The sequence below is a fragment of the Callithrix jacchus genome, chromosome 5, assembly GCF_049354715.1.
Source record: "Callithrix jacchus isolate 240 chromosome 5, calJac240_pri, whole genome shotgun sequence".
Lineage (NCBI taxonomy): Eukaryota > Metazoa > Chordata > Mammalia > Primates > Cebidae > Callithrix > Callithrix jacchus.
This window is the reverse complement of record NC_133506.1, coordinates 91,714,234-91,775,593: the sequence shown is the minus strand read 5'-3', so window position 1 is coordinate 91,775,593 and position 61,360 is coordinate 91,714,234. Positions and strand designations below refer to the sequence as shown.

At 53.2% G+C, this 61,360-nt stretch overlaps 4 protein-coding genes across 4 annotated transcripts; all 4 read right to left on the bottom strand.

Annotated features, from left to right (window-relative positions):
* Nucleotides 1-1,238: 1,238 nt before the first annotated feature.
* KRT36 (keratin 36) lies at nucleotides 1,239-5,770 on the bottom strand. Its single transcript, XM_002748609.7, has 7 exons — nucleotides 5,263-5,770; nucleotides 4,494-4,576; nucleotides 4,138-4,294; nucleotides 2,641-2,802; nucleotides 2,425-2,550; nucleotides 2,052-2,272; nucleotides 1,239-1,673 (listed from the first exon to the last, which is right to left on the bottom strand). The coding sequence occupies exons 1-7, from the start codon at nucleotides 5,722-5,724 to the stop codon at nucleotides 1,478-1,480; spliced, it is 1,407 nt and encodes a 468-aa protein (XP_002748655.5). The 5' UTR covers nucleotides 5,725-5,770; the 3' UTR covers nucleotides 1,239-1,477.
* Nucleotides 5,771-17,940: 12,170 nt separating this feature from the next.
* KRT13 (keratin 13) lies at nucleotides 17,941-22,812 on the bottom strand. Its single transcript, XM_002748611.7, has 8 exons — nucleotides 22,280-22,812; nucleotides 20,871-20,953; nucleotides 20,517-20,673; nucleotides 20,167-20,328; nucleotides 19,931-20,056; nucleotides 19,618-19,838; nucleotides 18,674-18,696; nucleotides 17,941-18,318 (listed from the first exon to the last, which is right to left on the bottom strand). The coding sequence occupies exons 1-8, from the start codon at nucleotides 22,748-22,750 to the stop codon at nucleotides 18,221-18,223; spliced, it is 1,341 nt and encodes a 446-aa protein (XP_002748657.4). The 5' UTR covers nucleotides 22,751-22,812; the 3' UTR covers nucleotides 17,941-18,220.
* Nucleotides 22,813-31,335: 8,523 nt separating this feature from the next.
* Nucleotides 31,336-36,427, bottom strand: KRT15 (keratin 15). The gene is made up of 8 exons (XM_008997573.5): nucleotides 35,842-36,427; nucleotides 34,643-34,725; nucleotides 34,364-34,520; nucleotides 33,661-33,822; nucleotides 33,423-33,548; nucleotides 33,005-33,225; nucleotides 32,207-32,232; nucleotides 31,336-31,717 (listed from the first exon to the last, which is right to left on the bottom strand). The coding sequence occupies exons 1-8, from the start codon at nucleotides 36,334-36,336 to the stop codon at nucleotides 31,620-31,622; spliced, it is 1,368 nt and encodes a 455-aa protein (XP_008995821.4). The 5' UTR covers nucleotides 36,337-36,427; the 3' UTR covers nucleotides 31,336-31,619.
* Nucleotides 36,428-41,033: 4,606 nt separating this feature from the next.
* LOC100398836 (keratin, type I cytoskeletal 19) lies at nucleotides 41,034-46,181 on the bottom strand. Its single transcript, XM_008997572.5, has 6 exons — nucleotides 45,705-46,181; nucleotides 42,620-42,702; nucleotides 42,272-42,428; nucleotides 41,811-41,972; nucleotides 41,556-41,681; nucleotides 41,034-41,417 (listed from the first exon to the last, which is right to left on the bottom strand). Exons 1-6 carry the CDS (start codon nucleotides 46,119-46,121, stop codon nucleotides 41,163-41,165), a joined length of 1,200 nt encoding a protein of 399 aa, XP_008995820.4. The 5' UTR covers nucleotides 46,122-46,181; the 3' UTR covers nucleotides 41,034-41,162.
* Between the last annotated feature and the right edge of the window lie 15,179 nt (nucleotides 46,182-61,360).

Sequence of the window (61,360 nt, the reverse complement as noted above, 5' to 3'; positions counted from 1 at the left end):
GGGCTCATGACATGACGAGGCACGTAGAGTGACAGAGTCAGGCTCAGGGCAGGATGCTCTGATGCTACCTACGCACATCTTATCCTGGGGTCTGATATGTGTTTGCTGTGCCTCTGGCTTGCCCAGCAAGTGATTGAAGAGTCATGTTTAGCACCAAATAGCTGATGACACAAGACAAAGTCAGGTGATAGAGGTCTTGGCCATGATCCAGAGGAGAGCCCAGAGGAAAGTGAGCACAAGAGAGAGAAACTACTGAGAAGAGTTCCAGAGTCAGGGCCAGAAGAGCTGGGTCATCGCCACGTCTTGCCACTCACTGCTTTGTGCCTGGGACAAGCCACTGCTCTCTCTGGTCCTGTGTTCTCAAATGAAGACTGAAGCAGGGGGCAAAGGAACCAACCATGAGGCCCTCAGACCTCTCCCAGGCCATGCTTCTCTCATCAGAGGGGTGTCCAGGTCTGGCATGGTCAGGTCCCACCGGCAGACCTGCCTGACTCAGCCAGTGGAATCCAGGCCCCTGAACTCTGCTCCACAATGAAGCCTGGCTGTCCTGTCCTCCAACTCCACGTCTGAGCCCCCACCCACACTCCACTTTCCCTGGCACCCTTCAGTTTGGTCCTATATGCCTTGTTGGGACATGGATTTGCCTGGTCCTTCACCTTCACCCCCCTGCTCTCCCTGACCGCCCTCCCTGGCGTGGCCAGCTCAGGCTGGCTGCCTAGAGTTTGGCCCTCTTTGCTTGTTCCTGGGACCCCCGTCTCCTAAACCATCCCCAGTGACAGGCAGCAGGGTGACAGGAGCTGGGCAAGAGAGGCAGGCTGAGAGAAAAAGAGAGATCACCACCAAATCTCTCAGGGGTGCAGACCTCAGGCCCCAGAGCATGAGTGGAACAAGGAGGGGAAGGGGCGGGGCAGGGGAAAGAGGTTGGTCGGGCTGCTACCGAGAAGGACTGGTTTGGGAGCCTTTGCCTCTTTTGGGGCCTCCCTAAGGTATCTACTCATGGTCAGTGCCAAGCTGAGAGCTACGGCCAGCACCCATCCAGATTGGGTCAGTGTCTGTTCTCACTGAGCAGGGCCTGAGGCATCTTTGTTATTAAATACTTTGAAGCACCCTGCCACTTCCTCCCACTCAGAGCTGGAGAAGACAGACCTCAACCCAAACCCCACAACTATCCTGCAGCCCCTGATCAAACACCCCCATGAACCACACAAGCACATGAGCATCAACAGAGTCAGCCAAAATTGAGTTTGCTATGCCAGGAGAACACATTTTATTGGGTAAATTTCCAGGAAACCTGGTTTTGCATGGCGTAAAGCACAGTTAAGTCCAGAAACACAATACCAGGAGAGTTTTGGTAGAAAAACCTGCTAAGCATAGGGGGACCCCTCTAGAGAGGGAAAGGGTCGTTCAGCTGCCAGGAGCCCCAGGGATGTCCTCTTTCCTGTGGTCGGGGCCCTGCCCTGGTGGACCAGGTGGGCTGTCACAGCGGGCGGGACTGCAGGTGCTCCCTGGAGGAGATGACTTTCCCGTCTCTGATCTCCTCGGTGATGGTCCGGATCTGAGTGCCAACCTGGGGAGCAGGGATGCAGGCCACAGCCGGGGCACAGGGCGCCGGGGGGACAGAAGGAACTCTAATGGCAGGCTTGCATGCCATGGCACAAGGTTGGGGAGGAAGCCTGGGGAAACAAAATCATTCCGGGTACATTTGGCATCAGAGCATTGGGCTGAGATTCGTGTTAAACAGGTCCAGAGGATCAAGCAAGATAGGTGGTCTCAGACCATCTCAGTGCCTCCAAATTCCCCTAGGGTGAGAGGACCGAACTGCAAGTACGAAGAGCAGAAACTGCCAACCCGAAAAGACGGCGGAAAACACGCGGTGTGTCCTGGGTTGTATTCTCCCACTATGCACTGCCAAAGCCTGGGACTGGATGGAGAATCTCGAGGGGCTTTGGCTTAGTCCCCTTCATCCAAGCGACAACCACTTCTGGGCTTGATGCCCTCCACATGGCACTGGGGGTTGAGTCAAGCCCTCCCCCAGCCCAAGGGCCACTCACTTGCAATCCTCTCCCTCCAGCAGGCGGCGGTAGGTAGCGATCTCGCCCTCCAGCCGGGCCTTGACGTCCAGCAGCACCTGGTACTCCTGGTTCTGCCGCTCCAGGTCGCAGCGGATCTCAGACAGCTGGGCCTCCACATTGCTGATCAGGCACTGCATCTGGGCCAGCTGGGAGCTGTAGCGGGCCTCAGTCTCCGCCAGGGTGGATTCCAAGGAATTCCGCTGCAATGGCAAAGAGGAAGAGCTGCCCGTGGGGAGGAATCCCCCGACCCCAGAAACCTGTTATCACACCCCATGAGATCCTGCGTACCGAGGCTGGTGGATCGGGGACCTGCCACAGGCTGTGGCCAGCTACACAGGCAGGAGCCACTCACCATGCTGTGCTGGGCCTGCAGCTCAATCTCCAGGGCGTTCACCGTGCGTCTCAGCTCGATGATCTCAGTCTGGCAGCACTGCAGCTGCTCCGAGCTGGACACCACCTGCTGGTTCAGCTCCTCAGTCTGAAACACATGCGAGGGCTCAGAGCATGTGTTAATTCAAAGGGTAACCCCAGCTCAGGAACCTGTGGTCCCAGGGCACCCCAGCCCCACCTGGGTGTTGAACCAGGCCTCCACATCTCTTCGGTTATTCTCCACCAGGGCCTCGTACTGGCATCTCATATCCTCCAGGATCCTGTTGAGATCCACTGGGGGGGCAGCATCCACCTCCACATTCAGTCGGTCCCCAAGTTGGCAACGTAGTGCACTGACTTCCTGCAGAGAGGAGAGAGGGTGACATGAGGTTGTGAAAAGGATGCTGGATTGCAGGTTTCGCTGACCTGGATTCAAGCCCTCTCCCCTCAGTTGCCAGCTGCATAGCATTAGACAGGATACTTAAATCTCTCTAAGCCTTGGTCTCCCTGTCCGTATATACCTACCTCCTTCTTTGGGATATTTGTGAGATGATACAAGCCCTAGGCAAATTAATTTGCCATTGTCAGGCATGAGAGCCCAAATAGAAATCTAGTGTTGGCCAGGCATGGTGGCTCACACCTATAATTCTAGCACTTTGGGAGGCCAAGGTGGGCAGATCACTTGAGGTCGGGAGTTTGAGACCAGCCTGACCAACATGGAAAAACTCTACTAAAAATACAAAAACTGGCTGGACACGGTGGCTCACGCCTGTAATCCCAGCACTTTGGGAGTCTGAGGCGGGTGGATCACGAGGTCAAGAGATTGAGACCATCCTGGTCAACATGGTGAAACCCCGTCTCTACTAAAAATACAAAAAATTAGCTGGGCATGGTGGCGCGTGCCTGTAATCCCAGCTACTCAGGAGGCTGAGACAGGAGAATTGCCTGAACCCAGGAGGCGGAGGTTGCGGTGAGCCAAGATCACGCCATCACACTCCAGCCTGGGTAGCAAGAGCGAAACTCTGTCTCAAAAAAAAAATACAAAAATAAGCTGGGCGTGGTAACACATGCCTATAATCCCAGCTACTTGGGTGGCTGAGACAGGAGAATCACTTAAACTCAGGAGGTGAAGGGTGGGATGAGCTGAGATCATGCCATTGCACTCCAGCCTGAACAACAAGAGTGAAATTCTGTCTCAAAAAAAAAAAAGAAGAAAAGAAAAGAAATCTAGTGTCGTGGGCAGAAGTGTAGACCCTCTACAACCTTAGGCAAGCAACTTAACCTCTTTGTACTTAAGCTTTCTCATCTGTAAAATGGAGCTTGTAACAGTTTATAATTCTTGGGATGATTGTAAGGTTGAAATGAAACGAGAATGAAATGTAAGAAAATGTATAGTTCCTGCCACACACTAAGCCCAAGGACCAGCAATGGCTCCCTAAGCTGGAGGGGAGTGCCACAGAGGCCCTTGACAGACCCCATGGAGAAGGTCGGGGTGCAGATTTGGGTGGCCATGGTGCTAACAGAGGAAGGTTGCAGCTTAGCAAGCAGCTCGGGTTCTGGACTCAGGGCCTCTGCGGAGCATTTATATACACTCTCCATGGGGTGTTGGCATGGTACACATCCCTTGCTCTTGGGAAAGCCTATTCCTGTTTCCGAAAGCTATTCCTGTTTCCTGGTCACATGGCACCAGCCTCACCTCCTCGTGGTTCTTCTTGAGACACATCAGCTCCTCCTTCAGGGACTCCACCTGGGCCTCCAGGTCGGCCTTGCACAGGGTCAGCTCATCCAGAATCCTGCGCAGGCCGTTGATGTCTGACTCCACCAGCTGCCTCAGGGACAGCTCAGTCTCGTACCTGCACACACAGAACCCTCCTGAGTGTGCAGCAAGGGAAACCCCACACAGGCAGGGTCCCCTGCCCTACTGTCCAGCTGCAGTGGCTGACTTGCTGTCAGGAGCCTGATGGTCCTTATTCCCACCTCACCAGTTCCCAAAGGCAGGAGACAGAGGCAAGGGAGTGGCATGGCAAACCTTCCCTGATCAGGCCCACTCACTTGGTCCGGAAGTCATCAGCAGCCAGCTTGGCATTATCAATCTGCAGAATCAGCCTGGCATTCTCAGACTTAGTCAGCAGGATCTGGGGAACAAGAGGCTTCCCATGAGCTACACGAGGCTCAGCAGTGTGGGGGCAGGTAGGGGGATAGCTCAGTTCACAGAGGCCATGCTATGATGTATCACCATCACTTTTAGCATTTCCAGCCTTGAGCCACACCCCAGGTATGGGGGAAGCATCCACCCCACAGGGGCATCCCAAGCATGTTAGTGGCCATCAGTCCTGGCACCTGTAGCCTTCAGAGTGGCACTGCAAGATACACCATGGTGAGGCAGACCTGGATTCAGGTTCTGCGTCTAACACTCAGGCTGTGTGATCTTGAGCAAATTGCTGAACCCCTCAAAATTCAACTTTTACGTCTGTTAAATGGGTCCGGCAATACCCATCTCTCCAAGATGAAGAATAAATAAGCCAGAGAGTAGGAAACTGTCAGGCACAGTGCTGTATCCAGTAGGGGCTTGGTACATGTTCCTTCTCTTCCTACAGCCAAGACAGCAAGGGGGCATGAGGAATGGCTGGCAATAAGGTACAAGCAAGAGACCAGCAGCGAAGTCTGTGTCCCCCAGGAAACCAAAGGCCTAGAGAGAAAAGTTGGCCCTACCAGGAGAATTTCCTAAAAGCTACCGTCCCATCTGGAAAGGCCCTGGAATGAGACAGACGCCGCCTAAGAATTAGGCTGCTCTGCTAGAGAGAGGTCAGGTCTTTCTCACCTTCTGCTGGAAATCTTCGATGGTCTTGAAGTAGGACTGGTAGTCTGGGCAAGTGTACGGGATCTGAGACTCATACCACTCCCGGATGCGGCTCTCCAGCTCCGCGTTCTCCCGCTCCAGCTGACGCACCTTCTCCAGGTAGTTGGCCAGGCGATCGTTCAGGAACTGCATGGTCTCCTTCTCGCTGCCGTTGAAGGAGCCCTCGCAGAACCAGCCCCCGCTCCCAACAAAGCCGGAGGGGTGGCACCCAGCAGACAGGTAGGAGCCAGGCAAGCAGCTCCCAAAGCTGGAGTGGCCCGACCTGACAGAGGAGATGCACCCTGAAGCACTGGTGAGGCTGGGCACCCTGCAGGAGCCCACAGAGCGGATGGAGGACACCCGGGAGATACCACCTGCTGTGCCACAGAGGCCCTTGGAGACAGACCCCATGGAGAAGGTCGGGGTGCAGATTTGGGTGGCCATGGTGCTAACAGAGGAAGGTTGCAGCTTAGCAAGCAGCTCGGGTTCTGGACTCAGGGCCTCTGCGGAGCATTTATATACACTCTCCATGGGGTGTTGGCATGGTACACATCCCTTGCTCTTGGGAAAGCCTATTCCTGTTTCCGAAAGCTAATCTCATTAGAATGTGATTTTTGTTACCCATCTGGAACCCCGTGCCTTATAAAAAAAAATTGTTGAATTTGGTTTGCTAAGTCAGGACTCTCAACTGTTGTCATTTCCTAGCAGAAAATGAGTTTTATTGCCTCTTCAAAGAGTCTTTGCACCAGATCCCGTAAATTGGGAGTGGCTGCACGAATGACATTTAGTTCCTGCTCTCTCCATCTGCCTTCCCCTGGGGAGTCTAGTCTGTCCCTTGTCACCCCCATCCACTGCCACCACCCCTCATAGCTGCTCACCCTGCCTGGGCTGCTGGGATGGTAAAAGAGAGCAAAAAAACAGTAATTCAGGGAGCGCTTGTGATGTACCAGGCTAGTGGTTATTTCATTCATGCCTCGTAACAATCCTAGGAGGTGGCTGTATTACCTTCATCTGTACCAGTGTGGAAACTGGGGCTCAGAATGGTTTAATAGCTTGCTCAAGGTGAACAGGAAGTGACTGGCAGAGCTTGGGTCTGAAACCAGGGCTCTCAGACAGCAAATCCAATTTCCTTGCCCCACTGCTTCCCCACACAACTGGGGTCAAGTCTGAGTACCCAGAATTTAGGGACAGGAGACCTAGTTCAAATCCTGGCTCTGTGGCTAATTTTCTCAGAGATACTGAGCACATCACTTCCTCCCTAGGAACCTCAGTGTTTTCATCGGAACAGTAGAGATCATCCCTCTGTCCCACCTGCTTCCCACAGTTATGAAGTGAAAGTGTTTTGCAAGCCACGGGGTCATGCAGAAGTGTTGGTTAGGTTAGGAGGAGAGTCTTTGATGATGGTTTACGGCTGTGGCCAGCAAAGGTTCCTAAGTGTGAGCACTGCTGAGCATGGGCAGAGCAGGTGGCAGTGGGAGAAGGGGGTGCCCCATAGCCAGTCCCTTAGTCAATGAATACATCATCACAGACTCCTGCCATTATGGAATCTGCATGCTTGGATCCCTGGGCAGAGCAGGAGGGCAGTTTCCTTTGTGGCCGTCAGCGTTTTGAACCTCTGAGGGTGGAATTAGGAGCCTAGAACGACCTGCTCTGACCCTCCTGGTCCCTGAACAGGTCACAGAAATGGCCAGTGGCAGATTCTTTAGACAGAGGAGGAATACAAAGAAAAAAGCTAAATACTGCCAGATAGTTAAGCACGCCGAGAGAGGAGAACCTGAGAACTAAGGGCCAAAGATAAGCCTGGGTCTTCCGCCTTGAAACGTGGACTTTCCCAAGGCTTGGGCAACCTGCTCACTCTGCCCCCACACACGCTTGGTTTGCAAAGCTGGCGTTTATGGAAGCATTTATGTGCTTCTCAAGTTGTAATTTGCCAACCTCTTAAAACGTTTTATAAGCTTCTCTCTGAAATTACCCAGGGAGGACTAGCTGTGGGGAACATGCCTTTCCCAGCAAGTTGGACACTTTGACAAGATGCCCAGCAGCAGCTGGCAGTGGCCCCCCGTGCAACCCCTCTGGGAGCAAGAGGAGACCATCAGCCCCCAGAGCCCCAGTTGCCCTAGTAATGGTCTCCTCACAACCACCCAATCTCAGAAGTTCTCCCAGCGGGGCTTAGGAGTGGATCGTCACAGGGTTTCCAACCTCAGCCCTTTGTGCCAGGTCACTGTTTGCTGTTCATGGCTGCCCTGTGCATTGTAAAACGTTTGGCAGTGTCCCTGGACTCTACCACCAGAAGCCAGTAGCCACCCCCTGCCCCAGTGTTGACAACCAAAAATGTCTACAGACATCACCAAATGTCCCCGGAGTTGGGGATTGGGGACAAAACTACCCCCAGCTGAGAACCACTGGACTATCAGGACCAAGACTGGGGCTCTGACCCAACCTCCCCTAAGCACCCCCTACTTGATTTTCTGGGACAAGAGTGCGGAGTCTGGCTGTCCCTGTTGGGCCCACTCAGGCAAGTCCTTAATATACCTATGCCTCAGTTTACCTTGTTTGTGACACAGCATGCTTGTCCTGCAAAATGGGCCCAAGGGCAGCCCGCACCAAGCCCTTTGCACAGCTCTTCTCTGTTTGGGATCTGTGGCTGGCCGGCTTCTGAAGTTAATATTCTCATTTTCTTTCTTGTTCTAACCCCTGTACTGTATGATCCATATCCGAGGCTGATTCTAGGTTTCTCTCAGGACAACTGAATAAGCAAGGAGTCTACTGATCCAAATGTCCAAATGCCTCCATCATTCTCACCTGAGCATCACAAGGGCCGCTGTGGACCAGGGAGGCACCCCTAGGACTGTGGCGAGAGGAGTGTACCTTCCCTGGAGCAGGTGACCAGCTCGTCAAAGGAGAAAGTCTTTCAGCTGCCCTCAGTGTCCCACCTTTTTCCTTATTTTTGACTTGCACAGCCAACCCCCAACTCAAGGGAAGTGCAGAGGGAGACTTGGGGAGGAATTCTCTGCCCTCTCCCACCCAGCAGCCTGGGACAACACAGGATGGGGTGAGGCTTACAGCAACAAACACTTGATCTGTATCAGAGAGAAGAACCCAGGGCTCAGGGTTGCTCTCCTCCCCTGGCAGCTCTAAGAGGCCACCCCCTCCCATGCTAGCCCAGCCGGGGAAAACTTCCAGTTGTTCATGGTTGTGTAAACCAGGGCTGCCCTGCGTCCGGTGTTATTTCAAAGTAGAATCATATTCTGAGACCATTTTTCTAACAGCAATCAAAAGTGCACTGGGCTATTAAGGGTCAGGAGACCTGGACTCCAGGCCCGGCTCTGCCCCAAATTCCAGTACAGCATGAGGCCCCTGTACACTGGGCCTCAGAGCCCCAATGTGAACAAGGAAGGGCCTGGACAATGAGCTGGCACCCGTGATCTCAGACAGTATAGGATCAGGTGCCCGAGCACACCCTGTGGGGCCCGGGAGTTGCCTGGATGTGTCTGTGACTCATTCACCATCCCCATTGCCCTGTCCCTTCTCTGGCATTGATCCTCAGAATGAGGAAGCATCAAGGAGGTTCAAATTCATGACACAACTGGGTTTCATGTTCTGTCCAAACACCCATGGGCCTCAGATCTCTCTTTGCTTCCAGCACTGCACACCCGAGGAGCAATGGTGCAGGCTTCCTCCTGGCTTTCTCTCCACAGGCCAAGTGGCAGCATTAACCCCTCCCCAGGCTGTTCCCAAGAAGGCCCGATCAGTGGTGCATTGTCACAGGGACACTGAGCCAGCATCCCAGCATGCCAGGCCTGAAATGGCACCTCTGGCCAACCGAGTCAAAGACTTTGCTTTGCAGAAGAAGGGACTCAGAGAATAGAGGGCTGAACAGCAGGGGCAAGGGCCCTGAGCCTGGACTCAGCGAGAGTGGAGTTCAGTGGAGGTCATAACGCCACAATCACAGGATTGTGAGGACTACATCCAAAGGGGCTTCATAAACAGGAAATGGTCTCACAGATTTAAGAGACTGAAACTGCTTTTAGAACCCATATAGTCAGAACCCCAGTCCAATGCTGTTTCCAGAGCACAAACTGCCTGCCCTGGTTTAATGGAATACTAATTCAGAGGCCTAAGCCAGTTGTCTGAGAAAAGACAGCTGCCCAGAGAGGCAGGGTCTGGGATGGTGTCCAGAGCTGCCACAGTCCCCTCCTAGATGGAGCTAGGAGTCTCCATCTGTCCTCTGACACTTACTCTAGAAGCTTCCAAAAACCCTCACCCCACCTGCAGTCTGCAGTGCTGACAGGACATCCTGTCCACTACGATCCCAGCTTGGGGAAAGGGGAAGAAGGTAATTGCTGCCATAGTAACAGAAAGCATGCTGGCCTTTCACTGAGCCCATCTTGGAAGGCCACCAAATTCAACATCAACCACTGAGTTTGTGGCCCCTTCTTTGGCAGAAAGAAGTCTGCACACTTAAATGAACTTCTGTCTGAAAACCAAGGTTCTCCATGGGCAAAGACCCAAAATGTCCAGCCCAAGTCTCCTTCTGCCCAGTTCTGAACAGTCCCTCCCAAGCAGAAGGCATAGCTGTCAGTGTGCCCAAGGAGGAAGGGAGTTCTTCAAGCAGGGCATCTCTTTTTCTGACTCTCTGGGCTTTGGTCAGGCTGTGCTGGTCACCACCACCCAAGAGCCTCAAAGACAGTGGAGGAAGCAAACCAGACAGCAGCCTGTGGGGCAGCCAGGCCGCCCACAAATGGGCACCAATGCGAATAAGATCTCCACAGAAGACCGGTGGTTTGTGAGAGCAGCCTGCCGGTGTCAGTCCCATGCTTCTGCTTTTCTCCCACTGCCTCTCCACCCTTGAGGTCCACACACCTACATCCTAGAGAATTTTCTACCAGAAAAATGCCGATTTCATGTTTTAACCTCTTCATACCCACTCAGCACCCAGCGGTCACCCAGGACCCTGGGAGACCCACATCTCATCCTCATTTCCTCCACACAATTGATTTTTCCTTGGAACAAAGGATGTGTTCAAGCGACAAAACACCTGGGATCCCGGGCCCCTCCCGTGAAAAGCAGGGTCCTATGTAGTCCGTGTCAAATAACCCCATCAACAGCTCAGGCCAAATCCACTGAGAGCTTAGGGTAGATTCGAGTGCAGACATGCAGTAACAGGTTCACAAAGTTGAAGAACGCATTGCAGAAGGGGGAAGCCCTGCAATTAAAACCTTTCTGGCCACCAGTGTAACTTTTCCAAAGAATCCAGGAAAAGTCTTGTTTATTCGGTTTTGATGGTGGAAAACTCAGGGCCATTCACAGACCTAATAAAGAGAGAATTGCCAGATTTAGGAAATTTTTTAAATATGATATTTGGAGCACACAGAGAGAGGGAGAGAAAGAGAGTGTGTGCATGCGTGTGTGTGTGTGTGCGTGTGTGTGTGTGTGTTGTTTAGCTTCAATTCTAATCTGAGTGTCCTGTGTCTGAAACCCTCAGGGAGGAAGCATCGCCGGTTGGAAGCCTTGGTCAACAAATGCTGCTGTTTCTTCCTTCCTCCCCTGGTGGCCTGTCCATGGCTGGCTGTTCTCAGGGTCAGGCACGGAGGGCTTCCCTTGGAGAATCGTGCCTTTCTGTCCTCCCACATCTGCTCTCGGAGGATGCCATTCTCGCCCTCCCAAGTCCAAACAGTACTTGTGGAGATGTGGAAGTTGAATTATCCTGCCTCCCAACCTGGCCACCTCAGTGACATTCCGCCCTGACAGCAGTTGCCTTCAGGAGGGTGACTCAGATCTTCCTGGGCAAGATTTGGCAAGTCCTCTCTGCTCCATTTCCCACCCCCCCGACTGTGCCACAAATATCCGCCTGCCCCCTGCTATTACTGGCCTCACCAGGCTCAGGACCATCTGAACAGGCACTCAGCAATAAAGGAGGTTACCCCACCCCATCCACTGCCTGGGTTCCCCTCCACAGCGTTGGTCCTGGTCCCAAGCAGTGGCTTCTCCTGAGACTCTACGGCCCTGTGAGGAGCAGGGGTCCAGCTTCCCAACCTGCTGCTCCCGGCTTGGTCCTGAACCCCCATCAGGCCTTGACCTTAATCGGGCCTTCAAAGTCCCACTTTGCCAGACCCAAAGTTACCCTAGAAATCTCATCTCTTCTAAAATACAAAAAAGTATTTTCTCTCCCACTGGGGTGTGGTTTTTGCACTTGCCCAGGACTTCAAGGTTCTACTGTAAGCACTTTTGCCATGGTAGATGCCCAGAGAGCCACCCTGACCCCAGCCTTAAGCCATACCTCTCTGGTCCTCTTGTGGCCAAGCTCGGCCTCCTGCATCTCAGGGCCTGCTGCCTTCTCACCTGGGGCCAGCTCTCCCTGCAAAGCTGCACTGGCTGTCAGCTCCCATCCGGAAGAGTCCACAGTCTCCTGCTCAGACCCACTGATCCCCTAACCCCCCCCACCCCACTTTTATGATTGGAGAATTTCAGAGCGTCCTTTTCTCCCTGGTGTGCTTGGAGAAGCTGTGACTGTGGGAGATGCTCGGCCAGGCCCACTGGGAGAAAAGAGCTGGGACCTCAGTGTCTAGCGTCCCCTGGATTCAAGTACCACTTAGCTCAACCGCAAAGCGAATTTCCCAAACAGGCTGTTCAATTGGACTTGTAGTCTGCATTTATGGGGGCCGGCATGCAGCTGATTCAGCTCTCTTCCTACGAACAACAGTGTGTCTGCAAACCAGACTGCGGGCTCCAGGCTGCAATTTACCATGCCTGACACTACGGACTTTACTTTCAAACTGGTCTGAGATCCTTGGATGAAAGAAGCCACAGAGTCATTATGACTGTTCATAAAAATGGATGCCAGCTCTTGGCCAAGTCCCCCAAATACCCACCCTCAACAGGTGCCTGTGCAAGTCTCAGCAGCACCCCCCACCCACTTACTTTCTCTCAAACTCTGCAGGAGGATGGAGGGTGTGAAGTGTGCCCAGCTCTTTCAGAGCCCCTGCTGGAAGGGACACAGTCCACATATTCTGCTGTGCCCCAGCCACCAACAGCCTTAGGGATACCATTCAAACGAAGGCAGGTCCCTGAGCAGCCCTCAGATGCCCTGACCCAGGCAGGGAGGAAGGAAGGGCCCCAGCATCTGGATAAGAAAACCTGGAAGTGGCCCGAGTGACATTCCGCCTGTAATCCCAGCACTCTGAGGGGCCGAGATGGGCAGATCACCTGAGGTCAGGAGTTTCAGACAAGCCTGGCCAACATGGTGAAACCCTGTCTCTACTAGAAATACAAAAATTAGCTAGGCATGGTGGCACACATCTGTAATCTTAGCTACTTGGGAGGCTGAGGCAGGAGAATCACTTGAACCCAGGAGGCAGAGGTTGCAGTGAGCCAAGATCGTAACACTGCACTGAAGCCTATTGACAGAGCAGACCTCCGTCTCAAAAAAAAAAAAAAAAAGGCTGGAAGAGTCCATCATCACACCTATTGCCCTGTATCTCCTGCTGTGACTTCTGGAATGGTGAGAGCCCCCTTGCCAGGAAGGCCCAGGCACCCCTTCTCATACTCAGGGTCTTCTGTGGATACTCCAAGCTCTCACCCAACACAAAGGGGGAATAGGCACCAAAGGGGTCTCAGGCCTAGAATCTGCCTGCAGCCACACTCTGCTTGTCAAGGGCCCAACTGGCGACCGGATGGGGCCTCATGTTGAGACCAGGCCCGGCCAGGACTGGGTCTAGGGCCCAGCCCCGCCTCCCTGTGTCCCAGCAGGTGGCCACCGAGACACCAACCTGCTTTCTGGGGTGAGGCTGCCCCCTGCAGGGCCCAGGTAGGACAGCCACCGCACTGAGGATGGCAGCAGCCTGGCCCATTCCCCAGGGTGGAGCCCGGAAGAGAGGGAGGTACCTGCTGCTCAGGAGGAGAGGGAGGTGGCTGAAGCGCCAGGAGTCTCTCCACCTGTGTGGGGCACCTGCCGCCCTCCTCCCTCCAGAACCTGACCTGGCTCTGATGCGCCAACATGCCCCAGGAACACTGCAGGTTGATTCCTCCATCTCCTAGGCTTTGGCGTCTGGGAGACAGCCCCGCTTCTCCCCCAGATTCCTGGAGCTGAATGCTTGACCCTTGGCAAAGGACCAGCCCCAGTCTTGGAAAGCACATTGGAACGGCAAGTCCCAGCTCTCCTGCTGGGCAGGTCTTTCACCCCGTCCGGACCTCAGTCTTTCCATGTGTAAAACTGGCACAGCTGCCCCAATTTGCAGGACTGCTGTAAAGACGGAATTAAATGAAAGATAAGAATAAAGATGCACTACTGTGTTCCCCTTTCCGTGATCTCTTTCATTCTGGCATCTCTGGCGCTGACCTGGCCTCATTCACAGTCATTGGCATGGAGATGAACCAGGTGCCAGTCGAAAAGTGTTGTTTCCTCATAGCCACAGCACTGGGAAGCAGCCATGTGAGACTGGCATGGGCATGGCACCGAGGTCAGCCCCGGGAGGGGAAGCCCTGACCCAGCAGGCCTGCTAAATCTGCCCTCACTTGAATGGCCACCCCACACAGATGATAAAGAGTTGAGTCCCAGGCAGAATGAGGCGGATTCCCCACCCTCCAGACCACAGAGCTGGGATGACTACCCTCTACTCCCAGCTCAGGAAGCCTCCTGAGTTAGCTTCGGCAGAAACACCTGCTCCTGGCCTGCCCTCTGAGCTTCCCCGGCATTCCTGATGGGGCCACAGAGGTCTTCAGATGGGGCCCAGCTTCTCAGTGTCCTCCCTGGGGTCTGGGTGAAAGCCTCCCAGGCCAGAGTCCCCACTGGGCCTAGAGTGTGGCTCATTTCACTGCTCCCATGGGCGACTACCCTCACACCCCACCATGTTCTGCAAAACTAGCTCAGAAAATGAGGGGCTTCCCCTAAATAGCCTTGCCCAGGGTCTCAGGAAGAGTGGCTGCCCCAGGCCCAGTAATGCCCGGGATCTGGACCCCAGGGTGCCTTGGAGCAGCCAGGGTAGCTCAGCATTGAAGCCCCAGGCTCCTCTATCAATCTAGGGTAGGGGCTCCTGTTTCCTGTGCCCTCTGTACAATGCTTACCTACCACTTTCATTTCCCATAGCTTGTATCTATTTATTCCCTCATTTCTCCATTTAATAGATTTATTGAGCCCTTATAAGGCTTACAGTTTATTGAGTCCTTACACCATTCTAGGTATGAGGATGAGATTGACGATGAAACCGACCCTGCCCTGAAGGAACTCACAGCTTAGAAAAGAGAACCAGAAAGGTCATGACCAGAAGTGTCTTGTTTGCTAAGCACTTACTATGCACCAGTGACTGTTCTGAGCACTTGACTTTAATAACCTATGAGGAAGGAAGACTCAGCCGATGAGGAATGAGGCCAGCAAGGTTAAGTCACTTGCCCAGGATTACAAATGCAAATCAGGTCCCTGTGGCTCTAGGCTCCACGAACATTGCACCCCGGTAATTGCTGAAAGCAGAGAGCCTTGCTGAGATCGGTGGGGAAGACCAGAGAAGACTTAGAGCAAATGCTGAAACCTGAGCAGAGTTTTGAAGACTGACAGTTTATTAGTTTGGGTGTCTCCTCCTCCCTTCCTGTCGACCCATGGACTCCTTGAAGACATAGGCTTCCTTTCATCTGCCTCTCTTTTGCTGTGACCCCACACAGTGCCTGGTATTCAGTGGTCACTCAATAGATAGCTGCTGACCAAATAGGTCACCAACAATGTAAAAAGGTACTAGGAGCAAGGGCATGTCCTGTTTCTCTTTGATGCCTCAGCTCCAGGCGCTGTTCCAGGCACCTGAACTTGCGTCAATCCCCACCCTTTTCTGTAGTGCTGGTGGCAGGGTCTGGGGTGGGATCTGGAATGGTGGAGGGTGGACACCTTTCTGCTGGCTTAGCAAGCTGGGCCGGGCGTGTCTGAGCGGCCACTGTGTGAATAAGACAACTGTGTGGGCCAGGGGCTGTGGCTTACGCCTGTAATCCCAGCACTTTGGGAGGCCCAGACAGGTGGATCACCTGAGGTCAGGAGTTCAAGACCAGTTTGGTCAACATGGTGAAAACCTGTCTCTACTAAACATACAAAAATTAGCTGGGCATGGTAGCGGGCACCTGTAATCTCAGCTACTCAGAAGGCTGACGCAGGAGAATTGCTTGAACCCAGGTGGGGGAGGTTGCCATGAGCCGAGATCCCACCATTGACCTCCAGCCTGGGTGACAGCAAAACTCCCAAAAAAGAAAGACAACTGACTGTGTGCAGTCCATAGGCGGGGATTGAGGTGGGGGAAGAGAAGGAAGACAATGAAGGGGGAGAATAAACTCCACAGGGGCGCAGGAGAGGGGAGGGGAGGGAACAGGAGGACGATGCCAGAGGAAGGTTGCAGATGGCCAGAGTGCTGAAACTCCATCTAGCCTCTGCCTTAAGCCCCTTGACAAAAATAAAATGGCACTGGAGGGACATTTCCCCAGATTGTTCATTCATCTCAGCATTGACAGAGCCCACCTGCATTCTGTTGGATGAGAGACCCCCCAGCTTTGAGGAAGGCACAGCCCTGCCCACTCGGAGCACACTGTCAGTGCTAGGACAGATGAGTGCACACATGTGAACACCCAAGTGTGCCCCGCCCCAGCCAGCTGCTGCAGAGGAGGTGGTGTCCATCTCAGTATGAATTTTAAATAAAAAACTAGTAGTCTCCAGGCCGGGTGCGGTGGCTCATGCCTGTAATTCCAGCACTTTGGGAGGCCAAGGCGGGTGGATCATGAAGTCAAGAGATTGAGACCATCCTGGCCAAGATGGTGAAACCCCCTCTCTACTAAAAATACAAAAATTAGCTGGATGTGGTGGCGTGTGCCTGTAGTCCCAGCTACTTGGGAAGATGAGACAGGAGAATTGCTTGAACCCAGGAGGCGGAGGTTGCAGTGAGCCAAGATTGCACCACTGCACTCCAGCCTAGGAGACAGAGCAGGACTCCGTCTAGAGAAAAAAAAAAAAAAAACTGGTAGTCTCCAATAAAACAAAGACAGGGGTGTGGAGAGAAAGAAGAGAGAAAGGTTGGCTCAGACAGAGGTCTCTCACTGAACAAAGTCCCAGGGTCCCCAGCAACCTGCCTGCTTCCTCGAGGGCAGTTTGGATTGGCAGGAACTTGGGTGGGACAGGGAGAGACTAGTGTAGTAACCAGAGCTGGGGAGAGGCCAGAAAAGGCTGCACCACCAGGACCGGGAGGCAGGTGAGGAGTCTAAACTTTCCTCAGTGGCCAGATGACTCCCGGCTCCTGGCTGAGGTTTCCAGGTCCTCCAGGAGAAAGGGCAAGGAAGGAGCGGATCTGGGAGAATGATGGGAGGTCTTTTGCATGGGTGGATTGAAGGAGGCTCACAGTTGGCAATGGGAATCTGAGGCTGGGAGGGGCTCAGTGGAGATTCAAGTTTGGGCGTTATCAGAACATATGGGCAATTGTATCCATATAGGCAATTGTATCCATAGGCATGTCCAGGATGACCCACCGGAACAATGAAGAGGAAAAGAGAAGAACACATACACCAGAATCCAGGGGGCCAGTCGGCGTGTAAGGAGTGAGCAGAGCAAGAGGAGGCTGCGAATCAGAGCTGGGGCAGCCAGAGGGGGCAGGGAGAGCAGGAGGGGGCTGTGCAGAGACAGCGGCCAGGTCAGTGCCAGGGAGCTGGTCCCAGGAGTGGGTGGGAGTGGCAGGACCTAGGCGTGGGATGGGGAGGACATTAGGAGTGGAGGCCTCAGGCCAAAAGGGAGCCATTAGCCAGAGAGGAAATGCTCTCAGCAGGAAGCAGGGAGGCAGCAGGCTGGGGCTAGGCCTCCTCCCCAGATCAGCCCTTCACTCGCCCCTTGCCGTCTGCTCACCAGGACCTGGAGGCAGGCAAGGAGTCCAGGCTTTTCTCAGTGGCCAGTGAGGAGCGACTGGGGGGTCTCTAAGCTGAGAAATGACTCGGTTTCCAGCAATTGCCCCTGCTGGAGTGTGGCACACAGAGGCATGGAGGCCAGCAAGGAGGCTGTGGTCACGTGCCCATAGTGAGGACCAGGAAGGACGTTATAGCTAATGCAGTGCCCACGGGAAGCACTTGTGAAGCAGGTGAGGGAGAAAGAGGAGGCCAAGATGACTCCCGGCTCCTGGGTCAGGTTTCCAGGTTCTCCAGGATAAAGGGCAAAGAGGCTTTACAGAGAGAAAGGGGCCAGGTCAGTGCCGCGGCCAGCCAGGAAGCTGGTCCCAGGACTGGTTGGGGGTGGCAGGCTTTGCCTCCTTGCCCTTTATCCTGGAGAACCTGGAAACCTGAAGCCTCTGTACTTTTCGCCCACGTTTCCCCTCACTTGACTCTGCTATCTTCATGTTGCTGCCTTTTTGACTGAACATCCTCATCTGCTAGGCTATGGAACTGGCTCCCGTGCTCCTGCGCCATCTCTGCTATGTTCCATCTGTCCGTGACTGCGGGACACCATGGTCTGTGAGCTGCCCGGGTCCTCTGTGTTTGCTGTTGTTGTGCCTGTGTGCTCAGATGGCCCATGGGGATGCACCTGTCCTTCCTCGATAGGAAGCTCCCCAGGCCTGTCCTCGTCTGGATTTGCTGCTCCACCTAGCTGTGTCCCTCTCACCTCCCAAACCAGGGCTGCAGCAGGGGCCACTGCGGAAACCAGGCCAGAATCAAAACTATGTTTGCAGAAAGGCAGGAAACTTTATTGAATTATCTTTTCTTCTAGGTAGAGAAGTTGAGATACCCAAGCATAGCCAGGTCAGGGAGGAGGGAGATCCAGCAGGAAGAGAAGAGGTGGGAGGCCCATCCTCAGGAACTAGGGAAGAGTCAGGACCGGAGTCGTGAGGACAGAGGGACTGAGCCTGGGGTCCAGCAGACCCTCCTCTCTCCTGCGGGGAACTGTCAGCTCTCTCCTCCTCCAGGTGCTGAAGACAGAGGGAGGGGACGCCAGGCAGATTTAAGGCCTACGGACATCAGAAATGCGGCGACCGGAGGTGGTGGTGACAGAGGCACTGGCAGTGGTGGTAGCAGAGGTGCTACGGGGGCTGACGTTTCCTGGGAAACGGGAGACAAGACATACTCAGGCTAGAGATGACCCACCTGCGGCCAGGACAGGGCCCCCCAGGTGTACTCACAAACTCCTCATTAGTCAGATGGTACATGGGTAGGACTCTATTGACCCCAAAGGTGGCTCTTACCAAGACAGCCCAACAGCTCCATGGGGCAGAGCCATCAATTTTGAAAGGAAAATTGATGAGGAAATGACCATTCCATCCCAGCTCTCCCGCTCCCTACACTGGAGAGCCCAGCACTGGCTCCCTCCCTCCCCGCCAGCTCCCACCCACATCTGGTCTTAAACAGGAGCCTAACTCCACCTCACCTGTCCCAGTCCATGGGGCTGTTCCCTTACCTGCTGAGGGGAAGCCAGTCATCCTGGAAGAGAGGAGAGGGGCAGCCATGAGCAGAGGGTAACCGAAGAAAGGTGCTTACCTCTTCCTCTGGGGGAGTGCCTCGGGTTATTATTTGAAGCCCCTGGGCTGGACTCTAGTGCCTCTGAGCTGTGACCCAACTCAAGGGGCAGCAGCATCAGGTGCCCGCCAGGACTGTCTGTCTGCCTGTCTTGTCTGTCTATGTGTCTGTCTGAGAGATCTCAAGGGGAGATATCATTGGCCCCAAGATCAGGGTGTTTGTCCTTCCTCTGGATTATCCAAACCCCCAACCCTCCACCGGAGCCCTGAGCCTGCAAGGGTGGCTTGATCTCTCTGCAAGGGGTCTAAAGGCAGTTAAAGCACCATAGTAATGCTTTGTTCAGGTGAGCTGAATCTAAGCCGCTCTTTTTTCAATATCAGATGTTCCCTCCACGGTTCCTATTTCCTCCAGTCTAACTCAGAAACCCGAATTAGAAAGCACCAAGGAAATGTCCCCATAAACTCAGACAGGGAGGGGTCTCCTCCTGACATGAGGGGGCTGATCTCTAAAACCCTGCCTGCTCTGACACCCACAGGTCTTGCGGTCACTATCTTAAGAAAGAGGCTGGAGAGGCCGGGCATGGTGGCTTACACCTGTCATCCCAGCACTTTGGGAGGCCAAGGTGGGCGGATCACAAGGTCAGAAGTTTGAGACCAGCCTGGCCAACATGAAACCCTGTCTCTACTAGAAATACAAAAAAATTAGCTGGATGTTGTGGCATATGCCTATAGTCCCAGCTACTAGGGAGGCTGAGGCAGGAGAATCACTTGAACCCGGGAGGCAGAGCTTGCAGCGAGCCGAGATTGCCTGACTGCACTCCAGCCCAGGCAGCAGAGTGAGACTCTGTCTCAAAGAAAAAAAATTAAGAGGCTGGAGAGGACCTACTTGGAGTCCTGGCCCTCGAGCAGGCTGCGGTAGGTGGCGATCTCCTGCTCCAGCCGCGTCTTGATGTCCAGCAGCATCTTGTACTCCTGGTTCTGACACTCCATCTCACTGCGGAGCTGGCTCAGCTGCGCCTCGATGCTGCTGATGAACCCCTGGATCTGCTGCAGCTGCAGGGCGTAGCGGCACTCCGTCTCGGCCACCGAGTTCTCCAGCCCGGCTTTCTGGTAGAGCAACAGAGAAGACGTTACGTGGGGAGCCAGGCCCGGGGGAAACCTAGAGGTGGTGGCCACCGGGCAGGAGGTGGCAGGCATACCATGCTCAGCTGGGACTGTAGCTCAATCTCCAGGCCCTGGAGCGTGCGCCTGAGCTCCGTGATCTCTGTCTTACTGGTCTGAATTATGGCAGTGTTGGTAGACACCTCCTTGGTCAGCTCTGCACTCTGAAATGCAAGCAGGAAGAAGGTGATGGGGAAGCTCAGCTCAAACAGCCTAACCAAGGGGCTGTATCTGCTCAGCTCCCCTGGCCGTGTGGGGTGAGAGGGTCAGGTACCTTGGTGTGGAACCATTCCTCGGCATCCCGGCGGTTCTTCTCTGCCATGGCCTCATACTGCTCCCTCATCTCTGCCAGCACGCGGGTCAGGTCAATGCCTGGGGTGGCGTCCATCTCCACATTGACCTGGCCGACCACCTGGTTGGTAAATTCCTTCATCTCCTGTGGGGATGGGAAAGGAAGATGTGTGAGGCTCCTCATCCTCCCTCTCCTTGGCTCTGAGTCCTGGGAGAGTGTTCTGGAAAGTGCTTCCAGGTCCCACAGTGGAGGGCTGCGCCCGGCTGCAGGGGAGGGTTCCTCCTTCTCACTGGAGGTGGTTCCGCCCAGGGCAGCCTGCAGTTCCCGCTCACCTCCTCGTGGTTCTTCTTCATGTAGGCCAGCTCCTCGTTCAGGCTCTCAATCTGCATCTCCAGGTCAGTCTTAGACAGGGTGAGTTCATCCAGCACCCGGCGCAGGCCGTTGATGTCAGCCTCCACACTCTGGCGCAGGGCCAGCTCATTCTCATACCTGAAATAGTAAAACAGGAAAATGGTGTTTGGAAAAGCAAGACATAAATGATATGAAACAGTCCCCCTACCCCTGCACTGGACTCTGATACTTCTCCTTGACCTTCACTTCTGGGATGCTCCAGTGTCATTGGCCAGGTGAGCATTTGTCTAAACTAAGAAACTGTTGGGAAAGGAGAGAGAGGGGAAAAAACTCACTTGAGCCTGAAGTCATCCGCAGCCAGCCTGGCGTTGTCAATCTCCAGGATGACCCGGTTGTTTTCAATGGTGGCAGACAGGATCTACAAAATGCAAAAGAAGGTAACCTCTAGGGCGTGTGTGTCCAGTGTGTTGGCTTCCCTGGGCCACACTGGAGGAAGAAGAATTGTCTTGGGCCACACATAAAATACACTAAAAGTAATGATAGTTGATGGGCAAAAAAAAATTTTTTTTAATTTAAAAAAATTGTAAGACTCATAATGTTTTCAGAAAGCTTACAGATTTGTGTCGGACCTCAATCAAAGCCATTCTGGGCCACATGCAGCCCAGGCTGGACAAGCTTGCTCTAGGGGTTCCATGTGCTTGAGGAGGTGGCTGGGAAAACATGGGCAGGACCGGTTCCCAGGGGGCTCTGTCTCTAACTTGAGCTGGGACAAGGCATTTCCCTCTGGGCCTCTATTGCTCTTCCGTAAAGTGAAGGGTGGAGCTGCGTTCCCTCCAATTGCTCCTATTGCTTGAACATTCCATGTCTGAGCACCCTGGGAAAGACGCAGGGAGTGGGTTTCTGAGGAACGACCTGCTGAGAACATCTTTGGTTCGTCATGTCTCGGCAGCCTCAGACTAGCACCCTCCCCGGGCCACTGTCTTAAGAGCCCTCCCCTGAAAGTCAGGAGGGACTCAGCTTGGTGCTGCATATCTCCCAATCACGTTGCAGGAGCTGACCTCCCAGCTGAGTGGAGGGGAAATCTGACAAATATTCCCATCCATTTGAGTTTCTTGTCTAAACATTTATATTCCAAAGCACTGAAAGCCTATTCCACATGGCCGGGACTCAGCCCAGGCTGGTAGATTTCTACTCCAGCAGGCTGGTATCACAGCATAACAGGCAGGGTTCAACAGAGGGCATGCAGGTAAGTACTGCCTAAGCCTCTGCCTCTCTCTCCCCGACCTAGCCATCACCAGTTAAGAATATCAGTTTGCATGGGTCCCCTACAAAGTAAACAGTTATTCCCAGGGCAATGAATGAACATGTTGATTTCACTTTCTCTGTTGATTTCACTCATTCTTAGTGGCTTTTAAACCTGTCATGTTTCCAAATAGCTCAGTGGGTTGGGATTATAGAGATCGAGTCACAAATAATGTAACTGTCTGGAAAGCAGCAAAAAAAAAATGGCATGAGTAATAACAGCAAGAAAAATGAATAATGAGAGAAAATGCATCTGGGGAGCTGTGGCATGAGAAAGCCCATCAAAAGTAGAGACTCTTGGTAGTAAAAGATGAGGCTTTTCACCCTGCAAGAAGGCTGTGAATTTCACCAACACCTGGTCCCCTGCTACACTGTGGAACCTCCTTGGCCTTGGAGGCTCTGCCCTGCATGGGGGTGCCCTCCTCAGCTTCCAAGGTCTCACCTTTTCCCGGAGCTCTTCAATGGTCTTGTAGTAGGTGCTATAGTCCCGCTCCGGGCTAGATGGGCTCTGCTTCAGGTGCCAGTCACGGATCTTTACCTCCAGGTCAGTGTTGGCCGCCTCCAGAGCGCGCACCTTCTCCAGGTAGGAAGCCAGGCGGTCGTTGAGGTTCTGCATGGTTATCTTCTCATTGCCAGTGAGGAGGCCGCCATCGCCAGCACAAAAGTCAGCAAAGCCACCAGCAAAACCCCCACCAAAGCTGCCTCCAAGACCACCTCCATAGCCACCTCCAAAGGCACTACCAGCCCCTCCACCAAAGCCACAGCTTATGCCGCCCCCATAGCCCCCGACAGATCCCCCAGAGACAAACCGAGTTGAGCAGGTAGAGACACCACGGCCTCCTCCCAGCTGGCAAGAGCCACCCCCGAAACCGCCTCCATAGCTGGCGGAGGAGCTCTGCAGGCGGAGGCTCATGGTGAGAACAAGATTGAGAGCAGGTGCAGACAGAAGCTTGCTTGGCCTGGGCCGAGGACTGTGGCTCTTCCCCAGAGTGGACACCTTTTATACACCTCCACAGGGGCTGGATATCTTCTCTCCTCCCTTCCCCACCCTCTGACTTGGTGCCAACTGCACTTCTTTTTCCCACAAGCCCAGTTACCTCTGCTCTCTCCAGGGTGGGTTGTGCCTTTTGGGGGTGGCTTTTTTTTTAATCCTTAACAAAAGGAATGATTCAGAGGGGACAGCATTCTGCCTGAGACTGCCCTTTTGACAAGCGAATTCTGTTTCACCTCCACTTAAGGAGTTCACCCTACAGGCTCTGAGCCCCACCCAGTATCAGAACGGGACCTAAGATGCAAAGGCCTGCCAGGAGCCTCTGCAAGGGAAGTGGTGGCTGCAAAGTGGCTCTGTGCTTTGCCAGGTCACCGTGGCCCTCGACCTTCCTTTTTTCTATACTACAATTCCCATCTGGGATGTCCTGGATCCCTCTTAGTACTTCATCTACTCCAGGGGTCCCAGAAACTCTGAGGACAAACTTTACTTGGTCTGATAGAATCAACGGCCTTGAAAGTATTTAGGCCAAGAAAGCAATGGCCCCAAAGCATCAGAAAAAGTCACAGTGACAGAGACCCTCAGGGATCTTAGGGACCATCAGACACAGCTGGGAAAACTCAGGCATGGAAAGAGGAAGTGGCCCTATCCATCGTCACAGCAAATATTCTCAGAGCCCTCACCCTAGGCAGGACTGGGGTGAAGGGACTTAACACTCATCATATTTAACCTTCACAGCACCTTGGGAGCAGGTTCCTACTGTTACATTTTGCACATGAGGAAAATGAACCTAAAGGGCAGATTCAGGACTGAAATCCAGGTCTGGTTCTGTCTGGCACTGAGGTGCATTCTTTAGGTATATCTTTCATACAGTAAAATGTATAGATCAGGTCCAGCTTCATGTCTTTCGACCCAGGCGTGACCTGTGTAAACACCACCCAGAACATTCCCAGCATTCCATAAAGCTCCTTGCACCTTTTCCCAGTGAGTTACTTGACTCCACGCCCCTGATACCACCACTCTTCCAACCTCTGTCCCCATAGACAAGCTCAGTGGTGCCCAACTAGGAGCTGCTTTTCTCCCCAGGGGACATTTGACAATGTCTAGGAACACTCTGGTTGTCACAACTTGGGGGCACTACTGGTAGCTAGACACCAGGGATGCTGCTGAACATCCTATAGGGCAAAGGACAATCCCCATGGCAAAGAATTCTCAGACCCACAGTATCAATAGTGTTGAGGTTGAGATGCCCTGGGTCAATCTGGCCCTCGGGTTTACTCACTCCATTACACTAGCTGCTTTAGGGGCAGGAAGACAGTCTTGTAATAACGTGAGCAGGGCCCTTTCTAGTATGCCAGTCACATGAGGTCTGTCCAAGCTTGTGAGTGTTTGACCAAGAGGTCACGTAAAAGGATGTGACCCAGGACCTGGGGCCAGGGTCTCTGCTTAGAATCTTGAGATGCAGCTTAGAAACTCGGGTACCAGGTAAGGACCCTGCCAGAGGCAGATTCCCCATTCAGACTGGAAGCAAAGGCCCTCAGCTGGCATCTGTGAGGCCCAAATAGAAGGTCCTCCATTCAAGGGCTAACAATGGAGGACCCTGGACTCAGACTCCCAGGCCCCCCTCCCCAAGGGTCCAGGGTTGCTGTGGATGGCATCTTGAGAATAGCTTTCTGGCTCACAATAGCCACGAGGGTCTGGGTGATACGAGGCCAGGGGCTGGGTGCAGCGGCACAGGCATGAGGTTCTCCTGGAACCCCCTTCACTGTTCAGCAAGATCAGAAAGGAGAGATCTGAGTCAGGGCTTTCTGGCCCTTTGTTTTCTAGGGTAGAGAAGCAGGCCTGTGCTTCATACATGGGTATCAGCAGGGACAGAGCCAGGGCATGTTGCCAGGGTTCTAACAGCCTAACGAGGCTGGGGGTTTGGGCTGACCCCTGACCCTGCCCAGCCCTCCTGCCCAAGCTGATGGCTCAGCTCTCTCTCTGAAGAGGGGTGATTCAGCCCAAAGCAGGAGCTCTTGCTCTCCCAGTAGAGGATCAAAACTGACAAGAAGGTGATTAATGGAACCTGCCTGGCCTGGGGTGACAATGCCCCAAACCTCCCAGTGCTGACGAGCAGGTTCAGGCCAACGCCTCTTAGAGTAACAATGCGGCAGATCCTCCAAAGCCCCAGTAACACAAACACGGAGTGGCCCGTAGCATTCTTGCCTTCTCGAGGTCAGGGCACACTCCCTCCCCGCTGAGCAGGACTTGTAATGCCTTGACACAGGAATGCCTTCCTCCAACCTGCAGTGAGTCCCAGAGCCTTCTGAGAGGAAGCTGGGCAGAGATCCATTCAGGGACCCATCTCTCTTCCTATTTCTACCCAGCCCTAATGGAAGAAGGAGAGAGCACTGGGGCTGAGGCACTGCTACTTCGTCTTAAGCTTTCTGCTTTGCTTTTTGGCAAAAACAAAAACAAACAAAAAAAAAGAAACCTAATGACTCTAGTCTCCTCCCAGTAATGCTTCAAGGGAAGGAGCGGGAAACCTGCCTTCATGAGCAGCCCCTGCAAGCAAGGCTGGGCTTGAAACATTGTCACCAAGTCTCACAACGATGGGAGAGGGTTTACATCAGCCCCATTTTATAGGTGAGACAACCAAGGTTCAGGGAGGGAAAGTCGCTTGTCCAAGGACACCAAGAAAGCAAGATTTAGACCTGGTCTCTGGCCCTCTCTACCTGACGGTATCTCAGCAGCCCTCCTGCGAATTCAGATGTTTGATCTCTGAATGTTTCTAAAACACTCGTCATTCCTTGAGTAATAAGGGTGCTAGGACATCTTTGTTCTAATATTGAGTCTTTGAGCCCAGTTTCTGACATAGAACTTTTACTCCCTTAGAATCTCCTAGTGGAAGGAGCATCTTCTGTTCTAATGAGGTGATTCTTAGTGGGCTCCGGATGGGGGCTGGTCATTGCAAAGACTTTCAGCCCACCCCATCCCCGGTCCTCCAGGAAGGGGAGAGGGGCCAGACATTGAGTTTGTAATTGACTGCGGCAATGTGATGAAGCCTCCATACAAATCCTTGAACTGTGGGGTTCAGAGAGCTTCCGAGTTGGTGACCAAGAACACATCCACGTGCCAGGAGGGTGCTGCACCCCAACTTCACAAGGACAGATGCTCCTGCTCTCAAGACACCTCTGCACCTCGCCCTGTGTATCTCTTTGTCTGGCTGTTCATTTTTAGCCTTTAAAATGCCATTCGTCCGTAATTGACAACAATAAATAAGTGTCCTGCATTCCTGGGTTCTGCGAGCTGTGCTGCCAAATTATTCAAGGGGGTCATCACCCCCTTGTGGTGACTTGTAGCCAAATCAGACAGAAGTGGGTCACCTGGGGACCTACTCCTTGCAGATGGCATCTACAGTTGGCTGTGGAGACAGCCTTGCAGGACTGAGCCCTTAATCTGTGGGGTCCGTGCTAATTACAGTTGGTGTCAGAATAGCATGGACTTGTAGGACACCCAGTTAGTGTCAGAGAATTGTTTGGTATGGGGTCACAGAGCTGTTCTATGTTAAGTGTGGGTATAGATAAGAAAAAGTAGGGCTTTTTTTCCTATATTCACATTCTTATATATGTTGAAAGATAACACTAGCTACCATTTCTTAAAGCTTGTGTAATCTGATTCGGTCCTCAAAACCCCTCTGCTGTTTTTATGATATTCCTTTCTCAGGTGAGAAAGCTGTGGCCCAGAGGGTTTAAACACATTACTTCAACTCGAAAGTGCAATTGTGTCCATGGCAAATCCCTCCAGGCCAGTGCTGGCACCATCCCATCCAAGCAAGGGCATCTTCTGTGGCCTTACTCTTTCTCAGGCCAACCTGTCACCCCAGGCTGAGCCGGTGGACCATCCTGCTTCCCACAGTGGCTAGGCCTGAGCAGCTGGTGGCCTGACAGGTCGGCCTGCCTGCTGTCTGTCCCTAGTCTGAGCTCCAAAGCTTGGGGGCCCATGGGAGTGCTCATTCAGCACAGAATTGTTGTAGGAACTTTCTCATCCTTTGGGGAAACCAAGACCCAGAATGCCAAGGCTCAGAAGGCTGAGGCCCAGGAGTAAGAAGAATCAGGGGGAAAGTGTGTGAATTTCCAGCTGTCCCACCAGCCCCTCGTGGGCCCTACATTGAAATAATTCCTAAGTTTCCTTCAGCAAGTTGCCTTTCTGAGTCTCTGATTCTCAAAGATTTGTCCACAGACATTCAATGGTTTATCTGCAGAGGTGAGGCTCCAACCCTGTCCCAGATTCTACTGGAATTCCTGGCTTGGATCAGGCACCTCTCTCCCTGGAATCCGTGGGACCCAGCGTCCAGGACAACTGACCAACCTCAAAAAGGGTCTCAAGGATGTGATTGTTGTTTATTGAAAAACAAAATAAAATACAAATATCAGAGTAAATCATGAGCTATAAGGTAAATGCTGTTTTGTTAAACTTTGTGTATGTGTGTTCCATGTACTATGTTGCAATATTATGCATGCTTTTTACTTTGGCTGCTAGTAACAAAGTTTGAAATCCAGAAAAAAAGAAGGTCTCAGGGCTTCTCCACAGGGAAGAGGCCTGTCCTGAAAGGCAGGCTCTCCCCAGAGAATCACCCCAGGCTGTCTGGGCAGCTCCCCCTCCTCAGAGATACCTGCTTGGCACAGCACCACTCAGATGTCTTTCAAGGCTAAGCCTCGATGCCTTAGGCTCTTGCATCTCTATAACCCCCAACTTTTTAAAATCCCTTCTATCCCGCCCAGGCTTCTCAGATACCCAGCAAGCTCAGCAAGGGCTTTGGACAAGGTAGACCTGAGTTTCAATCCTCCATCCGCCATGGACTTGCTGTGTAATCTTGGGAAAGTCACTCAAGCTCTCAGTGCCTCAGTGGCCACCACTGAAAAATGGGCACCAGATGAGTTAGTATTCCAGGCTCCTCAAATACCTGAGACACAGGAGGCACTGGGCGGCCGGGAGGTTGCTGTTGCCTCCCTTTTACACATGAGGAAATGCAAGCTCAGCATTGCTCAGCGACCTGTCAGGATTCCTCTGAGCCTCCACCCTGCAAGGACACACTGCTTTACCTCCTTCTCTTTCTGGTTCCTACAGCCAGCATGGCACCCATGGCCACCAGGCAAATGAAAGGAGGTAGATTTCCTAGTTTATTTCTCCTACTGCAACTCAGCTTCCCCAAGATGGGAACTTTGCTGAATATATCCCCAAATCCTGCTCCCAGCACAGGAAAGCTCAGGATGAATGTCTGAGATGCCATTTCGGGGATATTTTGTCAGCTGGCTTTAGGTGAGGATTGGCAAACGTGAGTGGTGTCCAATGGGGTCGCCCCAGCTCCAATTCGGGAGAGCCACAGGTGGTAATCGAAAAAAAATCTCAGGAGAACAGCTGTCTGCTCCTTATTTCCCACTGTCCTGCCAGCTGCCCATGGAGGGATAGCTGAACACCAGGTGGGCATATGATCAGCACACTGACCAATGTCTAAGGCAGGGAAAAGCAAAGGAGAAGCAAGTTCACACATTAAACAAATCTTTGTCTAGCACCCGCACTAAGAATTCAGCAGTGAAGAGAGTGAACACAGTCGATGCCGTCACAGGTTCCCTTCTGAGGTCCCAGGATACAGATCATCTCATAGAGACCCTCATGATCATCTTGTCCAACCAGACTCCCAATTGAAAAATGGGGAAACTGAGCCAGTGACTCACGCCTGCAATCCCAGTACTTTGGGAGCCCGAGGCAGGTGGATCACCTGAGGTCAGGAGTTCATGACCAGCCTGGCCAACATGTCAAAGCTTGTCTCTACTAAAAACACAAAAAATTAGATGGACATGGTGACAGATGCCTGTAATCCCAGCTACTTGGGAGGCTGAAGCAGGAGAATTGCTTGAACCTGGGCGGCGGAGGCTGCAGTGAGCCAAGATTGCTGACATTGCACTCCAGCCTGAGCAACAAGAGTGAAACTCCATCTCAGAAAAAAAAAAAGAAAATAGGGAAACTGAAACCCAGAGAGAGAGGCAGGGGCCAGCCACAGTCCTCAGGGAGATAGCGGCAAGCATATCTCATGCCTGATCTGGGAAACCCAGCCTGAGCAGAGGGCACACCCAAGGCCCTAATCTCTAGTCAGAAAGCTGCCCTCTCTCTGTGGGGAGAAGGGAGAGGCATCACCCACTACCTGCTTCTCTGATTGGCTGGAAACCAAGCCTGACCTCAGCCCAGGGCAGTCAGAAGGTGCACCCTCTCTGCCCAGAGACTATTTAAAGGCTCAGTAGGGCATGAACCATCCCTGGGTGCGGGCATCTCACTGCAGGCTCAGGCTGGGGATGGGACTTGGCATGTTCCCAGGAATTCTCTGACAGCCCCTCCAGGCATTCCAGGAGAAAAAAAATCAGTACTCCAGGGAGATAGGAGATTTTCCTCCTACCGTCAAGCCAGAGTCTGGCCCAGAGAGGAGGCACGCTGGACAGACCTCTTGACAGAGGCCTGAAGGCCAGTGAGGCAGAAGCAGCAGCCAGGCCACCAGCTCTGACTGCCAGGGACCGAAAGAGGTGGGAAGGAGACTGGCTGGCCCCGGGACGTGGGCGATTTGGCAGCTAACAGGTTGGGTGTCAGGGTGAGCTTAAACCACAGCATGAGAAATGAAGGTTAGATATGAGAACAATCTTTCTGATGCTGATGGACTGTAATGGCACTTGGGCATGCTGCCTGCAGAGGTTAAGAAATGAGTTTCTGTCGGGCGCAGTGGTTCACTCCTATGATCCCAGCTACTCGGGAGGATGAGGCAGAAGGATCACTTGAGGCCAGGAGCTGAGACCAGCCTTGGCAATGGAGCAAGACATGGCCTCTTAAAAAAAGAAAGAAGGAGGGAGAGACGGGTTTTAGATTTTTAGTCAGCACACCTCTTAAGAAAAGTGTTGCAGCTTCTGTCATCTCAGGTCTTAAAGGGCAAAGCGAGGGTCTGGAATCAGAGCGACCAGTCCCAGACCCAGCTTCACCATTTCCTGGCTTGTGACCTCATTCAAGTTACTAAACTTCTCCAGACCTCAGTTTCATCTTCTGAAACTGGTGCTGAAGGCTGCTGCCACCAGGAAGAGCTGTTGGAAGAGTTAACAAGATGCCGTCCTGGAACACCCGCCCAGGGCTTGACTTATCATAGACACTCAGTAAATTCCGGTTCCTTCCTCCAGCCCCAGGGAAGTCTGGCCTCTGTGTGTTCTCAGGAGACAGATTCTTAATTAAATCTCCCCTAGAAAGAGCAGGCACCACTTTCTCTCCAACCAGGGGTGTGTGGGGAAGGGGCTTTGCACAGCGAGACACACGAGGACCCTCTCAGAGGGCTTGACTCTTCCCTCAAAAGATCCGATTCTCCAAAGAGCAGAGCCACCTCCAACCTGCTCTTCCCGGTGAGACCAAGAAACCGGTTCTCCCTCCTCATCCCCAATCTTCACCCCAGGGCCTGAGCCAGCCCAACCTCTGCACCCAGAGCTCTCCGCTTCCTCATTTCCTGCCCTGTGTTTGGGACTATCAATCCAGAAGCTCAGAGAAAACAGCCTGAGACCAGAGGCCACGAACAATGTGTTCATGGTTGCTACTGCTCTATCAGGACTAGGGTGGAGATGCCGGGGATGGGGGAGCAGGAGCAGGATTTGGATTAAGGAGGGTAAGAGGGCTCGATGTTGCTTTCAATTTAATCTTGGCAAAATCTAGGAGGGCTTCCTGGAGTCGTTGTCTTTCCCTCTGGGCAATGTAAGTGCCTTTTGGGAAAAGGTGTCAGCTTCAAGTGCCTTTTGGGAAAAGGTGTCAGTCAAGATGGGAACTGGCTTGGCCACCCTGGAGGTCAGTTATGCCTGGCTAGAAAGGAGGGGAGATTGGAGCAGCACATATGGTGAGGGTTAGAAGCAAGGAGGAGGGTCCCAGCAGCAGGCTGTGAAGAAGGCCTGCGGTCCTAGAGCAAGCACTGGTCTTGGAGTCCTACAGATGCAGGCCCAGGCCCAGCCCTGCTGCTTATCATCCATCCACAAGGCCCGGGGCAAGTCCTTCTTCTCTCTGCCTCCAGTGACCTCATCTCTGAGGTGGGAATAAAATCCTGACCACCTAGTGGTGAGGATTAAATGAGCCCCGTGGGTGAGCGTGCCTGGCATTGTGCCAGCCATGCAGTGGTGCACCAACACAATCAGTGCAATCAGTCATCTGGTAAATATGAACAGTTGTTAGATGTGCTGAGTTCCGTGCTGGGTAAACCAAACTGTTCTAAGGGAACTTCCCAACCCTCACTTCCCTGGTCACCCCTTGGTGACCCAGAAGAGCAAATCGCCTGAGTGGCACTGTGTTTGTCCCAGCCACCAGCGCCCTGGGTACCCAAAAGAATGAATTGTGGCCACACAGGGAAGAGGCCCAAGTCAGGGGAGACGTCAGTCAGCATGTGGACCCTGGGTCTCCTCAGAGGTCAGAGGCCAGCCAGGACCCCATCAAGAAAGACTGGGCATATTGCCAAGATATATTTGCAAAAGGAAAAGTAATTCTTTATTGCAGGAACAGACACCGTACAAATGAGCTCATTACACAATACAGCTGCTTCTTGCACCTCCTTGCTCTAAAGAAGTCAGAGAGAGGTAGAGGGGAACAGAGCGCATGCAAAGCCCTGAAATAAGATGCCGAGGGACCTTTTCCAGCTCTCAGAAGGCAGGGACTGGGGTTTGCATATGCAGCACCTCTGGCCAGTCCTCCACTTGGCCCGATGAGAGTAGGGGGTGTCGAGGGACGTTTCTCCTGCGATGGGCACTTAGATGTCTCTCTTGCGGGAAGAAACCACCTTTCCATCCACTGACTCCTCCACGTTGATGCGGAAATTGCTGCTGCCACCGCCACCTCCCAAAGAGGCTAGAGAGAGAAGGAGCAGGCTTTGGAATAGGGGAACCTCCCCTCTCTCCCAAAGTGGCCGGGACCTTGATGGGGCTTTGGGGAAACTAGACAGCACCCCTGAGAATGGCCACCAACCAACCCCTTAAGAGCTGCCAGAGATCTGTTGTTGAATTAATTCCTTGTCACAGAGCTGGGCAGTGGCAACGACATGAGGGTTTTGAAGCTGTGTTCAAAAGGGGATTCACTGTGGGCATCTTAGCAGAAGTACATGAAGATGGGGCCTGGGGAGAGACATACCCTGAACGAAGCCTACTCAACCTGGAAGTTTCTCAATAAATCGCCAACCCACTCTCACCTGGGGCTGGCAGAGGGCCCGCTGGGAAAGAGGTAATGGAATGGGAATGTTTCCACCTAATTGGACGTTTGGGCTCTTTCTCCTTCCCTCCCAATTTCTGCAGGGAGTGGTGGCCCTCCCCATCCCACACCAAAAGAGTGAAGCCTTCCTACCTTCCCTGATGCCAGCGCCAGCCATCCTGAAAGAAAGAGGGAAGCTAACTTAAGCAAAGGGCAGGAGCTCAGGTGTCCCTAAGAGAAGCTCACGTAGATAGCTCTGCAGCCTCCTCCAGAACCTACACCACCCACACACATGACTCCTCTAGGGGTGGGACATCCTGCTAGCCCATCCAGGCCTGCCACCCCCAAGTAGATAGATTCTTTTTTGGAGTTTTTTTATTTGTTTTTTGAGACTGAGTCTCCCTCTGTTGCCTAGGCTGGAGTGCAGGGGCATGATCTCGGCTCGCTGCAACCTCCACCTCCCGGATTCAAGTGATTCTCCTGCCTCAGCCTCCCAAGTAGCTGGGATTACATGCCCATCACCATGCCCGGCTAATTTTTGTATTTTTAGTACAGATGAGGTTTTGCCATGTTGGCCAAGCTGGTCTCAAACTCCTGACCTTAGCCTCCCACAGTGCAGGAATTGCACGCATGAGCCACCGCGCCTGGCTGAGATTCTGATCTACAAGAATACCCATCTATTTCATGCAGAGAACCGAATGAGCACTAGATCTTCACTATCATTAGCCTAGCCTCTATCATTTGCAGAAGAAACACAGATCCAGAGAGAGGAAGTGACCTGCCCCAGGTGACAGTCAAGGACCAGAGTGCAGAGTTCAGATCCTCTCTCCTTGCTCAGTTCTCTTTTCACAGTTCCTCCAGGCTGCCACGCCCTGCCATTCCCTTAGGATGACCCTGCACCCTAGCCACCACCAGCCCTCAGCACTCCTCCCCCTGTGCCCAGGCCCCTACTTGGCATCCTGGCCCTCAAGCAGGCTGCGGTAGGTGGCGATCTCCTGCTCCAGCCGCGTCTTGATGTCCAGCAGCATCTTGTACTCCTGGTTCTGAGCCTCCATCTCACTGCGGAGCTCACGCAGCTGTGCCTCCAGGCCACTGATGAGCCCCTGGATCTGCTGCAGCTGCATGGCATAGCGGCACTCCGTCTCCGCCAGAGAGTTTTCCAGCCCAGCTTTCTGGGGGAGCGACAGGTACATAGACACATTAGGCTGAAAAGGAACCCACTGAGGGCAGGCAGGAGGCGGGGGGCACTGAATGGAATGCAGGGAACCACCTCTAGAGGGGACCTGAGAACTCCAAGACTTAACTAGCCAGGAAGGGTGGGAGTTTCTACTAGCCAAGAGGCCGGGATGGGGGACGCGGGTGGCCGTACCATGCTGAGCTGGGACTGCAGCTCGATCTCCAGCCCCTGCATCGTGCGTCTCAGGTCTGTGATCTCCGTCTTGCTGGTCTGGATCATCTCTGTGTTGGAAACCATCTCTTTGTTCAGCTCCTCAGTCTGTAGGTCATGCACAAGAGAAGTGAGCCCCGGTGCCTCCTCCAAGACTGAGGGGCCTGGGGCAGGCAGGGCAGGGCAGGGCAGGGCAGGGCAGGGCAAGGGTCAGGCCCACCTTGCTGAAGAACCAGGCCTCAGCATCCTGGCGGTTCTTCTCCGCTATGGCCTCGTACTGCTCCCGCATCTCCGCCAGCACGCGGGTCAGGTCCACGCCCGGTGCCGCGTCCATCTCCACGTTGACCTGGCCGGCCAGCTGGTTGCTAAACTCCTTCATCTCCTGCAGGGTGGAAGGGGCCCATTTAGAGATGGAGAACAGAAGAGAGACCTGAGAGTCTGCATTCCCACATGCCAATCCTGGCTCTTCCCCTAACACCCCAACCGCTGTTCCCCATTGCACACGAAGAGGTTTGGTCTCATGGACCCCTCAGCTCCGAGGAGCTCTCTGCTGCTCTAGGTCCTACCAAGGGAGGACCCCGAGATGGCAGGCCCCTGATGTGAGCTCACAAAGCCAGTCAGGAAGATAGCCATTCATACTAGCCACCCGGCTTGGCTGTGGTCTGGGCTACTAGGGAACAGTGCCCCTTCCTCTCCATGAGGATACCTGGTTGGGGGCAAGGGGGGTGTTTCTGAACCACTAAGCCCCAGGCCAACTATGAGGAAGCACCGGCAGCCCCACTCTGCCTCCCACAACTTAATCTTGGGAAAATCTGGGAGGGCTTCCTGGAGCCAAAGTCGTTCCCTCTGGGCAATTTAAGTGCGTTTTGGGAAGAGGTTCCCCACCTCTCTCAGGTTCAGGGATGATGGGGGCCACCTCTCACCTCCTCGTGGTTCCTCTTCAGGTAGGCCAGCTCCTCATTCAGGCCCTCGATCTGCATCTCCAGGTCAGTTCTGGCCAGGGTCAGCTCATCCAGCACGCGGCGCAGGCCATTGATGTCAGCCTCCACGCCCTGGCGCAGGGCCAGCTCATTCTCATACCTGAGAGGAGAGAGGGAGGCCAAAAAAGGAAGTGGGAGGGGTCTGGGCCGCCTGAGTCAGAGCCAGGAGAAGACCAAGGAAAGTGGGCAATGCAGGAAGAGTTGAGGGAGGAGGGAGCGCACTTGAGCCTGAAGTCGTCCGCAGCCAGCCTGGCGTTGTCGATTTCCAGGATGACCCGGGAGTTGTCAATGGTGGTGGCCATGATCTGCAGGAGACAGAGTTGGTGCCTAGAGGACTCCTCTCTCTCCCCTGCTGCTCTCTGCTCTGCACCCAAAGCCAGCCCCTCACTAACAGTCACCACCAGCAAACATCTGTAGGGCCTCTGGGGTGGGCAGAGTCCAGCCTCATCTTGAGTGTCCATTTCTTGTTCTGCCACATGCCAGCCTCCTTGAGACACCTGAGGAGCTGCCCTCCTTGTCTCCAGGGCATGAAAGACCAAGGAGGCAGTACTGCCTATGGGAATTGGTAGCCCCAGAGAGTGAAGAGTGAGGTGTAGTCAGCTCTGACAATGACCCTCTCAGAGACACTCCACCAGCCCCCCCGTGGACCAAGTCATGGCCACTGCCTCCTGCACACCTTGACACAGCCATGGATCTGCAGAACATTCCAGCCAGTGGCAACCTAGAGGGCAGCTAAAGAAGGCATTTTGCCAATGAGGAACCCAGTCTCAGGGAGTAAAACGGTGAGTGAGTGGGTGGCAGAATGGGTAATGGGTTCCCAGGTCTCTGAAGCCCAACAGTACTTTTAGCACAAAAGCCCTCTTTACAGGAAAACACAAGAGGCATCTGGGACTCATGAGGCTGCACTCCAATCCTTTTCTTGCCAAAGAGATAAAGAAATACTTTATGCAGAAGCCTGCAGCGTACATGAGGTAGGCAGGGTGAGTTGCTCGTTTTAATTATTATTATTATTATTTTTTAATTAGAGACAGGTTCTCACTCTGTAGCTAGGCCAGAGTGCAATGGCACAGCCACAGCTCACTGAGACTCTAACTCCTGGGCACAAACAATCCTGTCACCTTGGCCTCCAAAGCACTGGGATTACAGGTGTGAGCCACTGCACCCGGCAAGCTGCTCTTTACAATTGCCCCCAACTGTGCCCCCGTTGGTCCTAACCAGATTCCCAAGACCCCTCCCTCCCTCCCCCAACACCAGCCTCTGCACTGGACAGCAGGTGCATTCCAAATTTGCTGAGGCTACACACCAGACAGTCGTTGCCTGGGCAGGAAAGGATTTTCTCGAGTCAGCAGCGACACTGACGTTAGAGGCATGTGCAGGGCGCCAGCCACCTGCTCCCCTCTCTTTGACATCTGAGGACTCACCTTGTCCCGGAGCTCTTCAATGGTCTTGAAGTAGTGGCTGTAGTCACGTTCTGGGCTGGTCGGGGCCTGCTTCTGGTACCAGTCCCGGATCTTCACCTCCAGGTCAGCATTGGCCTCCTCCAGGGCACGAACCTTGTCCAGGTAGGAGGCTAGGCGGTCGTTGAGGTTCTGCATGGTGATCTTCTCATTGCCAGAGAGGAGGCCACCATCGCCACCACCAAAGCCACCACCAAAACCCCCACCAATGCCACCTCCAAAGCCTCCACTGAAACCACTACCAGCCCCTCCGCCAAAGCCACTGCTCATGCCACCCCCATATGCCCCTCCTGACCCTGAAGAGACAAACCTAGCAGAAGAAGCTGAGATACTTCGGCTTCCACCTCTCCCATAGAGACTCCCCCCACCAAAGCCCCCTCCCCTCGCCAGGAGGGAACCCCCTTGGATAGAGCCACCCCCAAACATGGAGGAAGAAGTTTGCAGAAATGTGGTGGTCATGGCCAGGTAGCCAGTGCCAGTGAGTTCTCAACAAGCCCAAGAGATGCTGGCAGGAGGTGCCGGGCCAGGCTGCACTCAGAGCAGGGCATCTGCCACCCCCCAGCTGGGGCTCCTTATATACCCCTCTAAGGGTATTGTGGGACCTGGTCTCCTCCCCCAAAGCAAAGCCAACTCCTTCTGCCTTCCTGACAAACACAGCTGCCTGCACACCCTGAGTGGCTCCTGTGAAGTTTTTCTCTTCTGTTTTTTTTCTAATGCAACAAAAGAGATGATTCAGAATTAATGGTGTTTTCCCCCAGGGCACCGTTTTAACACTTGGATTACAGGTTCATCTCTCCATGCCAGAAGAGAGCAACAGGGAGCGAACGGCTACCAAGGCCTCTGCCTGTACAGAGAGCAGCTCAGGCCAACTGTGCCCTCAGCTGGACTTGTCCACTGCCCCGAGCCCTGAGCTTTTCCCCAAGGGGACAGCTCTGTGTTCTCAGTTTGGGAGTTACCACTTCCCAATCATTACGCTGTGTTATCCAACTCGAAATCCTGTGAGTGAGTGAGTGAGTGAGTGAGTGAGTGAGTGAGTGAGTGAGTGAGGAGGCCTCTGGGAATGGGAATGCAGCGTCTCTGGGGGCAAGTAGAGGACAGAAGCCAGGGTCCAGCTGAAGTGACCAGAGGAGCCAGCATTTGTCCCTTCCCTGGTGTGGGAGAGGGACTCTCCTCCTCCCACCCCTACTCCCCTCCTGCCAGCCTCCAGCCTGTGTCCCTGGCACGCTCACAAAAGCCCAGCAGGCTCAGGGTTGACAAGGGGATGATTGATGATCCCGACACCTGCCAGCTGCACGTCGCTGAACTTTTGCTCGATTCTGGGATGCGTTGGGGCAAACCTCCGCTGATAAGGCTGGGGCGAGTTCCAGGAAGCCCCTGCCTTCTCCAAGAGAGGCATGTCACTGCTTAGCAGGGCCAGATTAGCCCCCATCTGTCCTGTCAAGTGCTGGCTGGGGAGGAGCCACTGCAGAAGGCTCTATGTACCTGAGTGCTGTGGAAGGAAGGACAAGAGGCTGGCAGGCAGGCTGGAAGACACTGGAGATCTCAAAGACCAAGGCATCACTTCACACAGATGGGGGAGTTGAACACTCAGGAGAGCCCTTTTCTCTGCCACCAGCTCAGGAAAACCTTTCCAGGGACACCTGATACCTGTGGGCAATGCCACTTGGAGGTGTGGCTCGGCCCTCTGGACCTGGCCCCATGGCTTACAAAAACTCAGGACGTGGATTCCTAACCCAGGTTGCAGCATGGTGAAGTGGACAGGGCTCTGGGGCCCCTCAGGCTTGGGTTTAAATCCTGGCTCTATCAATTACTGGGGTAAGACTGTGAGGCCTGGGTTTAAATCCTGACTCTACCAATTACCGTGGTAAGACTGTGGACATTTACCTTTTTAAGTCTCAGTTTACCTGTGGCAAGGGGTGCTCCCAACTCTCACTCTCCAGGGAAGCCCGGAGGCCCAAGAGCCCCCATCCTGCCTCCTCTTGGATCCCCACCCTGGTGCCAGATATGCAGGGGCCAGGGTGCATGACCGACACCTGGGCCTCCTGAGTGCCTTCACCAGGAGGGGTTTGGCTTTGGGCTTCAGAACATGCCCTGTGAGCCTGAGCATGTTCTTAGGCTCAGCGGCATCACTCCTCCTTAGCCGGCTCCTATGGGGCAGCTCAGGCTGTTCTTACGTTCTTATTTTGCTATAATAATATAATCCTTTACTTCTACCCTGCACTTCACAATTTATGAAGCACTTTTGTATCCGTTGCCTCCTCTTATCCTCACAACAGAGGGTGACCCCTGCCCAAGTTTCAGAAGAAATGAAATTGAGACTTGGAGAGGAGAGGCAATTTGTGCAAAGTGGCACCGCTGGTACCAGGTCCTCAGACACTCAATGAAACAGGTCACAGAAAGAGTCCTTCCTGCAGACCCCAAATTCCTGCATCTGAGCTAGGATGGCAAGGAGAACTGCAGGCCTGCGAGGCTGGGGGTGGGTTCCTTCTCACCCAGCTTGGCAGTGAGCCCAGCTTCCAACACTGGGCACCGACAGTGTGGTATTGTCTCATGGGTAGAAGGATATTGTCTTTTTCTCCGAAAGAAAAATAATCAAACTCAGATCATCTAGAGCTCATTAAAAGCCTCTGCAGACATTGCGGCCCCAGCAATTAACACATGAACAATTACTCACCCATCCCCCTGGGGTGAGGGAGGGCTGGACCCCAGCCAGATACCCTTCTGCACCTGACTCTCTTACAGCAGCCCCCTCGAGGTGGCTTTCCCTACCCTCGCAGGCCCAGGCGAGGGGTGGCAGCTACGCCCCTCGCTGTCCCACGCACAAATCCCTGGTTTCAGTCCATACCGCTACTGTGAGCTCCAGGTCTGGGTGGGGCCCGGGGCTTCCTCATTAGCACCAGGTGGGACGGCCTTGGGAGGATAAAGTTCTGTCTGGCCCCAGCCCAGGCTGTAGCCTCAGGCCCTGCCCCAGGCAGCTGCCCAGGACGCTGTGCCAGCTTCTGACCTTTGCCCACTGCAGCCAGATGGGGCCATCTCTGAAGCTGGCCTTTTCTCTTTGGGATGAGGCAGTGCAGCCCAGTGGAAAGAGACCCAACCTCTCTGAGCCTGGTTCCTGATTTAAACTTGGGCCATTAACACGGGCTCCCCTAGCCTCAGGGCCATAGTGAGCATTTGAGGGCACATGAAGGAAGTCTCCATCTACCTTAGAACTCTCCCACACCTCCCCTGTTCCCCAGGGAAACAAGGAACAGAGGGCATGACTGGAGCCTAGAGAGCTACCTTTAAACCCATCTTTTCCCATTGACCAGGTGTGCGGGTTTGGGCAATAATGCCTCCTCTCTCTCAGCCTCAGTCTACCAATCAGGAAAATGGAAATAACTCCAGCCTAGCCAGACTCAGATGAAGCAAGATGACTCAGGAAAGTGCTTAACAGACTGAAGTGACCATCACAACCAGCAGGATGTAAAGGCACTTCCCGCAGCTCCCCCCACCCCACCTCCTATCCCAGGAATCCAGGCTGAGACAGAAAAGCGTCCCCACTCTAGCCCCACCCCGCACTGTGCACACAAAGACAGGCTTCATTCCTGACACTCAGGCCTGAGACTCAGTCACCTGCCCTACCTGTTTGGGCACAGATCCCGCCCCACAGTCACATTCCAGGGGCCCCTGAGGCAGAGGGAAGGTTTCAGCTGTGACAAGGGAGGCTTTCACCAGCAGGGACAAGTGCCTCTGGGCCGTCACAGCTGAGGGTACAGCCAGGCCTCTCCCTTCAGCACCAAGGCTTCCTGAGAAGTGGGGGGGATGGGGGTTTGTGCGTGCTGGAGGCTAGAACAGGATGGCTGGGGAGGGGGCAGAGGGGGTGCCAGTCCAGGATACGGCAGCAGAGCTCTGGCATCACATGTTCATAACCAACCTGAGACTGGCAGGAAAAGGAGGAAATAGCTCCTCCCTCCGAATTGCCATGGCCATGATTGGGTCTCCAGCCTCCTTAGCAGGGTGCTGAGGACATTTAGCAGTATGTGGGCATGGAACAAGTGTCCCTCACTTGCCCCTGTCACTCACAGAGTTGGGCAGCCCTTACCTCTCCACCAGGAAGAAGTGGGACTTCTTTTGAGGCCTCTTCCTCACCTTGAATTGGCCTCCATTCTTGGCAGCTGAGCTGTAAACCACAGGAGCAGGGCCATACCCCCCCAAGGGCAGAGTTGTACTAGGAAGCTGGGACTTGGTTCTTTTGCTGGCCCAGGGCAGGCCCCAGGCAATCCAGGTTGGGGGGTCTGTGTGGGAGGTCTGGGTCACTGCTGGGTCCCATTCCAGGCCCTGGGCACAGGTATGGGCTGGTGGGCGTTAAGGGGCTTCTGCAGGGCTTACCCAGTGAATGTGCCAGTAGGTGCACACACGCAACGCACACTGACAGGTACAGCCTCCTGAGCAGGATGCCTGGCCCGAAATCCCCAGTGTCAGTAAGATGGAGAAATGTGTCAGAAGGAACTGTCCCTAGGGATAGCCGGCCTGAGCCTTCATATGGAGCAAGACTGGAGTGTCAGCAAGACAGGCACAAGCAGCGTCAACTCCAGGAGACCACCTGGCTGGGGATGGCACGATGGGCTAAGAATCAGGCAACTTAGGTTCTAGTCCTGGCTCTGCCATGCAGTTGCTGAGTGGCCTTGGACAAGTTACTTAACCTCTCTCAGCCTGCTTCTTGAGCTGTAAGATGCAGCTCATACTACCTATCTTTTAGGCCTGTTTTTGATTCAATGGCACATATTAGGTGTTCAATACATATTAATTTCGCTCAGATACCTCAACCCCCAGGGAGTAGAGTAGAAAGAAAACTAAATCTGGAAGCAAAAACAATTTCAAATCCCACCTTTGCCATACATTAGAGCAGTTACATGTGGAACAAACCACTTCGCTCCCTGAGCCTTAGTTTACCTCTGTAAAACGGAAGCAACACTTATTTCACAAGGTTATTTTAAGGGCCAGGTTAAATAAATGAAGACTTCCGCAAACAGGAATTACCATTACAGTCAAGGTATGTGTGTATCCTCCCCTCCCTTTCCTGGGACAGAGTGAACTTTGGTTCAAATAAAACCTACACAGGGCCAGGGCCTGACGCACCTCTCCATGGGCTGAAATAACAAACCAAACATCCTTCCTCCCTTGAACCATAAAATTTTATTGGCAGGTCAAGGGACGTGCCTGGGGATAAGGGTCCCTTCCTTCCCATCTCCTCACCCAGGAGACACCCTCCAAAGGACAACAGAAGCCCCGGGCCCGCTGCCTTCTCAGAGGACCTTGGAGGCAGACAGGTTGTTGTAGCGATCTTCCTGGCCCTCCAGCAGGCTGCGGTAGGTGGCAATCTCCTGCTCCAGCCGCGACTTGACGTCCAAGAGCCGATGGTACTCCTGATTCTGCCGCTCACTATCAGCCCGCACATCGCCCAGCTGGGCTTCAATACCGCTGATCCGTGCCTGGATCTCCGCCAGCTGGGCTCCAAAGCGCGCCTCCGTTTCTGCCAGTGTGCTTTCCAAGCCAGCTTTCTGAGGGTGGGGAGAGGGGAGTAAGACTCGGCAGAGCCTGGTTCCCAGAGAGGACGTGGGCATAGCCACCGGCCAGGCTGCCCTAGGCTGCTGCAAGGACAGAAGTGTGCATGGCACAGGGAACCAGGGGATACGTACCATGCTCAGCTGTGACTGCAGCTCAATCTCAAGACCCTGGAGGGTGCGCCGCAGGTCACTGACCTCGGTGTTGCTCATCTGGAGCTGCTCTCTGTGGACAGCGACCTCCCGGTTCAGTTCTTCACTCTGCAGAGAGGAGGAAGAGGGAATAAGAGAAGGAAGAGGGAATAATACTCAAGGCCAAACTTCGCGTAGGGAGCACCGAGCCCTCTCTCCTTGCCAACCCCCAAAGCGTGCCTGCTTCCCTCTGCGTACCCGGCTGGTGAACCAGGCTTCAGCATCCTTCCGGTTCTGCTCGGCCATGACCTCATATTGGCTTCGCATGTCACTCAGGATCTTGGCGAGATCGGTGCCTGGAGCTGAATCCACCTCCACACTAACCTGGCCTCCCACTTGGCCCCTCAGCACACTGAGTTCCTGAAAAGATACAGCAGACATGAGCATGTCAGGACCCAGCCCCCTCTGGAACTGGCCCAGGTCACTCCCCCACCCTCCAGGCCAAAGGGGCTTAGTTTTCAGGTGCAGACCTAGTAACTAGCACTGGGGGACAGACTAGGTCCTCACTGATCCCTTTTAGAACTCTGGGATCCATGACCCACACCCAGGGCCATGGTGAGGGTACACCAAGTGTTACCATGGTCAGAGGATACAGAATAAAAGTTTTCAGCCCTGGGAGGTCAGGGAAGCATGGAAGAAAGGCCCAGCTTGAAACCCACCTCCTCATGGTTCTTCTTCAGGTAGGCCAGCTCTTCCTTCAGCCCTTCAATCTGCATTTCCAGGTCAGTCCTGGCCAGGGTCAGCTCATCCAGCACTCTGCGCAGGCCGTTGATGTCGGCCTCCACGCTCATGCGCAAAGCCTGCTCCGTCTCAAACCTTTCAGAAAAAATAGTTGCAGCCAGGCAGAGTTTTCTCTGCATCTCTGAAGACTTCCCTACCTCCCCAGAGTTCAGGAGTCCGCAGGGGGCTTAGCTTCAGGCCAGCTAGGCTAGGTGAGGGCAGATTCCAAACCCCCCAGCCCCAACCCTGATCCTGGCTTCTGTAGCCACCAGGGCAGAGACACTCACTTGGTTCGGAAGTCATCTGCAGCCAGACGGGCATTGTCAATCTGCAGGACAATCCTGGAGTTCTCAATGGTGGCACCAAGAATCTGGAAGGCAGAGGCAGAGGTTGGCACCAGTGCAGCACACAGGTGCTGCCCACTCACTTTCTTCTCAGAAGAGAAAGGGAAGCAAATGAATATGCCCCTGCTCTCTAGACACCAAAGCCCTAGCCAACATCTGCCGCCCACTGGCCCACTCTCTGGGAGGCCTTGAAAACAGTCCAAGCCCAGGAGCTGGGGCAGGAGGAAACACTGGAGCCAGGGAGGCACGGGCGGAGGAGGCCAGGAAGGCAAGGGAGGAAACCTCTGAGACCTGTGTGCAATGAAACTCTAAATGGCCTGAAGGGGGTCTATAAACCAGACCCGGGGAGATTTTATCTATACTTTTGTCTGTAGCCACCCACTACCCAAAACACATTTTGCCTCCAGGGAAAGAAGCCCATTTGTTGAGTGTCTATTATGTGCCAGGCACTTTGAATCTCATCTTTGATAGCCTCTGGTTCCTCACTGCTAGGTCACTGGCTACTCCAATCTTACAGAGGTAGAAACTAAAGTTTAGGGTGATGCCTCATCCGAGTTCACCCCAACCTGAGGTCTTTCTGACCTGAGGGGTGCATTCACAACTGCCACCTTATCATTGATTATGGTAACTGGGTTGTTTTTCAAAAAGCAGGTCATCACTCACTAGTCAATGCATCAGGTGGTGACTGTTGGTTTTTTGGTCTTTTTTGGAGACAAAGTTTCACTGTGTTGCACAAGTTGGAGTGCAGTGGCGTGATCTTGGCTCACTGCAACTTCTGCCCACTGGGTTCAAGCAATTCTCCTTCAGCCTCCCAGGTAGCTGGGACTACAGGTGCATGCCACCACGCCCAGCTACTTTTTTTTGTATTTTAGTAGAGTAGGGTTTCACCGTATTGCCCAGGCTAGTCTCAAACTCCTGAGCTCAGACAATCCACCTGCCTCAGCCTCTCAAAATGCTATGATTACAGTCATGAGCCACTGCGCCTGGCTGATTGTACAGCTTTTAAGGCAACGTAACAGGCTATAAAATATCAGAGGGGATTTCCCCTAGTATGGAGAGAGTTGTTTCACCCATTTGTGTGTGTGTGCACATGCACAAACACACACAGGTGAGAAAAAGAATGTGTGAGGGTGCCTAGTAAAATGTACTTATTGTCTGTCATAATTTTTTTTTTTTTTTTTTTTTGGAGACAGAGCCTCACTCTGTTGCCCAGGCTGGAGTGGCACTGATCACATATGGCTCACTGCAAGGCACATGCCACCATGCCCAGCTAATTCTTTTTTTTTTTTTTTTTTTTTGAGACAGAATCTTACTCTGTCACCCAGACTGAAGTGCAATGGCGCAATCTCGGCTCACTGCAGCCTCCACCTCCTGGGTTCCAGCGATTCTCCTGCCTCAGTCTCCCTGGTAGCTGGGATTACAGGCGCCTGCCGCCATGCCTGGGTTTTTTGTTTTTGTTTTTGAGACAGAGTCTTGCTCTGTCACCAGACTGGAGTGCAGTGGCACAATCTTGGCTCACTGAGCCTCTGCCTCTCGGGTTCCAGTGATTCTCCTGTTGTGGGTAGCTGAGATTACGGGGACACGCCACCACGCCAAGCTAATTTTTGGGTTTTGTTTGTTTGTTTGTTTGTTTGTTTTGAGACGGAGTTTCGCTCTTGTTACCCAGGCTGGAGTGCAATGGCGCGAACTCGGCTCACCGCAACCTCTACCTCTTGGGTTCAGGCAATTCTCCTGCCTCAGCCTCCCGAGTAGCTGGGATTACAGGTACGTGCCACCATGCCCAGCTAATTTTTTTATATTTTTAGTAGAGACAGGGTTTCACCATGTTGACCGGGATGGTCTCGACCTCTTTACCTCGTGATCCACCCGCCTCGGCCTCCCAAAGTGCTGGGATTACAGGCGTGAGCCACTGCGCCCGGCCCTAATTTTTGTATTTGTATTAAAGACAGGGTTTCATCGTGTTGGCCAAGCTGGTCTCAAACTCCTGGGCTCAAGCAATCCTCCCACCTTGGCCTCCCAAAGTCCTGAGGTTACAGGTGTGAGCAACAGCGCCCACCCCTGTAGCTCACAGTTGTACAAGTGTGTAAAGCACTGTTTTTGTTCGTTGTTGACATCTCTAGCTCTTCCTCCTGGTCTGTGGGTCTGAGTTATGCCACGAGTACAGCACTGGAAAATATTTTGGGAATCTGTGTTGGGAGACCCAGCGTGTGAGGCTGTAAATGTCCCATAGCTTCTGATAAATGTCTTCACGACCCAATAAATTTCTCCTTCTCTGTGGGTGGAGACCAAGCCCTATACCCTACAGGCCCCTTCCAGTTTCCCTTTAAGAGCCTGTGACGCAGATCCGTTCTTTCCCCGACAGGGAGCTGCCTCTGTACCGGGTCCTCCCCAGCAGAGATTTACCCAGCATCCCTCCTTTACCCCGCGCAGGGGCCACAGCCGGATCTCCCATTCTTCCCAGAGGAATGGGCCCCAGGGCGTGAGAGTGGGAGGAGGCCAAAGCCTCGGCGCGAGGGACACCAGACCCTTGCGGCCAGCGAAACGGAATGCAAGAGGCCCCACGCTGCAGTCGGAGGGGCAGGACTGGCCCCGGGTGGACCAGATCACCAAAGCCAAACTCTCCCATCTTCCTGCGGCAGCGCGGCCCCTGGCCTAGACCTCTGGGCACTCTACAGCCGGGTCCCATCTCCTCCCACTCTTCGGACCTCCGTGTTCCCAGGCCTCGCCAACCCTCGCGCCTTCTCTCTCCTGGCTCTCCAACCTCGCCCCCTGCCCCGCAGCCTCCAGAAGCCCCACCCACTTACCTGCCCCGCCCAATTCCCTCCCCTTGCCACCACCCCCGCCACCGCATCCCGCCCCGAGGTCCTGCTTCCCCACCCCGCCTCCTGCCCCCCTTTTCTCGGCCCCACCTGCGGGCCCTCCCACGTCCTAACGGGCTCCCGCCCGCCGCCCTGCCTGGGACCTCGCCCGGCCCGCGGGGCTGGGTTTCCGCGGCAGGTGCACTTAGCGCGGCCAGGCCTCCGCCCACCTGGTCCCGCAGGTCCTGGATGGTCTTGTAGTAGTGGCTGTAGTCGCGGGAGGGCCCGGGCCCCTGCTTCTGGTACCAGTCGCGGATCTTCACCTCCAGCTCGCCGTTGGCCGCCTCCAGGGCGCGCACCTTGTCCAGGTAGGAGGCCAGGCGGTCGTTGAGGTTCTGCATGGTGAGCTTCTCGTTGCCCGCCAGCAGCCCGTCGGAAGTAGCCAGGATGCCGCCATAGCCGCCGCCGTAGCCCCCCGAGGAGGACGAGGACACGAAGCGAGTGGAGGACACGGACACGCCGCGGCCGCCGGAGCCCCCGTGTATGCTAGGTGCGCGAAAGGCGACACCCGGCCCAAAACGCACGGAGCCGCCGCCCAGGCCCCCGAAGGACGACGTGGACGACTGGCGATAGCTGTAGGAAGTCATGGCGAGGCGGAGCACGGACCGAGCGACCCTGGTCCCAGAGGCTGTGATCACCGGAGGCGCGGCGAGGCCCTCACCGGGCGCCTTTTATGCCGGGGGCCAGGAAGTGGGGCGGGGAATGGGGGGAAGGGAAGAATGGTGTTAGGGGTGGATATCTGAGCCCTGAGGAATTTGCAGGCTCCTGAGAGCAAATACGGGCGCTCTACCCATTGGTCAATTCCTGGCGGCTCTGCCCGCAACCCTCTCCTCCCAGAGACCAGAGGCCCCTGCCATCCAGAGCTGCCCCACCCCAATCCTCGCAGAAGCTCCCACCCACACTCAACCACTCCAGTTCTGCAGACCCTCTTCCAGGCTTTCCCCCAACAGGGACGTACTTAGACACCCACGTTCTGACCCTCACCCTTTAAGAGCACCCAGAGTTTGACACCCATTGGGAATTACGGTCCCTCTGGGGTCATATTCCTACACACCCTGGCACAGTGATTTTGGTTTGGTTTGGGTTTTTTTGTTTGTTTGTTTTTTGGAGACGGAGTCTCTGTCCCCCAGGCAGGAGTGCAGTGGTGTGACCTCAGCACACTGCAGCCTCCGCCTACCCGATTCAAGCAATTCTTATGCCTCAGCCTCTGAAGTAGCTGGGATTACAGGCACCCACCACCATGCCCTGCTAATTTTCGTATTTTTAGTAGAGATGTCATTTCACCATGTTGACCAGGGTGGTCTTGAACTCCTGGCCTCAAGTGATCCACCGGCCTCAGCCCCCCAAAGTACTGGGATTACAGGTGTGAGCTACCACACCCAACCCCAATGATTAACCATTCAGAATGCTCCCTCCAGAATACTGTTAGGAGCCCCTTGCTTGCGATCCTAACCAGCCCACCCTCCACAAAGTGTGTTCACAGATTCCCGCACTCCACTGGAAAGTACCACCCGCTTTTTGGGAACACCCATGTCCAACTCCCCTTTAGTCCCCTTTGGCAAAGGCCCACCGTTTCCGGATGAGGGCACTTTGAGCTGCAGGAACCCAGCCCTCCCAAGACAAAGCTGCCTCACCCTGCTGTGACTATTCAGTGCCCCAAGGTGACAATAGGCTCCCGAGAACAGCTGCAGGGAGCGGTTCTGGCAGCCTGCACCTTTGCAACACCAAGCTCAAGCCTGACTATCACATGGGGGCTAACCCCCATTCTGGAACTCTCAAAGCCCACTCGTTCCTGGCCACCAGGATAACCCCCTCCCTTCCATCCCCCAAAACATGCATTCATTCAACCACATGCATATTGGGCTGCTTTAATGTTTCCAAGATGAGAAAGCAGAGCCTGGGAGAGGCCAGTAACTTGCCCATGAGGCATTTAGCATCTGCCACTGAAAGGCAAAAATGAGATGGAATCCCTGCCCTCCTTCCTCAAAGGGCTGCTGAATGCATGTCCTCATATGAAGATGAATGCATGAATGAGCTGGAGGGAGCAACACAGGGTGTCCGGGCACGAGGTAAGGGTTTTGACAATAGAGACGAGAACTTCCTCCCCACACAGCCCCAGCCTTGCTCTGTTCAACAGCTCCACCCACCTTTTTTGATCTTTTTGGAGGGCCAGGCCCACTGCCAGGCACTTCAGGGCACTGCAACAACCTCACCCCAGTTCCTGTCCCCGGTGACCCCGCCTGTCCCCAGAACTGTCCCCATGGTTCCTTCTTGTCTTTATGGCAGAGCATTCACCCAGGCTTGGAACAGAGACCCTCCTGAGAGGGTGTTAAGGAAGGAAGCCCAGTCCCTGCCCATCTCCAGGCCTCAGGTTCCCCTCATGAAAAGAGGGACATCCCAGCTCAGCCCTCCTCTCTGTGTATTATCACCTGGGTTACCTGTGACTGATGGAGACTTGTCTCTGACCTCAGAAACCTACCTCCCCAGCAAACTTTCTTTTAGCTGCCAACTCATCCTGGAACTGGGGCAGGAAATCCCATAAACACACAGCCCTAACCCACGAGGAATGGCTGTCAGCCCTCAGGAAGGCCAGTCTGAGGCTGTTTAACTGGTGAATCAGTTGCAGGGAGACTGAAGGTCTTTGGAGAGCCCAAGGGGAAGAAAGGGGAGCCCAAGACTGGCCATAAAAGCCAGCGCCCTGGGACTGGTCTGCTGTGAGTCACTCCCTTATCTGGCCCTGAGGAGGCCTGCTCCTTGTTAGGGGGAAGAGGAGATGGCCAGATAGTTGCCATGCACACCAAACCCCACAGGCAGCTCTGTTTTTCTGGCCTGATAGGAGGCTCTGGGGAAGGATTTTGTATTAAAGAACAAAGAACAGAATCAGCAGTTCTACTGGTAAAATTAAGGTGTTCTGAGCTCCCTAACCTTCAGAGGTGCTTGGAGTCCCAGCTTCCTACTCTAAGACCATAAACAGAACAGCTGACTATAGGGTAGCCCGGTTTACAAAGCCTTTTCAGATCTCATTGGATCCTCACAGCAGCCCAGTGGAAAGGGTATTCTTATCTCCATTTTACAGATAAGGAGACAGAGGCTCTGTGAGAGGCAGTAACTTGCTGAAGGTCCATAGCCAGGAGTATCAGATTCCGGCTTCCAGCTTCTTGACCGTCAGCCAAGAGTGACAGAGGTCCTGCTCTCCCTTCCAGGGATATCTCGGCCTCAAAACAACTCCTTTGGGTGCCTTCCCTCAAAATTTTATCATTCCAGTTCCAAGGGTAGTCAACCCCAGACTGAACTGCTGGCTGGGCCAAGGAGAATACCTTGTTCCCTTTCTCTGGCCAGAAACAGTGCCTGGCCATGAGTTATGTGGCTTTTGGCACTTTCTGATTCATCAAGAACTCAGGAGAACCGTCTGTAGAGGCTGCCCTACCCAGCGATGAAATTGAGGGTCAAGCTGCTGCTCCCACTCAGGAGACAGTGCTCACAACCAGGAGGCTCCTGTCGACCTCTGGCTTCAGGAGGGCAGAACCTGGCCAGAGGAGCACCCATCCAATGATCATGTCTCCAGTCTCAGTTCTGGGGTCTGAAGAAGAGGGATACAAAGGGTTGGAAGTGATGGGTATGGAACGGTGAGCTCAAAGGAATCCCAGGGAGGATTCTGCCCAGCCTCCCCCAACTCGACTCTACAGAACCCCAGCACCGTGAGATCCCTGTGGGAAAAGAGGTCCCTGTCCAATAAGACCAGAAATTCTGCTCTCTCTGCCTCTCTTTTGGAGTTTCACAATGCACAGTACCAGAAGCCCTGGAAACCTCAGTCCCTCATTTGTAAAATGGAGAAGATGATAATGATGATGACGATGATGATACCTATTTCAGAGGGTTGCTTCAAGTAGTAAATGTAATGGTGCTTATAAAAAGTTCATTACAGCGTCTGGCAAATAGTGAGCACTCAAGCAGCATTATTATTATTATATTACTATTATTATATATTGTTATTGTTATATAGTATTTGTTACTATACTATAATTTTGGCTACAAATGTTACTATTTAACTTTTTTTTTTTTTTTTAACAGAGTCTCACTCTGTCGCCAGGCTGAAGTACAGTAACACGATCTCTGCTCACTGCAACCTCCAACTACCTGGTTCAGGCTCTTCTCCTGCCTCAGCCTCCCAAGTAGTTACAGGCATGTGCCACCACACCCGGCTAATTTTTGTATTTTTAGTAGAAACAGGGTTTCATCTTGTTGGCCAGGATGGTCTCGATCTTCTGACTTCATGATCTGCCTGCCTCTGCCTCCCGAAGTGCTGGGATTACAGGCATGAGCCACAGCGCCTGGCTCTATTTAACTTTCTTTAACCAGTATGTCCCAAACATACTGGATCATGGAATGTTTAAATATCTATTAATAACCCACAAATTACAGAAAAAGCCAATCCAGTCCCAGGATGCTCAGAGAGGTAAAGTGACTTTCCTGGGGTCACATGATGATTCAGTTGGCTGAACTGAGGCAGATCTGGGATTCTTTCTGACTCCTAACACAGGCTCAGGCCCTCTCCACATCTCCACTCAGACATACGCAAGAAGCTTCTTTCCCTTCAGCAGATGCAGATGGTTCCCAGAGCGGAGAGGTTAAAGGTAGGGCAGTTTTCATCATCCCATGGGAAATGGGATAGTGGTTGGAGGCCACAGGAAAGAAGCCAGGGGCGAGAGACCTAGTCTTCGGACAGAATGAAATACTGTGATACTGACAACAAGAATAATGGTGACCAAGGTGATACTAACACAGTAGATGATCATAGCCAACATCTACTGGGCCAGGCTCCATGCTAAACACTCTGCATATATTCTCTCAGTGAACCATGTTGATCAAGTATTATTGTCCCCATTTTACAGTCAAGAAAACTGAGGATCAAAATGGCTAACACTTTGTCCAAGGTCACACAAGTAAGTAGTGGACTGGGTATTTCGGCCAAACTTTAACTTCCTCAAGCCACAGTCCCAATCACTAAGGCTGCCCTGCCCTATCCCACGGGATAGGGGTCAAGGTACCTTCTTCTGCTGGCCTGGAGAAAGAGCCGTCAAGTTGGGGAAGGCACTGTACCATCTGCCCAGATCCCAACTTGCCCTGCCTGCTCCAATACACAATTATTTGTTTGGTCAGTCAGTGGGGCATTCAACCAAGTTTCTTCCAAGTTGAGCCTAGCCAAGGAGACAGACTTGTGTCCATGAGCAAAGCGGAAGTCTCTGTTATAATCTGGAGGAGAGGAAAGGTAAATGCGTGGAAAACTTCATGAGCTTGCATGTCCTGTCAATTAGTAGCTCCTTACCTGAACGCCCTCCCCTTCCCCAGGGACCACCAGCACAAGGTGCTTCCTCGCCCGCTCCTCCATCCATTCAGTAAACATGCATCAAGTGCTGCTTCTGTGCATGCTGCCAGAGGCTGGGGCACAGAAATAAATACAAACATTTCCCGCCTCTAAGAGCCCAACAATCTGGTAGGGGGAGTAGAGAAACATATTAGCTTTGGTGAAATATGGTAGGTTCAATAGCTACATCAATTTTCACTCCTTCCTAAAACCCTGCTATGATGACAGTTAAGGAGTCTTTTAAGAGAATGGAAGAAGAGGCAGGGCGCAGTGGCTCACACCTGTAATCCCAGCACCTTGGGAGGCTGAGGCGGGCAGACTGCTTCAGGTTAGGAGTTCAAGACCAGCCTGGGGAACACGGCGAAACCCCGTCTCTACCAAAAATGCAAAAAATTAGCTGGGCATGGTGGTGTGCACCTGTAGTCCCAGCTACACAGGAGGCTGAGGTGGGAGGATCACTTGAGCTTGGGAGGTTGAGGCTGTAGTGAGCCAAGATTGTGCCACTGCACTGTAGCCTGGGTGACAGAGCAAGACCCAGCAGGGAAGGAAGGAAGGAGGGAGGGAGGGAGGCAGGGGCCCAAAGATGAGAAAAAGAAATTTCAACAAAAGCTTTAAAGCTCAAAAATGGTAACACAGAAGATGAGAGAAAGCTGAGAGCTAGGATTTGGGGGATTAGAAAGGAGTCAACAGAGGGGAGGACAGGAAGCCCATGAGAGGCAAGCACATTCTCAACATACTCCAGAGAAGCTCAGGAGACTGGCTTGGGGAACATGAGGAAACCCTCTCTCTACCAAAAGTGCAAAAAAAATTTGTTCCCCTCGAAGTCTGCGTGCAGCCTGGGGACCTTAAGCAGGGCTGGCTGGAAGTCTCCGTCAATAGCATCAGGTCCCCTCCCAGACCCCTATCCAACTAAGGCAGCCAGGGGACCACCTCTTCCCAATCCAGAAGAGAGGAGATTTACTTTTCCTTATTATACTGGCCTGCTCACAAGGTTTGATGAAGTCAGATGTAGGGAAGCTGTGAGCAAATGAACCTCCTCAAACACGTTGCTGGAGGGGTGGGTTGTGATAACCGCTCTGCAGGGCAATTTGACAATGTCATCATTTTTTTTTAACATTCACACACCCCGTGAGCCATCAGTTCCATTCTTCATGTTCACCTGAAAGAAACGCTGGCCGGTGTATTGAAGAAGACAGATCAAAGGATGCCCCATGCAGCATTGTTTGCTGTAGCACAGACAGAAACAGTCACGAATGGCAGGAGATGTTCAGTAACTATGTAAGATCCACGCTGCGGAGGACTAGAAATTACTATAAATTAAGCGGAACGAATGATGACGATGAATAGTGACACTGAAAAACCCTAAAGTACTTGTTGTTGGGCCAGTCATGGTGGCTCACGACCGTAATCCCAGCACTTTGGGAGGCCAAGACGGGTGGATCACCTGAGGTCAGGAGTTCAAGACCAACCCGACCAACAAGGTGAAATCCCATCTCTACTAAAAATGCAAAAAATTAGCTAAGCGTCGTGGTGGGTGCCTATAATCCCAGCTACTCAGGAGGCTGAAGCAGGAGAATCGCTTGAACCCGGGAGGCAGAGGTTGCAGGGAGCTGAGATCACACCACTGCACTCCAGCCAGGGCAACAAGAGTGAAACTTCATCTGGAAAAAAAAATAAATAAATAAATAAATAAACTGGTTGTTGGGTACTAACTAGTAAATCCAGCGGGAGAGCAAAACACTTAACATGATAAATTCATGTCAACATACACTCAAAAGATGACCCTAAGGTCCATATGAATATGTATGAATATGTGCATAGGTAAGGAAGGAAGCTGACTATATTTAGAACTACCTAATTTAATATAGTCAACACCTTCCCCTCCCTACACTCACCGCTGACATTGCTGTCTCTGCTCATCCACACCAACCCTAGCCTTGAATTGAGAAATGAGAGATGAAGTTTTGGAAGAGGGGGAAGTAGATGTGGGGAGAAGAGAGACCCTGGAAAAGGTTTCTTTGCTCCTGCCCCCACCCCTGGGTCCACCAGGCTAGTTTTACTTCTTTATGAAGCAAGAAGGCAGAAGGGACAAGAAGAACGCTGGAGGAGTGTGAGTACAGGGAGAGCTCCCTGTGGCGGTGACTCAGACCTGAGAAGGGCCCCCCCAACTCACTCTGGCTCTCCAGGGATCCACGGTCTGAAAGCATCTGGAGTTGGCCCCCCTGGGTGTCCTCACAACAGGCAACGAGGCTCTCCCAGGTGGTAGTGTGGACCTGTGGGGCTGGAGCTGCTGGCAGAGCAGAGGGTACTCTATGCAAGCCAGCAATCACCTTGTGGGTACATGTGAGGCATTCCCCTGGGGACTCTCTGAAACAACGGGAGGATCTTTCTGGGTGCTGGAGTGGGAGCCACCAAGCGGGCCATCAGGCTAGAGCTATTGAGCCAGTAGCATTTATGCCTCAAACCAGTCAATATGAGTAAGTATGTAGATGCTGGGAATGATGTCTGCCTGGGGGAATGGAGAGCTGTTTAATTACAGAGGCAAGAAGCTGACGGACCAGTAGGCATTTCTCAGGCAGAAGAGTAAAGAGAACAGGGCCTGGAAGAGCTGAGTAACTGGGTCCAGCTTGGGAGCCTACTGGCACTTGAGACCAGCCTGGCCAACATGGTGAAACCCAGTCTCTACTAAAAATATAAACGTTAGCTGGGTGTGGTGGTGCACGCCTATAGTCCTATAGTCCTAGCTACTCGGGAGGCTGAGGCAGGAGAAACTTGTGAATCTGGGAGGCGGAGATTGCAGTGAGCCGAGATTGTACCACTGCACTCCAGCCTGGCAACAGAGCGAGACTCCATCTCAAAAAAATAAAAATAGTCCATGCTACAGATGATACAGATGAGAGGGTCTGATCCTAGACACAGTGGTAGGAGGCAGAGTAAAGGACAGAGATAAGACACGCCATTATGACCTGATGACAAATGGAAGCGATGAAAGAGGGGGCACCTGCACAACGCTCTGCTGTGTGCCAGAGATGCTGGCAGAGTTGTGGATAGTCTCAGTTGACCAAGACCCCTGCCACCACCTTCCCCCAGCCCCAGGACCCATGCATTCTCTTGGGGAGCCCTACTCTTGCCCACATGGGGAAGAATCCTATTTACTGTGTTGAAGAGCCCGGCAGCCAGGACCGGGCAGCACTGGCCGTTCCAGGAGCAGCCCAAAGCTGTACACGGGTCCAGAGGCTGATGCTCTCAGGACTTAAGCTTCCCCACAGCCAGGTCTGGTCATTTCTGCTGCAGCCCATCTCAGCGGATTTCTGAGAAGTGGAAGCCCAGGAAATGGAGAGGGCAGGGCGGGTGAGCTGGGTCAGGATGGCCCCTGGTGCTCCTCTCCAAGTCCTCAGGGGAGGAAAAACCAGCCTGACCGGAACCAGGGCAGATGGTGGGGGTGGGGAGGGAGAGCTGAGTCCTGCTGGGAATAGTCCCAGGTCCAGGGGCCAGCTTCCCCCCTTCCCCTCACCCTGCCACATTCCACACCCTAGGAAGACTGGGGCCTGGCCTCCTCCTCACTCCCTCTCCCTGGAAGGGAGTACGTGAGCAAGCTCAGGCTCACTCCACACCGGGAGGCCACCCCACAGGCCTTAGCCAGGGGTCTCTCAGCCTTTGCCCTGCCCTGGTCAATGTGGGCCTCATTTGACCCCTCTGCCCCACCTCAAGCTGTGGCCCACTCCATATGGACTGGGGAAGGGAGAGTGCCAGACACAGGACAGAGAGAAAGAAAATATCCCGGCGCCTGCCAGAATTCCCAGCCCCCAGGAGAGGGCACCCGGCTGGTCCCCCGCTCCCTTCTGGGTGGCAAACTTCCCTCCCATCAGGACCCTGGTGGGCTGTGGGGGTGATGCTGCCTCCCTCAAGAACAGATTCTGGGCAGTCCCAAATGAGCAAGACCCCTCCACAGGCAAAATCCTTCCATTCCAAACGCATCTCATCCCACGACTCCTGAGGGGAAGCTTCGGCTCTTGCTCCCCTCACCTGGGAAGGTTCCCGTCCAGAAACCCAAACTGTCCTCCTCAGCTGCAGGGGTCTTGGACACTGTGCGCATTTTCACTGAACACCCGCTGTGTGCTGGAGGCCACCTCCACCCAGCACAGGCCAGAGCATCCTCCCTGCCCACCTGCCTCCTCCCTTTACCTGGATGGCAGGCACGACAGTGCCTCTCAGTTCCAATGGCACGGGCGTCTCCTCCCCTAGATATCCACCCTGACCCCCTCAGGCTGGGTCCACCTTCCAACCCCTACCCACCCGCCCAGCACACACCACAGCTCCGTCTCCCCATCTAGGCTTCGAGCTTCTGTATCTAGCCCCAGGGCTGACTCCAGGGTTAGTAAACATTTAATGATTATTTATGCCAGAACAGAGCCTTCTCCTGAAGCCCTTTTATTTTTTTCATTTAACACCAGTTATGGTCCACCCTCTGTGTGCTAGGCACCTTCTAGATGGCTTCAAGAGCAGGGCATTCGAAAGCTGCCCGCCCTCCTGGGGCTTTCATTTCGGGGTCAGCGGCAGAGTAGCAAAGCTGGGGAGGGGGTCAGCAGGGAAGGCCACTGAAGGGTGATCAGGGAAGGCCTCTGTGAGGAGGTGACACATGAACAGAGACCTGAATGAGGCAAAGGAGCCCCCAGATCCCCAGGGAAGATTATTCCAGGCCAAGGGCACAGCAGAGGCAAAATCTCTAAGGAACAAAGAGCTTGGTCTGTTCAGGGAACACCGAGCAGGCCCAGTGGTTAAAAGGGGTGAGCCAGGATGAGGGCATGGAGGAGACAAGCCCAGGGAAGGCCAGGACAGAGCAGTCAGTGTCTGCAGGCTAATGGAGGCGCTGGGTTCTATCCTGAGTAATGGTGCTTTGAGCAGAGGGGCACTGGGATGCCCTCCCTGCCCCTGGCTGCTCCCTGTGGAATAGACTCTGGGGCGCAGGGAGCCAGGGATCTGATAAGAGGCTCTTGCAGAGTCCAGGTGAGAGAAACTGGGGACTCGTTCTGGGGAGACATCAGAGGAACTGTGGCCTGGTGCAAGGAATATCCCAAGGGCAGAGCCAACAGGTCAGGCTGGCAGATTCGTGGGAAGGACCCAGGAAGGAGAGAACCTTGGCGGCTCCTGGTTGAGGTGTGAGCCTCGCATTTGCACTGCAGTCAGGAAACTCATCTGGGACGGTGGTTGATCTGATACCCCTCTGGAAGGACAGGAATCACACCCAGGGTCCTCCTGGATCTGTGTCGGAAGGAGTCCTGGCAGAATTGGGTTCTGCTAACCAAGCACTGACTATACCCCGATCTCCCAGCGCTGACCCCCACGGAGGGAGGGGAAGGACAAGGGCTGTGTCCGCCTAGGCCCTGCCTTCACAGACGGAGCCCACAGTTAGGGGTTGGAATGAAAGAGGTGACTTTTTTTTCTTGAGACAGAATCTTACTCCATCACCCAACTGGAGCACAGTGGTGCAATCTCAGCCCACTGTAACTTCTGCCTCCCAGGTTCAAGCCATTCTCCTCCCTCAGCCTCCTGAATAGCTGAGATTCCAGGCACCAGCCACCACGCCCAGCTAATTTTTGTATGTTTAGTAGAGACAGGGTTTCACCACATTGGCCAGGCTGGTCTCAAACTCCTGACCTCAAGTGATCCACCTGCCTCAGCCTTCCAAAGTGCTGGGATTACAGGTGTGAGCCACTGTCCCCAGCCAAGAGAGAGACAATTTCCAGTGAAGATCTGTGTTTTCCACATTTTCAAAAAAGCAACAATGAGCATGTCTCACCTCTATCATGAGTTGAGGGGAGTGCTTATGATTTTCAAATGCTGGCTCATTCCGGGCTCCACTGGCTTTAGGCTGGCAAGCGGGGTCTTGCAGACTTGAGGCAGGGGTGGTCAGGTTAGTGAGTTTCTGGACCAGCTAAGCAGGGGGTGGGGGAAGAAGGGGCTTCCTGAGAGTGGCTGGAAGGAGCTTCAGAGCTGCTCTGGAGACAGGATGCTGAGGCCTGGCTCCTCCTGGCTCTAGCCAGCTGCAGAATAAACACTCATCAGGCAAAACCCACAGAGAATTGCACAGCAAGATGGGCTGCCAGGAGCTGGGAATACCAGGAATGCCCAGGCCTGGGAACTCTGGGGGAGATAAGGGAGACGGGGGAGATCCCCTTTGCCCCAAGGAAGAACAGCTGACGCCTGACCCCATGACAGGGGCCTGGTATCTGAAGGGCTTTCTGAAGTCAGTTGAAAGGGAACAATACCCCACCCCAAAGACACACACACAGAGTGTTAACAGAAGACAAACCTCACTGGCTCCCTCGGGCACCTCGCTTCCATTCCAGGCAGGAACTACCCAGTGCCAGCATCAGCCCTCATCAGAATGTCCAAGCACCAGTCCAAGACCTGCCAGCAGTGCCAGCACCAGGGGGGCATGGGGATGTACCAAGGAACCACAGTGCCAGGAAGTGTCTCCTGCCCTCCCCTGGCTCAGACCTGCCAAGACCCCTCCCCCTCCAGTGGAATGTGCTGGGGCGGGAGAGGAGAGTGCTTCCTCCAAAGGCCTTGCCTGGGATTAGGGCTGGAGGCTGTGGGGATGAGAAGACCCACCAGAGACATCTGTCCTCACTCGGTAAACATACAACCAGGGCCTGGCACACATGAACCAAACAAACACCTCCCAACAGATAGATCTACATCTGGAGCTTCAGAAGGAAGGATTGTAGCATGGAGAGAAGAGAGGAGGCTTCAGGAACCTCCTCTTCCCGTTCCTGCCATGTCCATGGTACCTCATCCCTATCCTTACCTTGACTGCTAAAAAACATAGTAAGCACTTTCTTGGCAGAAATTACTTCACAGTAATTTGTTGAAAACCCAGCTCCTCTAACAAAGGAAGGTTCTGCCTTTATACAGGCTTATACTTTAGATGTTGCACGTGGAAGAATCTTAGGTTTATAGCTTTAGGTATCACATATGAAAGGGTTCCGGTTTACAGTTTTAGGACTCACATGTGAAAAGGTCTCTGGTCTGATCTTGTTTTAAGTAAAAATAGTGTCTTCCAGAGAGTTTCCCCAAGACCAAGCATGTTATTTTCAGGTAGGAGATTCGAGAGGCGCCAGCTGGCCTGCTCTCTCTTCTATTGAGCTGCATAGTGGATAACAGAGGGGGAGGGAATGCCAGATGCCTGGGTCTCCTTCCTCAGGGGCATAGAATTCTTCCAGCCCAGAGATTTTCAAGCCTCAGCTGCTGAGCCCTAAGCAGAGAGGTGGGAGCTGGGTGGATCTGCTGTGACCACCCACACTCACACACACACACCTCATGCAGTACACACATCCACCCATGCATACACGCACACAGATGCTCACATATGTGCTCACACACTCCCAGGCCTTCTCACACATGCACTCATGCTGCTTTTACATACTCAGCTTTCTGGGAGATTTTGCTTCAGCAACAATTCTCCCTCTTTTAAAGCTCAAACCCTTACCTTAGCCTATCTCCGGTAGTTTATATAGGTCAGAAAACTGAGACAGAGTGAGGCCTCTGCCTTCCTAAAGTCCCACAACTGGTGTCCTGCTCACCCACCTGCAGGCAGGTGCCCTGGACCCAGGATATGTGTCCCCAGGCGACAACCTGAGCTCAGAGAAGAGAAAGACGTAAACACTGCAGGCTCCTGACAAAGGCAAGAGGCAGGCCAGGGTAGGAGGAGGGACACAGACCCAGGGCTGCTGGAGCTCAGATGGAGGGCACCCTGAGTGAGGGAGCCAGGCCCGGGTAAACAGGGAGAGCATCCTGAAGGAGGGGGCCCTGCACAGGGCCACAGTAAATGGTGAGCCACAGTAAATGGTGCCTGGAGTGAGGATGCGGAAGTGGCAGATGGTGGGAAGTTCCAGTAAAAAAGAATGATCTTATAAAAACAGGCTGAATGTATTGGCCTCTTGCTCTATGCCTAACTCTGTTCAAGTATGTGGCATCCGTGAACTTGTTTAAATCGTCGAAGCTCCCCTATGCTGTAGACACTGTCATCACTCCCATTTTGCCAACGAGGAACCTGAGGGCTACTGGTTTAAGCTTAGTTTGGTAAGGCACAGAGCTGGGATTTGGACCCACAAGGTCTGGGCTTGCACCATGCGGGCTAACCACGGTGCCGAAGGAAAACCGGGAGCAGAGGCTGCAGAGCTGGTTTGAATCAGACAACAAAGGGCCTCGCAGATCAAGCCACCAGATTTGATTATTTTTATTTTTTTCCTGCAGAAGCCAACAGTGATTGTTTAAGCCAGGAGATGACATATGCAAAATACCAGGTGGGTCGGGCGGCCAGGTGCAGGAAGCCCTGAGGCTGGAAACACAGGGCTTCCTGCATCTGGCTCACTCCTTCCCTCTGCTGCCCCCCACTGTCGTCGCCTTATCACCTCAAGACCCAAGGACCACAACAGCCTCCCGCAGAGCTGACCTCCTCCGGCAACTCAGCCCAGCCCCAGACTCCTCTGTCTCAAGCCAGTTTTGATCAAATCCCTGCTCACCAAGTCTCAGGGTCAGCCTGTTCTTCACAGCAGCAACTCAGTGTGTGGTCCTTCCACCCTCAGGACTGAATCGAGTCTTTGTGGATGAACCTGCATCTTACTTAATACATCTGAATTTCTAATAAGTTCTCCAGGTGATTCTGAGGCTCACTAAAGTCTGAGAACCACTAGCCCAACGCATGAGATCCATGAACTGTGGGAGAAGCACAAAGATAAAGTAGCTGAAAAAAGCCTAGCCCTGGGCCGGACCATTTACCTGCTGACAGAGGAAGTCCACATTAGCATAACTAAAGCTCTCAGTGTGAGGTAAGACATCTAGTTTTGCTGCTTTCTGTCTGGGTGACTCTGGGCACAGGCAATCAAAGCCTCACTCTGCACGGCTGACAAATTGCCAAGAACTGTAAAGGTCTAAAATTTTACTCTTTTTACAAGTTAAAAAGTTATCCTGCCACAGTTTTATGGAAGCTCGCAGAAGACACGAAACCCTGGGTCAGAGACAAAGAACTTTATTACTTACCAGCAGCAAGCAACTTGAGTTTTATGTTTGCAAAGAGCTGTAGATTCAAATCCCAGCTCTGTGCTTTACTAAACTAAGCTTAAGCAAGTAGCCCCCCACCCCCGCCCCCACCCAGTACCATGAGGACAACACAAAGCTTGACCCTAGTATATGCAGTGGGTTTCGTATCACAGCTGAAGAACTCCACACTTTGGGAAACAAATTTTTTATAATGGGCTGCAAGCAAACCTGTTTGATCTTTGCTCCAGAGAGAAATATTGTTATTATTATACACAACAGTTAAAAAAAAAATCTGCCTCTTTTCCAGAGGAAGATGCCATCTATATCTTCCAAGGAAGTTCACTACTAACATGTCCTTGAAAAGACGACCAGAACAAAAGCTGTCAGTGCCTCTGACTGCAAGATGTGCAGAAACACAAGAGATCTACAGACAGTTGCCTCCCCAAACAAATGGGGATATCAATATGCATCTCTCTTGAAGGTAACAAGCTGTAAAGCAGATAATGTGAGAGAAAGTTCCTGGAAATATGAGGTCAATTAGGAGATAAGAACATGGAGGCAAAGAACTAGGGTGGAAGTGGAAAGTGATAAACTGAGAACATCTTGCAACACAATTTATGGAGACAATGAAGCAGGAAGATATTCACACCCTTATCACAGGCTGAAGGTTAATATCTTTAATATATATAAAGGGCTCCTACAAATGACTAAGTAAGAGATCAAGAACCCTGAAGGAAAAAGGGCAAAGAATATGAGCAAACGGTTGCCAGAAAAGGAGCTACAAGTTGCATTTAGACTTATGAAAACGTTCCACCTCACTCGAGAAGAGAAATGCAAATTTAGGCTACCATGAAATCCCATGATTTACATATCAGCTTGGTAAAGATAAAAAGGTTTGATGACTTACTATTTGTTGGGAATATGAGGAACTGGACACTCCACACATCTCTGGTAGTATAAAGTCTATGAACAGTCATTTCCAGTATGTATCCAAATCTTAAACCAGGCATGGTGGCATGCACCTGGAGTCCCAACTACCCAAGGAGGCGGAGGTGGTAAGATCGCTTGAGTCCAGGAGTTCAAGGCCGCAGTTAGCTGAGACTGTGACACTGCACTCCAGCCTGAAAAACAGAGCAAGACCCTGCCTCAAAAAAATGTTTTTAATATAATTCTTTGACCTATCAATTCATCTCACAGGTGTTTACCTTTCAGATGCACTTCTGCACATGTGCCAAATGACATGAAGTACTGGGAGACTCACTGCAGTATTATTTCTAATAGCAAAAGACCAGAAATGCCTAAATGTTCATTATAGGATGTATACGATAAATACATATGATACCTATGCAATAGAATACTGTGCCACCACCAAAAGGAATGAGGCCACTCTGCACGGTATTGACAGGAAAGATGCTC

Excerpts from the sequence above, each read along its gene's own strand:
- KRT36 (XM_002748609.7), bottom strand. The coding sequence starts at position 5,724 with ATGGCCACCCAAATCTGCACCCCGACCTTCTCCATGGGGTCTGTCTCC. Across the intron at positions 4,577-5,262 it reads TCGAAGATTTCCAGCAGAAG|ATCCTGCTGACTAAGTCTGA; the intron begins GTGAGAAAGACC and ends CTTGTTCCCCAG. Across the intron at positions 4,295-4,493 it reads GCTGATGACTTCCGGACCAA|GTACGAGACTGAGCTGTCCC; the intron begins GTGAGTGGGCCT and ends CTGTGTGTGCAG.
- KRT15 (XM_008997573.5), bottom strand. The coding sequence starts at position 36,336 with ATGACCACCACATTTCTGCAAACTTCTTCCTCCATGTTTGGGGGTGGC. Across the intron at positions 34,726-35,841 it reads TTGAAGAGCTCCGGGACAAG|ATCATGGCCACCACCATTGA; the intron begins GTGAGTCCTCAG and ends TGTCTCCTGCAG. Across the intron at positions 33,549-33,660 it reads AGGCCTGGTTCTTCAGCAAG|ACTGAGGAGCTGAACAAAGA; the intron begins GTGGGCCTGACC and ends CATGACCTACAG.
- KRT13 (XM_002748611.7), bottom strand. The coding sequence starts at position 22,750 with ATGAGCCTCCGCCTGCAGAGCTCCTCCGCCAGCTATGGAGGCGGTTTC. Across the intron at positions 20,057-20,166 it reads AGGAATGGTTCCACACCAAG|AGTGCAGAGCTGACCAAGGA; the intron begins GTACCTGACCCT and ends CTTGCATTTCAG. Across the intron at positions 18,319-18,673 it reads GACTGGCTTCCCCTCAGCAG|GAAACGTCAGCCCCCGTAGC; the intron begins GTAAGGGAACAG and ends CCCGTTTCCCAG.
- LOC100398836 (XM_008997572.5), bottom strand. The coding sequence starts at position 46,121 with ATGACTTCCTACAGCTATCGCCAGTCGTCCACGTCGTCCTTCGGGGGC. Across the intron at positions 42,429-42,619 it reads GCAGATGACTTCCGAACCAA|GTTTGAGACGGAGCAGGCTT; the intron begins GTGAGTGTCTCT and ends TTTTTCTGAAAG. Across the intron at positions 41,973-42,271 it reads TGAAGAAGAACCATGAGGAG|GAACTCAGTGTGCTGAGGGG; the intron begins GTGGGTTTCAAG and ends GTATCTTTTCAG.